At 39.9% G+C, this 72,089-nt stretch overlaps 3 protein-coding genes across 7 annotated transcripts; 2 read left to right on the top strand and 1 right to left on the bottom strand.

Moving 5' to 3' along the window:
* The first annotated feature begins 31,722 nt into the window (after positions 1-31,722).
* LOC114299692 (P-loop containing nucleoside triphosphate hydrolases superfamily protein) lies at positions 31,723-40,654 on the top strand. Of its 2 annotated transcripts, XM_082890853.1 has the most exons (8): positions 31,723-33,477; positions 33,568-33,672; positions 33,830-33,907; positions 36,560-36,701; positions 36,830-36,900; positions 38,765-38,861; positions 39,471-39,685; positions 40,262-40,654. In XM_082890853.1, exons 1-8 carry the CDS (start codon positions 33,253-33,255, stop codon positions 40,514-40,516), a joined length of 1,188 nt encoding a protein of 395 aa, XP_082746979.1. In that variant the 5' UTR covers positions 31,723-33,252; the 3' UTR covers positions 40,517-40,654. The 2 variants fall into 2 exon arrangements, with proteins under 2 accessions (XP_082746979.1, XP_082746980.1); XM_082890854.1 differs by lacking the exon at positions 38,765-38,861 and having other exon boundaries at positions 33,116-33,477; positions 36,835-36,900.
* Positions 40,655-48,105: 7,451 nt separating this feature from the next.
* Positions 48,106-50,489, top strand: LOC114299691 (RING-H2 finger protein ATL43). The gene has a single exon (XM_028244486.2). The coding sequence runs from the start codon at positions 48,820-48,822 to the stop codon at positions 50,215-50,217; it is 1,398 nt and encodes a 465-aa protein (XP_028100287.2). The 5' UTR covers positions 48,106-48,819; the 3' UTR covers positions 50,218-50,489.
* Positions 50,490-52,980: 2,491 nt separating this feature from the next.
* On the bottom strand, positions 52,981-59,875 carry LOC114299669 (NADPH-dependent thioredoxin reductase 3). Of its 4 annotated transcripts, none has more exons than XM_028244468.2 (11): positions 59,564-59,875; positions 58,510-58,717; positions 58,282-58,387; positions 57,570-57,835; positions 56,737-57,016; positions 55,480-55,587; positions 54,518-54,604; positions 54,276-54,380; positions 54,005-54,135; positions 53,451-53,507; positions 52,981-53,194 (listed from the first exon to the last, which is right to left on the bottom strand). In XM_028244468.2, exons 1-11 carry the CDS (start codon positions 59,805-59,807, stop codon positions 53,101-53,103), a joined length of 1,686 nt encoding a protein of 561 aa, XP_028100269.2. In that variant the 5' UTR covers positions 59,808-59,875; the 3' UTR covers positions 52,981-53,100. The 4 variants fall into 4 exon arrangements, with proteins under 4 accessions (XP_028100269.2, XP_082746978.1, XP_028100270.2 ...); XM_082890852.1 differs by having other exon boundaries at positions 58,510-59,276; positions 59,564-59,811; XM_028244469.2 differs by lacking the exon at positions 52,981-53,194 and adding an exon at positions 53,236-53,316 and having other exon boundaries at positions 59,564-59,874.
* Positions 59,876-72,089: the final 12,214 nt, after the last annotated feature.

The following is a 72,089-nucleotide window of genomic DNA, read 5'->3' as shown; positions in this document are numbered from 1 at the left end:
AATCTGGACACCAACTGGCCACTTTTTGACCTTGGCAGCCACCTATCGGCCATCCATTTAGCCGACCGGCCAGAACAAATAGCAGGCCGGCCATTTTTTGTGCCGACCGGCCATTTATTTGGCCGATGACCTCATTTCATGGCCGATATGACCTTTTTGCATCCCTCAAGCATGATGCATGCCAGCTGTGCCAGCTGGGATGCACAAACCCGTCCCCTCATACACATAGGTGGTTGTTTTGAGCCCTTGACCCCTTTTTCTGCACCCTTTGCTCAAGGATTCTTGAGGAAGCCTTGACCCCTTATCTTGGCTTCCTCAAGAAGCTTACCAGCTGTCCTAGCTTCCTCAAGAAGCCTTGACTCCTTTGCCCCTTTCACTTAGCTTCCTTGAGAAGCTTAGAGCCATTTCCATTGCCTATTTAAGGGCCTCTCCTCCTCCATTGTTAAAGGTTGATGGGTTGAACAAAAAAACCAGACCTATACATATATATCTGATATATATCCCCCTCTCTCTCTATATCTCCCTCTCTCTCCTCATTTGGGTGTGTTAGAGGGCTCTAAAGTGTGAGGTTCTTGGCCCTTTACACTACACCTTGTAGACACCCCATTTTTGACCGTCCTCAAGACTTGGACGTCACCGTTTGAACACTCGGTGATTATCCATGTTTGTGTTCGTTTGGAGTTCCCGGAGGTCTCGGCTCACGCGCCATGCCTCAGGATCCCCGAATTCGACCGTTTAGTGTCTGGTTTTGCACCAAACACTTGCATCTTGCCTTTGAGAGGCAGGGTGGGGCTTGTAGACCATCCCCACCCATCACCGGCAGTGGCTAGATGCCACCGGCTGGTTTTTGCTGCCACCGGTAATATAGTTTGCCGGCCGGCACCCTTTGTTGCCGGTCAGCACTATTTGTTGCCGACCGGCACTCTGTTTGGCCAAGATGGCATTTTTGGCCGGCCGATTGCTGTTCATCTGCTTTTGCAGATATTTTTAGACAGCTGTATTGCTTTTACTCCCCTCCATACACGTGTATGGAGGGATCTCCCTCTTGCAAAGCTTGTCTTGTAAGCTTTACAAGAGGCATATAGAGAGAGGCTCTCTCTAAGGCAAAAAAGGAGAGACTTAGGATATTTTGGAGAGCAAAACAGCTATTGTGTCTCACTATTGCACACAAACACCTAGTGGTTCACCTTCCTCTTGGAGCTGAGGTTCTAAAGGGTTTGTTTTGAGATTTTGGTGTTGGATTCAAGCCAAAGGAGGTCATTGGAGCATCATTTGTAAAGGGGTCTTCAAGGGTGAGATTCTAGTCCTTTTTTTTCCCCATTTTTGCATTGATTTTATACCTATCTTAGAGCTGTTTTTGTGATTATTGTATAACATAAAAAAGTTCTGTTTTTAGGCCCTCTTTATTGTTTATTAAGAGTGTTTTGTTGTTTGAGGGTTGTTGACCACCCTTAGACCTCAAAAGGCCTCTTTTTGAGCCATTTTGTGCTAGCTCCGGGATTTTGGTGTTGAGGTCTCTTCACCACTGAAATCTTGAGGGATTTCAGTGGTGAAGATGATGCTTTGAAGTCCCAAGAAGGAGAGGGTCACCCCCTCTCCTTGTTGTCCTTGAAAAGGGCATATTTTGACCTCTTAAGGAAGCCTATGCTTGAGTGTGTGTTGAGCATGTTTGGTTTGTTTTTCATGCTTATATATCCATAATATAACATGATTTCAAGTGGGTTTTGGAACTCCATGCATGTTTAGCATAGTTGCCATGTAATGCCTTGTTTATGCCTTAATGTGCCTTAGGTTGTTAGCCTTTGTTGGAGCATGTTTTAGGCTTAGTCTTGTGAAGATTTTGTGCGTATCTTGCCATGTTTTAGCTCGGTCCATAGTCGTTTGGGTTGATTTTGGCATGCTTGATATAGCTCCTTTGTATTTGGGCTTGTTAGCCTTGAGTATGTGCATGTGTAGCATGCCATCTTTGCATTGTTTTGGTGATTTGGGATCATTCTACATGCCATTTCAGTCCCATTTCCATGCTTGTTTGATTGCCTTGCATGCCTCTTTAATGCTTTGGAAGCTTGTGTAGCAATGCTCCAAGTTTTGTTGTTTATGCATGTCTTTGTTTTTTGAGTCACTTAGATGCCATCTAAGTAGTCCTTTAGCTTTGTTTTAACATGCTAAACCTCTGATTTTGGTCCTTCTTTTCATGCCATGTTTGGTCATGTTAAGTGTAGTTCAATGCCTCATTGATTTGCTTTGAACACTTAGGCCATTTGGTGCATGCTTGGCTTGATTTGTTGCTTGGTTTGGCACCATGTATTAGCATGATTTCAAGGCTTATAATGCATGCTAATTGTTCATGTTTGTCCCTTTCAAGTGTGCTTGAATGTTGCTTGATTTGTGCTTAAGTGTTGGTCCTTATGTGCATGTGTGTGTGTATTCCATTTAGCCCTCACTCTTTAGCACTTATGGCCACTGTTTTAGGTCTATTTTAGAGCTGCCTAATTCATGTATAAGTCCATCTTTCCATTTATTTGCATTGCCATATGTATGCTTGTATGCTTGCATAAGTGCTTTGCCATGCCATGTTGCATCCTTAGCTTGTATGCCTAGGTTGCATTGCATCTTGCATGCATTCCTTGTCCCTTGACTTGGGTGATAGGGATTGGGAGTTTTGTTTGATTGGTTTGCATACATTTGAAATCAAAGTTGCATACTTGGTTCTTTGAGCCATCATGCATGGAAATGCGTGATTGGTGGTCCGAGAACCGAGGCACATGTCCCTTTGAGTCATCACAATGATAAGGGACATGGTTGGTGCATACATGCCTTGAATTGTGTTGCCATGCTTTGTTTTGCCCTCTGTTGCTGTGAGTTGCAGGTTTTGCAGGAATACTCTGCCGACCGGCAGTGTAATGTGCCGACCGGCACCATTTTCTCTGCCGACAGATTCAATTTTGTGCCGATGGCCATACCACACTGCCGGTGGCAATTTCAATCAGCCGGTGGTGATCCTCTCTGTCCAAGGGATCAGTCCTGAGGCTTTGACAGCCTCCAGAGGAGGAAAGGAAGGAAAACAGAGGCAGCCCATGCATGGTGGCGCGCTTCCCGAGGCGTTTTCCTGCTTTAATTAATTTATTTAATTTGTTAATTAAATTAGTTAATTTGTAATATTAATTAGCTTGCGTAGTTAATTAATTTGTAATATTTATTCGGTCCCTCCGAGCGAGGGCAAGTCTGTAATAAGTGTGTGTGGGTGGTGTGTATGTCTTCCAACCCCACTTCTTTCTTCCCTTTTATTTACCTGCTTACGGTGGTAGATTAGGGCATTTTTAAATTCAGCATACCTCATGCTATGCATGTGTGCATCCATGCATTTGTATTGCATGCATTAGGCTCGGTACATCACGCTAATTGCATCAATACTTCAATTCCCAAACTGAATACGTGATAATTGTGCATTTTCACATGACATGTTTAGGATAGCCGAGCCTATTCTAGCAACACTTTGTATGCGATGCATTAGGCACTTAACATGGACTTGGATCATGCATGTTTGCTAACAAGTTCTTTGTTTTGGCACGGAGTACGATGTAAGTATTTCCGCTTTAGCATCTCGCATGTGTGTGAATGTTAACATGACAACATGCTTAACATGGGGCTAGATGCTTATGTGTTAAACTGTTTTGAATGCCTGTGGGTGAAGGTTGTGTTGTTTGAGTTGGAAAAACTCGTTGAAATCCGTATTTTAGCCTACTTGCGAGTAGCAAATTCCAAAGCATTTTCAAACCGAACGGATATGCAATGTTTATTTTCAAATTAGGCAATCTAGTCTATACTTGTTTGCTGTGCGCATAACATAGTAATTCTAGGCTAATAATTGGTTTAAGAACACGTAAAGTTTTCAAAAACGGATATCACGGTTAGTAGAGGCCGGTCTTCGGACCGAGCGAAAGGGGGTGCTCATAGCTGACCTTCCCCGATCGTACCCAAGCTCCCGAGCCGAGACAACTCCGGTGATGACGGACATGTGGCCTTCGGCACCGAGTCAGGGTTTCCTAAATTTCCCCATTTTAAAAATATTTAGGTGGCGACTCTGTATCTGGCAAAGCAGTCCTTGTTTGGCACTACTTTTTCAAAAATCTGTTTCTCAAAACGATTTGCCAGATTTGGACTCTTTGGTTCAGATTAAGAACCGTGACACAAATCGAGAGTCCGAACTGTAGCATTGAGGCCTCCACGCGGGCGCCGTCTACACACCTCCAAGCCTACTACCTCCACCATCCATTCAAACACCTTGAGGCTGAATTTCAGAGGCTAGGAGCTCATTTTCTGGACCAAAGAGCTGCTGTCACCTTTTGGCTACAAGGGTAACACACTTTTCCCTCTTTGTTCCCCATTTTTGCACACACTTTTAGCCTGTCTTGCTTTCTGTTTTGAGCTTAGTGTATAACTGAAAAAAGCCTTATTTTTAGCTCATTTTCAAGTTTGTTTAAGAACACTTTTGTGTTTGGGGTTGTCTACCCCCTCTTAGGCCTTGTTTGGCCTCATTTTTATGCATTTTTTGTGAGCTCCGGGACCACCATGTTTAGGCCTCCTCACCACTGAAATTTAAGGGATTTCAGTGGTGAGGAGGGTGTCTTAAGGTCCTAAGAAGGAGAGGGTCATCCCCTCTCCTTATTGTCTTCACTACTTGCATTTTTGGCCTTACAAAGGGGCCTATGTTTGCACACATCTTGAGCTCAGTTCAGGCATTTTTCAGTGGGTTTTAGGACCCTCAGAACTCATTTTTAGAGTTGGTTTGGTCTTGTTAAATGTCTATCTTGCATGTGCTTAATAACTCCTTGCATGGCCCTCTAAAGTAACTCATCATTTTTGCATGCCATGGTTGCATATCAGTGGTTATTTGGGCCTATTTTCACATGTTTTATTCACTGATTTTTGATGGCTTGGTGAGATTCCATGTGCATGATATACTTGCCATATAACCCATGTTTGCTAGTCAAAGTTGCATGCTATTTTGGTCCATCTTGCTAACATCTTTTGGCCATGCTTTGAACTGGAAATATGCATGTTTTGGGACTGCCTTGACTCTGTCTTCATGCTTCATGATCAAATAATGCACGCTTTGTATAGCTGTAAGCCATCATATGTGTCTAGTTTTGAGTTTCGGGGCTCATCTCATGCATCGGGTGCCATATTTCCATGATTCGGAACTATTTTGTATCATATTTTAGTGCTGAAATTTGCATGTTTACATACCATATTCCATGCCTTGCAATGCTTTGGTAGAGTGGCATTTGATGCCTTAGGTTCGGTTCTCGATTTGCGTGCATGCGTGTACGTATTTCGAGTGTCTCATTTTCATCTAATGGCCACTGATTTTGGCATGCTCGCGAGCTATCCATGTTAGTTTAAGTCCATCATCGCATGTTGTTGCATGCCATGTTTGCTTACATGTTTAGGTTGCGCGCCTAGTATACATTGCTCATTTGCATGTTCATGTTGCATACTTAGCCTCCATGCCTAGGTTGCATTTCATTGAGCATGCATCCCTTGCCTCTTGATCAATCATGATAGGGGTTGGGGTCCTTTGATGTGTTTTGTGCTTGCATTTCATTTGATATCGAAGTTGCAAAACTTGGCCTCTTAGGCCATCATGCATAATTGATGGTCCGAGGGTCGAGGGTCATGCTCCCTTGAGTCCCTTGCATGATAGGGAGTGTGCCCGCGCATACATTTGCTTGAAATTCCATGCCATACACTGTCTGTCCTTGTTGCTGTCAAAAACCAGTTTCTGCAGGGAGTTTTTGCCGACCGGCACTTTAGAGTGCCGACCGGCCATGGATTGGTGGCCGATAATATGAAACCCCAACCGATGGATAAGTCCCATGGCCGGTGGGTATTCCCTTCAGCTGATGGTGTCCTACAGGGTTTAGGGAACCTGTCCCAGGATTTTGGCAGTTTTCAGAGAAGCAGGGCAGTGTAAACAGAGGCAGCAGTGGTATGGTACGGGCTTTTGGGGGAAGATAAATCCGAGCATACATCATTCACGCATCCCGAGGCGGGGGCTGCGGCCATCTTCTCTTTGCATTTAATTTGTTAATTAGATTAGAAATTTTGTAATAAGTAATTTAGTATTATTTATTCGGACCCTCCGAGCGAGGGCAATTGTGTAATAAGTGTGCGTGAGTGTGTGTATGTCTTCCAACCCCACGCCTTTCTTCCCTTTTATTTACCCGCTTATGATGGTAGACTAGGACATATTTAAATTAGCATACCTTATGCTATGCATGCGTGCATCCACACATTTGTCTTACATGCATCGGGCTCGGCGCATCACTCTAACTGCATTTGTATTTCAATACGTGATTAGTTGTAGCATTTCACATGTCATTATAGATTAGCCGAGCCTATCTTAATCGCATTTTGCATGTGTTGCATTAGCCATCTTAACATAAACTAGGATCATGCATATGATTACTAACTAGTTTTTGTTTTGGCTCGGAGTACTAGGTAAGCATTTATGCTTTAGCATACCGCATGCGTGTGAGTGTTGCCATAACAGCATGATTACCATGAGGCTAGCTGCTTATGTGATATAACTGCTTGAATGCCTGTGGATGGAGGTTGAATTATCTAAATTGGAATAATGCATTAAAACTGTGAGTTTTAAGCCCACTAGATAGTGGCAAAACCATCTTTTCTAAAAGTCCACTTGAGGGTGGCAAAACCTGCATTTTAGCCTACTTGTGAGTAGCAAACCATTTTCAAAACAAACATGAAATGTTTTATTCCAATTTAGGCGATTTGGTCTATACTTGTTTCCTGTGCGCATAACATAGTAATTCTAGGCTAATAACTGGAATAAGAACACATAATGCTTTCAAAACAAAATATCACGGTTAGTAGAGGCCGATCTTTGGATCGGACAAGAGGGGGTGCTCAAAGCTGACCTTTCCTAATCGTACCCAAGTTCCCGAGCCGAGGCAACTTTGGTGATGACGGACACGTGGCCTTTGGCACCGAGTCAGGGTTTCCTAAATTCCCCAAAATAAAATATTTAGGTGGCGACTCTGTATCTGGCAAAGCAGCCCATGTTTGGCGCTTCTTTCAAAAATCTGTTTTCTCAAAACGATTTGCCAGATTTGGACTCTTTGGTTCAGATTAAGAACCATGACACAAATCGAGTCCGAACTGTAGTGGGGTCCCTCGCGGACGTGTTACAATAGGCATTCAGACAGTTATATCATTTAAGCACATAGCCTCATGGTAAAGCATGCTGACATGGCAACACTCACACGCATGCAAGGATGCTAAAGCATAAAAGCTTACCGAGTACTCTGAGTCAAAACAGAAACTAGTTAGTAATCATATGCATGATCCTAGTTCATTTTGAAGTGGCTAATGCAACACATGCAAGATGCAACTACTATAGGCTCGGTTATTCTAAGATGGCATATGATGATGCTACAGTTAACACGTATTCAAGTTAGAATTGAAACACAAAATGCAGTTAGTATGATGCGCCGAACCCGGTGCGTGTATTACGAACGAATGTATGCAAACATGCTATCATAAGTATGCTAATCAAAACATGCCCTAAACTAACCATCGAAAGCTAGTAAATAAAAGGGAAGAAAGACGTGGGGTTGGGAGACATACACACACTCACGCACACTTATTACACAGTTGCCCTCGCTCGGAGGGTCCGAATAAATATTACACAACAAAATGAATACTATTAAATTAATTATTACAGAACTTCTAATTAATTAACAAATTGATTACAGAAAGAAGGTGGCCACAGCCCCGCCTCGGAATGCGTGAATGATGCATGCTTGGCTCGCCTTGCTCGGAAACCCGTACGATGCCACTGTTGCCTCTGTTTACACTGCCTTGCTCCTCTGAAAATTATGAAAGTTTCTAGAACTGCTTTGAGTTTCCTTCTGAATGCTGTGGAGTGCCACCGGCCAGAACAAAAGGCCATCGGCCATGTGAATGGGATTATTGGCCAAAGATAATGTCATCGGATGGACATTGATGGCCGGTTGGCACTAAAGATGGCCGGTCGGCCATTTGTTCTTGCAGAATCCTGCAGTTGACAGCAGCAGAGGGCAAGCAGCGTATGGCATGGAATTTTCAAGCAAATGTATGCATGGCCACTCTCCCAATCATGTTATAGACTCAAGGGAGTGTGGCCCTCGACCTTCGGGCCATCAATTACGCATTGCGATGCATGATGGCCTAAGAGGCCAAGTTTGCCATTCAATGTAAAATGAATGCATAAAAGAGATGAATGCCTCGTGCCCTATCATGTTGAGGTCAAGGGCATTGGCGACCGAGGAGTGAGACATATTTCGTCACTTTGAGTACGAATACGCCTCATCTCTCATGCCTGGTTTGACACCCCAAACCAAACAAACTGCTATGCATGGGTGCAATATGGCTCAAGTATGTAAGATAGCTCGAGTATGCAAACATGACAAATGTAATGCAAACTAAGCATGTAAACATGCAATGTGCCAAGCATGCAAAATGCAATGTGATGCAACCTATCATACAATGCAAACATTCAACGGAAACATGATATAATGCAAGCATGCAACTAATGTAATGCAACGTGCAAACATGCAAAGTATGCAAAGATGGTCTTATACTGAAATGAGAGGGCCTCAACCCATCCCAAAACAGCGGCCAAAAGGGTGCAACAAAGGCACAAAACACACATGGAAACATGCATATACCAAGGCCTATCACCTAAGGCATAAAAGAGGCAATTCTAAGCATACTTAAAAGAGACAAACATGGGCATTTTACAAATATGCTGAGCTCTGAAATCATGCTAATAGGAGTGCCAAACCAAACATGCAAATGAAGCATAGCATGCAAAGGGGTCCAAAGCTTGAGACCAACCAAAGGACTCAAGCCATAACCATGCCAACTAAGCCCCAAAGGGCCAAAGTGACTTAAATCAGTCCTAGGGCAGACCAAAATGGGACTAGAACATGCACAGAACATGGTCAAAACATGCCAAGAAATGGGCCCAAAACAAAGGGCATTTAAGGTCACAAAAGGGAGCGCTTTACTACAACCACCCCAACCACACATGGCATGGACTATTCAACCAAAAACAGAGTTTCAATGCAACTAAATACAACCCAAAATCCGCATGAATGGCATCCCAAATGACTTAAACAAAAGGCATGCACTATGACCCATTTCTAGGCATAAAAGAACAACTCTTCAAGGCATGAGAGGGATGATGAATGCAAGCATACAAGCATGGATTAGGAATTGAAATAGCATGGGGAATGACTCTAAATCACTGAAATCACCCAACTAAAGCATGTTAATGACTCACACACTCAAGGCTCACAAGCCAAAATGCTAAGGGGCTATACGAAGCATGGCAAATATGATCAAATCAGCACCCAACAGACCTCAAACATGGTAAGATATGGCTAAGAACTTCACAAAGTTAGGCCAAAACATGAGAGCATGGTAGGCTAAATGCATGATGCATTTCTAGGCATAAAAGAGGAATGCAAAGCAAGTATACTATGCATGCAAGGGGCCATTAATCCGACCAAAAATAGAGACATAATATGACCAAATAACACCCAAAAACCTCTGAAATAAAGTCAAAAGCAACTACACATATATGCTACCCTTATGAGCCAAAAATGCAAACAAAAGAGAGACAAAGGGAGAGGGGTGTCCCTTCCCTATGCAAGACCTCAAAACCACTTCTTCACCACTGAAAATCCACTGGATTTCAGTGGTGAGAAGGTCAATGCACAAAGGTATTCAAAGCTTAACAAAGAGAGCACAAAAAGGGTCAAACAAGGCCTAAAAGGGGGAGGTCGACCCCCAACACCAAAATGACCTCAATGAAGTATCTTAAGCATGCAAATACAAGACTTTTTTTCAGTTATACACAAAGCTTAAATCAGTATGCAAGATAGGTTAAAGACTAGTGCAAGATTGGGAAAAATAAAGTAAAAGTGTTACCCTTGAAAAACACTTCAAGAACAGCAAGTGCAGCCCCTTCTTCTGATCAAAACCACCTCAAAACTTGAAGAACAAACCCTCAACACCTCCAAAGTCGAAATATGGTGCAATACTATGTGTTCTAGTGCAAAACTAAGAACAAACTACACTTTTAGGCCCTAAAACACACACAAATCAAGAGAGAGAGGGTGTGATATATCAAAAATATATGTGATTAGGTCTGGTTTTGCTCAATCCCTTCAAAAGAGGAGGGAGGTCTCCTTATATAGACAAGGCAAAGGCTCCAAGCTTCTTAGAGAAGCTAATATAAAAGGGTCAAGGGGGTCAAGCTTCCAGGGGAAGCTAACCCAAAGGACCAAGCTTCTTGAGGAAGCTATTACAAAGGGTCAAGCTTCCTCAAGAAGCTAGACCAAAAGAGGTCAAGCTTCTATGAGAAGCTTGAGTAAAAGGGTGTAAAGGTTTAAAACAGCCACACACGTGTATGGGGGGGGAGGGTCCGTGCACTCCAACTGGCACAACTGGCTTGCACTATGCCTGAAAAAGGCAAAAAGGAGGTACCGGCCAGAAAAGGAGACAATCGTCCAAATAAATGGTTGGCCTGCTATTTTGCTTGCCGGCCGGCTAAATTGGTGGCCGGTGCATGGCTGTCAAGGCCAAAAAGTGGTCGGTGGATGTCCAAATTGAAGCCCTGGAAGTTATCTTTCCAATGGCGCAAGCCTTGCATTACAATTCCTCCTGTGCAAAAAGTTATGCCCGTTTTGGTGAAGCCGCGTAGATTTGATCCAACCGGATTGATCCCCTACTTCAACCAACCATATCTCCCCCACCCGGACTTGGATTTAAGAGATTCTTGAGTGAAAAATGAAGCCCCAGAAGTAAGATTTCCAATGGTGGTGGCCTCATAGCTAAAATCCAAGTATGCAGATGAATAAGCCTGATTCAGCGAGGGCTGCTCGATTCTCTTCTTCCCAGATTCATGCCGAACTTCTCCCAAACTAGTTTTCTTCTCTCCTTTCCTCTTTTCTTCAACTCCAAACCCCTAAACAAAGTGTTTTGTAAGATTTTTCAAAGATTTCATCTCTCTTTCATTCATCTCCACTTTGTCCTTACTCGGTTTACCGAAAAGCACAACATTTACCGAAATGCGAGCATCGGAACATCGTAGGAACTTTATTTTCAAAACATTTTGAAAGAGAGGATTTTAAGATCTAAAATCTTTTGATCAAGATTGTTTTGGTCCAAAAGGGGTATGAAGTTGGGATTTGACTCTCTCATTGCTGAAGAAATTGAACCTTTACCCTGCACACCTTTTACCACCAAGTAAACCATCAGTAACGCCCAAGTCTTAAGAGCGATCAAAAATTGGGTGTCTACAACCGCGCTTCCACTTACACTTGCCCTCTTTTTCCTGCAGAGTCCAAGGGTACCACACCAACTCTGAGGCTCTCTAAGACCGAGCATCCATCAAGCAAGAGTTTGTGCCAAACCACCTCAGCCGAGCTAAAACCAGCCGGCTACATATGGGGCGCTATCGCTTCTTGGTCGACACCCCAGTCGCTCTAGCCGCGTTCCAAGAAGAATATGGTATCCCGGACGACGTTCATTTAGAGCTCGGCGTTATGGACATAACCCCATGGGGCAGATTAGACCAGTGTCCTTTCACCGTGCTGTCCATTATAGAAGCGGGCCTCCGCTTCCCGGTTAACCCGTTGATCTGCGAATTCTTACGGCGCACCGGGCTAGCTCCAACCCAGGTCTCAACCAACAGTTACAGAATAATCAACGGGATCTACGAACTGAACAACCGGCTAGGAACCAACCTAGGACTAGCCGAGATACTGCACCAGTATACCCTCGGGCATACAGGCGATGGGCTTGCCTACTATTTAAAAATCAAACCGGGCAAGGAGAAGATAGTGACCGGCACCCCAGACAAGGACTTGCATGACGATGACTTTTTCTAGGTGTAGACACCCCATTTTTGACCGTCCTCAAGACTTGGACGTCACCATTGGAACACTTGGTGATTACCCTTGTTTGTGTTCGTCTTGAGTTCCCGGAGGTCTCGGTTGCGCGCCTTGCCTTAGGATCCCTCGACTCAACCGTGTTGTGTCTGGTTTTGCACCAAACACTTGTGTTTTGCCTTGGAGGGGCAGGGAATGCCTTGTGAGGCATCCCCACACATCACCGGCCATGGCTTGAGGCCACCGGCCAATGATTTTATGCCATCGGCAATGTATATTGCCGGTCGGCACTCTTTGTTGCCGGTCGGCCATTTATTTTGCCAAAATGGCAATTTTGAATGGCCGATCACTGTTCATCTACTTTTAGTAGATATTTTGTGCCAGCTGTGATAGCTGGCACCCACTTTGTTCCCCTCCACACACGTGTATGGAGGGATTTCCCTCTTGGATGGCTTGTTTTGGAAGCCTTACAAGAGGGAGTTGCCTATAAGAAGAGGCTTCCTCTCTTGGCATTACGGTTACAAAAAATTTCAGAGAGAACTCTGGATTAGGGTTAGGGTTGATACATATTTCCTATCTCTATATCTCCCTCTTGTGTGTGTCTAGTGTGTGTTTGTCCATACTATTGCACACAAACACATAGTGTTACACCTTCTCTTGGTTGTTGAGGGACCAGAGGGTTGTTCTTGGTGTTCTTGACTGGATTTGAGTTCAACAAGGCAACAAGATCATCATTTGTGAAGGAGGACTTCAAGGGTAAGAAACTAGCCCTTTTTACCCCATTTTTGCACACCACTTTTACCTATCTTGCAACTGTTTTTTGGCTTTGCATATAATACATAAAAGTTCTTTTTTTAAGGCCTCTAAATAGTTTGTTAAGAGTGTTTTAAGCTTTGGGGTTGTTTGACCCCTCGTAAGCCTTGTTTGACCCTTGTTTTGTGCTATTTTGGGTGAGCTCTGAGACCTTGGTGTTTGGGCCTCCTCACCACTGAAATCTTGAGGAATTTCAGAGGTGAGGATGGTGCCTTGAGGTCCCAAGAAGGAGAGGGCCACCCCCTCTCCTTGTTGTCCTTGAAAAGGACCATTTTTGCCTCTTGAGGGAGCACCTAGCTTAGGCTCTTGTTGACCATGCCTTAGCTGTTATTTATGCTTATTTTTCCATGAAATAGCATTGTTTTAAGTTGGTTTTGGTACACCATGCTTGCTTGGCATACATGCTTTGTAATGCCATGATTTGCCTCAACATGTGCCTAGCATTTAGACTACCATGCTCATGTGTTTTGGCCTAGCTTTGTGAAGCTTTTATGCTTGTTTTAGTATGCTAAGGGACTGTTTTTGGTCATTTGAGTCATCCATGCTTTGCTTTGTATAGCTACCATGCAAACTCTCTTGTATACCTTAAGCATTGACCCCTCTAGCATGCCATCCTTGCATCATTTCAGTGGTTTGGAACCACTTGTCATGTTATTTCAATCCTTGTGGCATGCCTATATGCTGGCATTTGATATCCCTTTAATATGTTAAAAGGTTGTTGTCTTATGCTCCTTGTTTGGGCCCTTGTGCATGCTTCCATACTTAAGCCATTTAGATGCCATTTAGGTGGGTTTTGAGGCTCATTTTAGCATGTCACATCTCTATTTTCAGTCACTTAATTCATGCCATGTGTGGTTGCACTAAGTGTAGTTCAATGCTTCTTTGGTGAGCCTTAGGCTTTAGATCATTTGTTGTATGCTATGCTTGTCTTATTTGCTTGTTTTGGCACAATCATTAACATGATTTTAGAGCTTAATGCATGCTATATGTCCATGTTTGCATCCTCTTGAGTGTGCTTGAGAATTGCTCTTTAATGCTTGAAGTGTTGGAGATCATTCGCATGAATGTTTGTGTGCCTATTAGTCCTTCATTTTTGAGCACCTTGGCCACTGATTTAGGCTTGTTTTAGAATTGCCTAATCATGTTTAAGTCCATCTCTTTGCTTGTTTGCATGCTCACCTTGTATGTTTGCTTGCATACTTGCATGTACACATTGCATTGCCTATGTTGCATGCTAGCTCACATGCTTAGGATTGCATTGCATTAACATGCATGCTATACCTCTTGAGTTGAGCATGATAGAGGTTGAGCCCCTTTGCTTGTTTATTTGCATTGCATTAAATTTGAAATTGAAGTTGCACACTCGATTCCTTGGGCCATCATGCATCAAAATGCGTGATTGGTGGCCCGAGAATCGAGGATCATGTCCCTTTAAGTCATAAACATGATAAGGGATATGGTTGGTGCATACATTGCTTGAATTGCATTGCCATGTATAGCTCTGTCCTCTGCTGCTGTCAAACAGATTCTGCAGGAACTTTTTGCCGATCGACTGCACAGAGTGCCGACCGGCAACCAATCTGTGGCCGATGGATTCATTTTTGGCCGATCGACACCAAATCACAGCTGATGATGATTCTCCTCAGCCGGTGGTGTCTCCCAATGTCCAGGGAAGCAATTCTGAGACTTTGGCAGTTTTCAGAGGGGCAACAGAGGCAGCCTACGCATGGCAGTGGACTTCCGAGCAAGACCCGAGCACGTGTGCATTGAGCCCTCTTCCCGAGGCCCTTTTTCTTGCTTTCTTAAATTAATTAATTTGTTTAATCAATTTAGTTGGTCTGTAATAATCAATTAGCTAGGATAGTTAATTCATTATCCGAATTGTATTATTCTTTTGGTCCCTCCGAGTGAGGGCAAATTTGTAATAAGTGTGGGTGAGTGTGTGCATGTCTTCCAACCCCCACTTCTTTCTTCTTTTTACTTACCTGCTTTGATGGTTAGTAATAGGTCATGTTTAATTTAGCATACCTTATGCTATGCATACATGCATCATTCATCAGTATTGCATGCACCGGGCTCGGCGTATCATGCTAACTGCATTAGTATTTCAAATCTAACTTGAATATATGCTACTTGTGCATTTTCACATGTCATTCATAGACTAGCCGAGCCTACTCTAGTGACATTCCGTATGCGTTGCATTAGACATTTAAACATGGACTTGGATCATGCATTGATTGCTAACTAGTTCTTTGTTTTGGCACGGAGTACGATGTAAGTATATATGCTTTAGCATCCTTGCATGCGTGTGAGTGTTGCCATGATAGTATGATTACCATGAGGCTAGCTGCTTATGTGATATAACTGCTTGAATGCCTGTGGGTGAAGGTTGGATTGTCTGAGTTGGAATAGCTCATTGAAATCCGTGTTTTAGCCTACTTGCGAGTAGCAAATTCCAAAACATTTTTCCAAAACAAACGGATATGCAATGCTTATTCCCAAATTAGGCAATCTAGTCTATACTTTTGTGCTGTTCGCATAACATAGTAATTCTAGGCTAATAATCGGGATAAGAACACATAGCGTTTTCAAAAACGGATATCACAGTTAGTAGAGGCCGATCTTCGGATCGGGCGAGAGGGGGTGCTCATAGCTGACCTTCCCCAATCGTACCCTAGCTCCCGAGCCGAGGCAACTTTGGTGATGACGGACACGTGGCCTTTGGCACCGAGTTAGGGTTTCCTAAATTCCCCCTTAAAAAATATTTAGGTGGCGACTCTGTATCTGGCAAAGTAGTCCATGTTTGGCACTTCTTTTCAAAAATCTGTTTCTCAAAACGAGTTGCCGGATTTGGACTCTTTGGTTCAGATTAAGAACCGTGACACAAATCGAGTCCGAACTGTAGCGAGGTCCCTCGTGGACGTGCTACACTAGGTGTCTGGTAACTACGAAACAGCCGACGTGCCGAGCTGGTTTATTAGCAAGAATTTCGGCGAGACATGTAAGCCGTGCTAACTGCTTGGTCAATTTATCTTTCTTCACTATACTGTACTTGACATTTTTTTTGCTTTCCTTTGTAGCAATCGAATCCCTGCAAGCCCACTATCATTATCCCAACGAAGCAGCCATCAGAACCGTGCTCCGCTACCACAACCGAGATTGCCACGAGCTCCTCGATTACACGCCAACAAACAAATATTCAGCTCCACGCCGGAGTAAAGTCATAGACTTTCTTTGCGCTCCATCTCCACCTCCCGATCCCATATTACCGGACGTGCCATTCATCCGGTTGACAGAGGCAGAAGAGATGGCCAAAAGAAGCCGCATCAAGAACCTCATCACCACCACCTCCACCGAGATACCGAGCATCCCGACCCGTTCTCCTGCTGCCGGGCAATCCAGCGGGACCGTGGTCGCACTGGCATCTCCCGCCGCCGGGCAAGCCAGCAAAGACAATTGCCGGCCTGGCAAAAGGCCACGTGCAGACCCTTCCGCTGAGCTAGTTGCGGAGCTCAACACCGAGCAACCTGCCGTGATAACTGACCCAACTCCGCCGTGGAGGCCCCAATTCAAGCACCGGGGTAAAGAGATCCCAGCGATAGCTTCTATCAAAGGCGACAAGGAGCATCTGCTCGCCTTTGACCTCATCAAAGCCTTGCTGCTACCGAGCGACGTGGTCAGCAATGACTATGTGCCGAACACCCGGCTAGTGAAATCCTCAGTCAAGTCTATGACCAGGGTAAGGACTTTGCACATTTTGCCAAAATTTTTTCTTTGCTCGATTTTCTTTCTAATCGAACCTGCTTCTTGCAAGCTATCTAGAAACAACACTTGGTCGTGGAGCGCATTCACCGACTCCGGCAGAAGGCCACCGACTCTGCCAACCAGGTGGAACACCTTCAACCGAGTTTGGCCGGTCCAAAGCATCACTGCAGATGGCGAATTTTGACAATTCAAAGTTGCTCGGCCAGCTTGGTGTTGCCGAGCAAGAGAGGAATGCGCTCAAGACCGAGCTGGAGAGGTTGAAGCAATCGAGAAAGGAGGAGCTGGGGAATGCAAACAATGCCGGCTTCAAGGAGGCCGAGGAGAACTACACTAAGTAGGTCCATGCCACCCAAGACATCTTCTTCAAGGCGGGCTAGAAGGCTGCTTGTGAACAGCTCGACCAAGGACCTGATATCGACGTGTTTTCCTCTCCTCCAGCTGCCTTCTTACCGACCTATCTCGTGCGCTATGCCAACGACGTCTTCAGCGCATTGCATGCTGAGGTTGAGGAAGAAGAAGCTGAAGACGCCGAGGAAAATGCGGAGGGTGACAACCGCCCAAATCAGGCCGGCCAGGAGAAGACCGACGCCCAGGAGGCCACAACCACAGTCGACCTGGAGGTCGCGACCGGGGATGAATTCACAGACCTTTCCCCCTTAGCTTAGTTTTCTTTGTCTTTCTTTTTGTTTGAACATATAACCAGGCTATCTGCCCCTCTTGTATTTATTTTGCACATCAATGAAAAAGTTCAATTTTCATCAAGTGTTTGCACGGTCTTCAAGCTAAATAACTTCAGCCGGACAAAATACTTCGGCAAAAAAGACCATCTTGTTCAACTTATTTAACCGGAAAAGACATCTCGGTTTGGATCATAAAGTTGAGTAAATCATCAACTTAATCAACCGGAGTAAAGCATCTCGGTTGAAGTTTCACAAAAGTTGAATAAATCTTCAACTTAGTCAACCGAAGTAAAACATCTCGGTTGAAGTTCAAAGAAGTTGAGTAAATCATCAACTTAGTCCACTAGAATAAAACATCTCGGTTGAAAATCTCAAAGTTGAGCAAATCATCAACTTAGTCAACTGGAATAAAACATCTTGGTTGAAAACCTCAAAGTTGAGCAAATCATCAACTTAGTCAACAGGAATAAAACATCTCAGTTGACATTCACAAAAGTTTGAGTAAATCATCAAATCAGTCAATCGGAATAAAACATCTCGGTTGAAATCTCAAAGTTGAGTAAATCATCAACTTAATTAACCGGAGTAAAACATCTCAGTTGGAATCTCAAAGTAAAAAACAACAATCTGAATGCTAAAGCAAAGATGAGACACTTCTGTTATATTGACAAAAAGAATATTACATTTTGAAGTGTGAGGCAAAAAATTCCTTTGCACAAAAAAAACACAAAAGCTAAAAATAGTATAGTTTGAGGTTGGCCGCATTCCATGGCGGGGTATTCCTCTTCCCTCCAAGTCCTCCAAGTGGTATGCCCCCTTGCTCGCTAGACCGGTTATCTTGTAGGGTCCTTCCCAGTTTGCCCCTAGTTTGCCTTCACCTGGCACCAGGGTGTTGCCCATGACCTTCCTCAAAACCCAGTCGCTTACTTTGAACGGTCTGGGGTGTACCGTTTTGTTGTATTTTCTTGAAAGCTCTTGTTGGTAGGTGGCCACATGGATGAGAGCCTTTTCCCAGCATTCTTCTACTAGGTCTAATTTCAGGGTAATGGCTTCGGCGTTCAGCTCGGGCTTAAAACTTTCACTGCGGAGGGTGGGCATACCGACTTCCAAAGGGATGACCGCCTCCATGCCATATGCCAAGGCAAAAGGAGTTTCCCTGGTGGATCGTCGCGGGGTCATTTGGTATGCCCAAAGAACGCTTGGGAGTTCCTCGGCCCATTTTCCCTTGGCTTTCTCAAGCCTTTTCTTCAACCCATTAAGAATGGTCTAGTTTGATGCTTCAGCTTGACCGTTAGACTGCGGGTAAGTCGGGGTAAAGTTATAGAATTCAATCTTCAAGTCTTCACAAAATCCTTTGAATAGGCGGCCGTTAAATTGGGTGCCGTTATTAGAGATCAGAATTTTGGGGACGCCAAACCGCGTTACCATATTCTGCCAGACAAACTGTTTGACGTCTTTCTCCTTGATTGTTGCCAAAGGCTCAGCTTCAACCCATTTGGTGAAGTAGTCTGTAGCCGCGATGAAGAACTTCCGGTTGCCTGGTGCCGTTGGGAGTCGCCCCACTATATCTAACCCCCACATCGCAAAGGACCAAGGGCTGGTGAGGTGAAGAAGTTCCCTGGCCGACTGGTGGATTTGGTGGGCAAACTTTTGACACTTCTCACATTTGCGAACATACTTCTGCGCGTCTGCTTGCATGCACAGCCACCAATATCCTTGCGAGATAGCTGGATAGGCTAGAGATCTGCCCCCTATGTGACTGTCCCATATGCCTTCATGAATTTCATACAGGAAAGCTTTTACGTTGCTTGGGTGTACACACTTGAGATAGGGACCGGTGAAAGACTTCTTGTATAAAGCGCCAGATGGAGAGAGCCAAAACCGCTCTGACTTCACCCGGACTTTATGTGCTTCCTTTTTGTTGGTGGAAAAGGTCCGATCTTTGAGGAAGAGGATAATTGGGTCCATCCAGGAAGGACCTAGCTCGGTGTAGAGTACTTCTGTCTGCTCGGTTTTCTCAATGCTGGGCCTCGGAAGGAATTCAATTAGGAGAGGGCTGGGAGATGTGCTATCGACCATGGAAGCGAGGCCGGCTAATTTATCTGCTTGGCCGTTTTATTCACGACCAATTTGTTGGACCCTTATTGCCTGGAATCGCTTGATGTGGTCTCTTACTAGAGCTTGATACTTCACCATTCTATCGTCTTTAGCTTCGTAAACCCCAGAAACTTTGCTAACCACAAGTTAGAAATCACTATAAACCATTAGCTCAGATGCGTGCATCTGAAGCGCGCTCTTGATCCCGGCCAAAAGTGCCTTGTACTCAGCCTCATTGTTTGATGCAGGGAATCCAAGGGTGATGGAGTGTTCGATGGTCAGTCCGTCTGGTGAAATCAGAATTATGCCCAGCTCGGCACCGTGGCGGTTAAAAGCCCCATCTACGAAAAGTTTCCACATGTCGCCCACAAAGAGCTTCCAATATTCTGAGGGGTCCTGGGAGGCTTGCAGGTGGATGGGCACATGGTCGCTCGGCTGTGCGGCGTCAGGTTCAATGCTGATCGGTTCCACTTCCTCCCCTTCTGGCAATGCGGCACTGGATAGAGCAGTTTAGTTGGTAATACCCAACTCCGTTGTCGCATCGCCGGGCTGCAGCGTCGTACTAGCTGAAGGTTCTTCGGCGGGGCGCACAAGTTCCGCATCGCCAACATCACCTTGCTGTCTTACTTCGGTTAAATCTGTACTCACCTCCTCGGCTGCCGCCGCAAGATCCACTGGGCAGACGGGATGAATCCCAGGTGAGAATTCAGCAACAAAATCGACCAATGTCTGGGCTTTTATGGCAGTGCGTGTCTGGAACTTGACGTCAAACTGTCCCAATTCGACCGCCCACTTGAGAATTCGACCGGAGAAGTCCGTCCGCTCGAACAAAGCTTTGAGGGGAAACTCGGTCAAAACAATGATTGTATGAGCATGGAAATAGTGTGCCAACTTCTTGGAGGCCATTATCAATGCCAACGCAAGTTTTTCCAACGGCAAGTATCTCGACTCTGCCGGTAGTAAGGTTTTACTTACGTAGAAGACAGGGAGGTGCTTGATTCCTTCCGATTGGACAAGCACCGCACTAATTGCATGCTGAGAAACGGCCAGATAAAGGTAAAGTTCCTCGCTGGGCTTCGGTGTTACCAACAGTGGTGCTGAAGACAGATACTTCTTGAGCTCGGCCAAAGCCCGGTCACATTCTTCATCTCATGAGAACTTTGATTTCAAAGCTTGAAAGAAAGGGCAGCAGCGATCTGATGACCGACTTATGAATCGGTTAAACACGGCGGCTATTCCGGCCAGATGCTGCACGTCTTTAGCCGAGCTTGGCTGTTTTAATTCTTGTACAGCTCTAATTTGTGTGGGGTCTGCCTCGATGCCTCGATTTGTGACTAGGAAGCCTAAGAATTTTTCGGATCCCACGCCAAAGGCACACTTGGATGCATTCAGGCGTAGCTTGTGTCGTTTGAAAATGGCGAACGTCTCGGCCAAGTCGGACAAGTGGTCTGCTTGATACCGATTTTTGACCACCATATCATCAATATAAGCCTTCATTGTCCGGCCTAGCAGAGGAGCGAACATCTTGGTCACCATTCTTTGGAAAGTTGCATCGGCGTTCTTCAAACCAAAAGGTATGACTCGGTAGCAGAAGAGTCCCCTTGGAGTAGTGAAAGAGGTGATCTCACGGTCAGGGCCATGCAAGGCAATCTGATGATAGCCGCGGTAGGCATCCAAAAAACTGAGCCTGTTATGTCCAGCCGTTAGATCGACAAGCTGGTCTATTCTAGGCCGATGAAAGCTGTCTTTAGGGCAAACTCAGTTAACGGTCTTGTAGGCGACGCAAACTCGCCACTTTCCATTCTTCTTAGGTACAACGACCGTGTTTGAAATCCACCGAGGGTAGTGCACTTCCTGAATAGCTCGTGCCTCAAGCAAGTTCTTCACTTCTTTTGCAACTACCTCAACATGGTGTAGCGCCGATCTCCTCGTTCTCTGAATAACCGGCTTTGTCCCGGGGAAAACATTGAGGTGATGGAAAATAAAACTCAGATCGATGCCGGGCATGTCGTAAGGTGACCATGCGAAGACTTCGATATTTGCCATAAAAAATTCCACAATCTCGGTCCTTTCTTAGGCGGTAAGGCTTGATCCGAACAAGAAGAACTTGTTCGGGCTCTCCGTGTCAATCCGCATTTCCACCAACTCTTCAACAGCTTTGTCCTCAGCCTTGGTGCCCACGTCGTCAAGGACTCCTCGGTCTTCCGGTCCTTCAATCATTTGGACGAAGCCTTTGGCAGCTCGACTCCCATTCATTGCCACGAAACATTGCTTTGACATGACCTAATCGCCCCAAACTTCCTCAATTGCCCCCATAACCGAGGGAAATCTCATCACCTGATAGTAGGTCGACGCTACGGCTTGCATAGCGTGAAGCCATCCCCTTCCAAGGATCAGGTTATATGTAGACGGCACTTGCAATACCCAGAACTTCACTTGCTTGACCACGAATCCCGCTTTGACCGGCAGAATAATTTTTCCCAAAGGCCACTCCGGTTGCGAGTTGAAACCAACCAGTGGCGAAGTTGCCAGAACCAAGTCTGTATCTCGGAGTTTGAGCTGTTTGAACGTGCCGTAATATATGATATCGACCGAGCTTCCCTGGTCGATCAAGATGCGCTTGACATCGAATTCCTTGATACGGAGTGTGACCACTAAGGCATCGTTGTGCGGCGTCTGAATGCGCTCTAAGTCCCTTGTAGAGAAACTGACCACGTTTTTCTCTTCGGTCTTCTCCCTCTTGATCGCGGGTTGGACCGACAAAACTTCCCTCATGTGTTCTACCTTCTTGATCATACCTCGGAGCTCGCATACACGCCCCGGCTCCACTATGTCGTGGATGACATTAACAACTCCTTGTGGAGGCGCCTTCAGGTCATCCGGTCTACGCGGGTCAACCGAGGCTTGATGTGCGGCCTTCACACCCCCATCAATGTAAAGGTCCAAATGTCCAGCTGCGACTAGCTCTTCAAAGTGTTGCTTCAGAGGCAAACAGTCCTCTGTCCGGTGTCCACGCTCCCGGTGGAATGTGTAGCGGTACCGCGGATTGAAGCCTTTTTGCGCATCGCCTAACTTAGCAGGAAACCGGACATAATCCTCGTCACGGATTTCACTAAGTATACGATAGATTGGAATTTTAATGACCGTGGTGATGCTCGTTCGAGCTTTTAACCTTCTGTTTGCATCAGCTACGTCGTCGCGGGGGTATTCATCTCGGTCATTTCGTCGACCCCTACCCCGGTTTCGATGATTTGAACCTCGGTCACATTCCTCGACGCGATCATTTGAACGGTTGGTCTCCTGTCCGACCGCGTGCACCTTGTCAGCCGACCTCTTGTCTGTTGAACTCTGAAAATCAATTTGGAAAGCAAAGAAAATGGTGTAAAATAAGGGTTTGAGCTATAAGTAAAGGTGCAAGAAAGAGTGTTAACTCTCTCTACCCTTTGGTAGCTATCCAAACCCAAGCTTGGACATTTGAAATGGATTCAAGACAACATAAAAACACAAGAAGTAGATAGCAAGAGATGGAACAAGAAGTAAAAGAGAAGGTGGTAAGTTTATACCTTTCAAAGAAGTAAACTTTTGTTTATAACACAAACTTGCTTCAAGCACACTCTCAAGCTTGAATTGTGATGCTCAAGCCTCAACCGAGGTTCTAAGGTGATGTATGGTGTATGGATATTAGTTAAGAGAGATAGGTTGGCTCAAAGATTACTTGTATAGGAAGAATGAGCTCTCTCTTTCAAGCACACATTGAAAAACCAAGCCGTACTGGCCATCGCGTGAGGCATTGTTAGTACGCGTAGGGGCATAGGGATAGTACGGTAATTTGCATATTTTTTACAATATTATAATGCATATTTTTTTTATAAAAAAAGTTAAAAAGTTATCATTTTTTAATTTTTTAAGTCAAAAATTCAAAAAGTGCACTATATAGATTATCCCAAACAACCGCTAAGTAAGGTGCATCTAAAAAAGTAAAATAAAAAATATTTAAAATTTTAAAAATATTCACCAAAAATAAAAAAATATGAAAAATAAAATATTCGATTTTCAAAAAACTGAAATTAAACCTACTGAATATTATTAATCACAGATTTTGTAATATCATTATTTTTTGGGGCAAATTTCTTATGGAAAAGTTGAGTATAAACCTGATCAGATTTGATGGTAAACTTGGGCATTTGCATGGCTCTAGGCTATCATTTTCTTTTTTTTATACCAGTAGCCTATTTTTGACATCTGGATTAGAAGTCGGTTTTTAATTTTTTTTGGTTCGTATCATTTCTATATTTTTATTGCACGACTTTTTCAAAAAAAAAAAAAAAAAAATCAAAAATTTGACTTTTAATTTACTTTCTAAAATAGGCCAAACACTTGTACTACACTTATTTAATTTTAATGAAGTATCACTTTAATAAAATAATAAATGGTAGAACAAAGACTAGTTTAAAACTAGAATAATATTATATGCATCAATTAATCTATTAACTAATATATCAATTGATAATGTGACATAATTTAAGATATTTTTAGTATTTGTAATTTGTATAATGGATGGAGTTAATAATAATGTCATAACTAGTGTTGGTACCCTAGTTAGTACACTAATTGGTACATGTAGCACCACTCTTAAATCTAATATTTTAAGAGTTATAAACATGGCCAAACAGCAAGCCCAGGTATGGCAAAAATAGCATTCAAGAATAGGGGCCAAAAGAGGGGTAATAAAGCAAGTGATATAAGCAAAACCCAAACTGAAAAATTTCCTTCTACAACATTGAATAGGGACCAAAAATATGAATGTTTACAGTATATGGAAAGCCTCGAATCAATATACACACATGCTAAAAAAAAGGCACAAAATTGAGGCTCAAAAGGTGCTATAACATGAAGTATACAAAATAATCACCAAACAGAAAAAAAGTGTTAATGAAACATGAAGTATAGGCCAAAATAAGGCCACTTTCAGTTCTGTGAAAAAGCCAAAAACAGAAGCAAAGGGGGCTACCAATTTATGCAAAAATGGGTCCAAATAAGGGATATAACTACAAGTGACATATGGAGGCACCAAATGGTGAGGGGCCCTTCAACAATATTGAAGAAGGGCCCAAAATAAGCACATTCACAGATTACATCATGCTCAAAAACAGATTAATCATGGGCCAAAAATAGCATGCAAGATTATGACATATAAGAGGATTAATGAAGCAAGTGCATCATGGAAGGCTCAAACAGGGTTGAGCCCTTAATGAAAAGTGAAGATGAGCTCAAAAGAGGGTCACTTTCAGTTTTGGTCGGAGCTCAAATGTATAAGAAGGAGAGGCTAAGAAATATTGCAAAGAAAAGCTCAAAAAAGAGAAAATGGCAACTCACCTTTGGAGACAAGTCTTTTGTTGCTTCTTGGACCAATTTGCAGCTCCTTTAGCCTTTGAGAAGCCCTCCTTGCTGCTGGAAATGAAGTGGTGATGGTAGAGCTTGGTGGTGTAGAAGAAATGGTGATTAGGGACTTAGGGTTTTTTAGGAAAATGAGAAGGATGGAGGGAGAGATGGATCTTGAGGCTTGAAGAACAATTTTTCCAACCCTCAAATGTGATGCCACCAGCTGGTTATATGGACAAAAAGAGGGTGTAAAGGTGGGGCAAAAAGGAGGTAAGCTTTCCCCCACAAAATATCCTCCGGATTGGGATATTTTCTGGGAGAAACAGCTGCACAGCTGTAAAGTACACAGAGAGAGGAACATGGCCGGCCAAGTACTTTTTCTGCAGGTGGCCGGCCAGCCACCCCCCCTAGCCGGCCAGCTAGGGGTCAAAAGGGTCAAGTTGAATTAATGGCCGGCCACCACTTTTTAGTGGCCTCCCAGGTCTCCTCTTTACAACCCCGTGGTTCGAATTTGGAAATTCTAAAACAGGAGAGAGAACAAGCCAATTTTAGGAGGGGTTCAAAAGGGTCAAAAGGAATTAATGGCCGGCCATATGATATTAGGATCCTCCCAAGTGTGTACAACACAAATATGTGGTTTGGGTTTGAAGAAAATGGCTCCAAGGTGTTCAACATTAGCCCGGAAGGAGGGGTTCAAAAGGGTCAAATTGAATTAATGGCCGGCCACCACTTTTTAGGGTCCTCCCATGTGTGTACATCACAAATATGTGGTTCAAAGTTCGAGAAAATAGGCCCAAGGTGTTCAACATTAGCCCGGAAGTGCGAAAAACGGGCGTCGGAAGGCGCCGGAGGAGTAAAGAACTGGTTGCTGCAACAATTGCTGGCCTCCCACCCTTCTACGGCCTTCCTAGTGATAAAACAGAGGTACCTGCAAAAAATGAACGAAAATCGATGCAAAACGAATGTTCGGGGGCCAAAACACGCAGTTCGGGGCCCCGGAAACTGCCCGTTAAACACCGAAAGTGGCGTTCGGCCACGAAGTGGGTTTCTCAGACCCCGGTGTCCCTCAAAAGGGAGAAAATAAGATGTATGCCAAAAATCAGAACAAACAGAGATGGTTAAGCGGTCCCGAACCGAGGCGCACGGCCAACGGTCCCGAAAAACCGAAAATCGGGCTCCGAAATGGGAAAAAAAATGGCCTACGGCCACAAAATGTAGCTCGCGGCCACTGAGAGATGGTCTATAGGACCTCTCCCTCCCCTCAGGAAAACAAACAGAGAAAATCGAGTCTGGTTCGCAAACCGAGGCAAGGCACAGAAGAGGGTTCGGAAGTCCGGAGGCGGGGCTCACGGCCGCGACTCTGAAACTTCTGAACAAGCACATTATGCAATATCACCAAGTGCTCAATTGGTGACGTCTGAGTCTCAAGGTCGGTCAAAAATGGGGTGTCTACACTCGTGCCTCAAGCAAGTTCTTCACTTCTTTTGCAACTACCTCGACATGGTGTAGCGCCGATCTCCTCGTTCTCTGAATAACCGGCTTTGTCCCAGGGAAAACATTGAGGTGATGGAAAATAAAACTCGGATCGATGCCGGGCATGTCGTAAGGTGACCATGCGAAGACTTCGATATTTGCCATAAAAAATTCCACAATCTCCGTCCTTTCTTAGGCGGTAAGGCTTGATCCGAACAAGAAGAACTTGTTCGGGCTCTCCGTGTCAATCCGCATTTTCACCAACTCTTCAACAGCTTTGTCCTCAGCCTTGGTGCCCACGTCGTCAAGGACTCCTCGGGCTTCCGGTCCTTCAATCATTTGGACGAAGCCTTTGGCAGCTCGACTCCCATTCACTGCCACGAAACATTACTTTGACATGACCTAATCGCCCCAAACTTCCTCAATTGCCCCCATAGCAGAGGGGAATCTCATCACCTGATAGTAGGTCGACGCTACGGCTTGCATAGCTTGAAGCCATCCCCTTTCAAGGATCAGGTTATATGTAGACAACACTTGCAATACCTAGAACTTCACTTGCTTGACCACGAATCCCGCTTTGACCGGCAGAATAATTTTTCCCAAAGGCCACTCTGGTTGCGAGTTGAAACCAACCAGTGGTGAAGTTGCCAGAACCAAGTCTGTATCTCGGAGTTTGAGCTGTTTGAACGCGTCGTAATATATGATATCGACCGAGCTTCCCTGGTCGATCAAGATGCGCTTGACATCGAATTCCTTGATACGGAGTGTGACCACTAAGGCATTGTTGTGCGGCGTCTGAATGCGCTCTAAGTCCCTTGTAGAGAAACTGACCACGTTTTTCTCTTCGGTCTTCTCCCTCTTGATCGCGGGTTGGACCGACAAAACTTCCCTCATATGTTCTACCTTCTTGATCATACCTCGGAGCTCGCATACACGCCCCGGCTCCACTATGTCGTGGATGACATTAAAAACTCCTTGTGGGGGCGCCTCCAGGTCATCCGGTCCACGCGGGTCAACCGGGGCTTGATGTGCGGCCTTCACACCCCCATCAATGTAAAGGTCCAAATGTCCGGCTGCGACTATCTCCTCAAAGTGTTGCTTCAGAGGCAAACAGTCCTCTGTCCGGTGTCCACGCTCCCGGTGGAATGTGTAGCGGTACCGCGGATTGAAGCCTTTTTGCGCATCGCCTAACTTAGCAGGAAACCGGACATAATCCTCGTCACGGATTTCACTAAGTATACGATAGATTGGAATTTTAATGACCGTGGTGATGCTCGTTCGAGCTTTTAACCTTCTGTTTGCATCAGCTACGTCGTCGCGGGGTATTCATCTCGGTCATTTCGCCGACCCCTACCCCGGTTTTGACGATTTGAACCTCGGTCAGATTCCTCGACGCGATCATTTGAACGGTTGGTCTCCTGTCCGACCGTGTGCACCTTGTCAGCCGACCTCTTGTCTGTTGAACTCTGAAAATCAATTTGGAAAGCAAAGAAAAAGGTGTAAAATAAGGGTTTGAGCTATAAGTAAAGGTGCAAGAAAGAGTGTTAACTCTCTCTACCCTTTGGTAGCTATCCAAACCCAAGCTTGGACATTTGAAATGGATTCAAGACAACATAAAAACACAAGAAGTAGATAGCAAGAGATGGAACAAGAAGTAAAAGAGAAGGTGGTAAGTTTATACCTTTCAAAGAAGTAAACTTTTGTTTATAACACAAACTTGCTTCAAGCACACTCTCAAGCTTGAATTGTGATGCTCAAGCCTCAACCGAGGTTCTAAGGTGATGTATGGTGTATGGATATTAGTTAAGAGAGATAGGTTGGCTCAAAGATTACTTGTATAGGAAGAATGAGCTCTCTCTTCCATGTATAGGTTCTTTAGAAATTTTTCAGCCCTCAAAACAGAGGTATAACCTCGTTTTTATAGAATTTGAGCAAGATAAGTCGAAAATATCTTCAAAAAAAGACAGCTGGCGGGCTCTCGCCGAAAATAGTGTGTATCACCATCGAGGCATGGTCGGGCCCAAATAGCCATGGCCGGCTCCCAATGGGGCACGACCGGGCCCTAATGTGCTACCCCACTCCCCTGTTTCAAGCTTAGTACAAGGTGGCACAATAGTAAAAAATGAACCTTTGAGGTAAGAATGAGACAAGTAGGAAGGTTTTGGGTGGGCTCGACTTTGGATTCCCTCGCCGAGAACTCGAATCGCACAATGTAGTTTTCATCATCGAGTGGGCTGGACCAAGCGCCAAAGTCTTACGGGTGGTCAAAAATAGGGTGTCTACATGCAAGAAATCCTAGATGACGAAGTGTACGTTGCGCCGCAAATGCCTGACCACCCTGAATACACCCAGGTTGGCGATATCATGGAGCCAGGGGACTCAGATTCCTATATGGCAACTGTAAGAGCGAATATTATATATGCACTGCAACAATAAGGGCACATTTAAGGCCGACGCATTTGTTGCCGTGGTGGGTCTTATATTCGCTGTATGTTGTGTAACACTGATGTATGTTGTTGAAAGTGATTCTATTATTATATCATTAATTAAAATGAAGTAATTTGTTGTACCAAATTCGCAACAATTAAAAAATATATTGCAATAATCAACACCATTCAATTTCGTACACATGTTACATTTCTTACATAATCAAAATAATTATAAAAAAAAATAAAACATACAAAAATAATACATTGTAATTTTTTTTTTTAAAATTTGTTACATAATTAAAATAATTAGAAAAAAAATTAAAAATAAAATATTTGCACAAGCGGGTAAAAAGAAAAAAAAGTCAAATTTTTTGTCACAAATTAAAGTGAACAAGTACACATTACGTGTGAACATAAAACATGTACAATAAATAAATAAATTAAACTTTGCACATATATATCTTTTTAGGTCAAGCAGTCCCACCACACATTGAAAAATCAAGCCGTACTGGCCATCGCGTGAGGCATTGTTAGTACGCGTAGGGCCATAGGGATAGTACGGTAATTCGCATATTTCTTACAATATTATAATGCATATTTTTTTCATAAAAAAGTTATCATCTTCTAATTTTTTTAGTCAAAAATTTAAAAAGTGCACTATATAGATTATTCCAAACAACCGCTAAGTAAGGTGCATCTAAAAAAGTAAAATAAAAAATATTTAAAATTTTAAAAATATTCACCAAAAATAAAAAAATATAAAAAATAAAATATTCGATTTTCAAAAAACTGAAATTAAACCTAGTGAATATTATTAATCACAGATTTTGTAATATCATTATTTTTTTGGGCAAATTTCTTATGGAAAAGTTGAGTATAAACCTGATCAGATTTGATGGTAAACTTGGGCATTTGCATGGCTCTAGGCTATCATTTTCTTTTTTTTATACCAGTAGCCTATTTTTGACATCTGGATTAGAAGTCGGTTTTTAATTTTTTTTTGGTTCGTATCATTTCTATATTTTTATTGCACGATTTTTTCAAAAAAAAAAAAAAAAAATCAAAAATTTGACTTTTAATTTACTTTCTAAAATAGGCCAAACACTTGTACTACACTTATTTAATTTTAATGAAGTATCACTTTAATAAAATAATAAATGGTAGAACAAAGACTAGTTTAAAACTAGAATAATATTATATGCATCAATTAATCTATTAACTAATATATCAATTGATAATGTGACATAATTTAAGATATTTTTAGTATTTGTAATTTGTATAATGGATGGAGTTAATAATAATGTCATAACTAGTGTTGGTACCCTAGTTAGTACACTAATTGGTACATGTAGCACCACTCTTAAATCTAATATTTTATTTGGTTTAGTAGAATGAGATGAAATAGAATGCAATGATAACATCTTAAACTCTCCAATTAAATGATCATTATATCTTATAATGATAAATGATAATTTTCATTTGAAATACATTTTTATTACTTTTTTAATTATTCAAACATGAAAGTAGTCATTCAGATTGAATGATCATTTAATTCCATATCCAAACACCACCTAAATGAACTAGCTTTCTTTTTTACTTAAAAATAGTGGGAAAAGTTGGGCAACAAGGAACGGTGACAGTGCAACCAAAGGGCACATGCATGGGCATTGGGCATGCAAAACTATGATCTTTCTCACAGCCAATAAAAACAATTCTGTTTCTAGCAAGATATGTGCTGATCTGGCTGCAGTAGGAGTCGTGTGATTGTCCTTGAGATCAGCATACCAAAAAACAGATATATGAATCTCACGCAACACCGTTGGATGGATATCAGATATTTGAAGTTTTAAAACAAACACTTGTGAGAGAAATTCTATTTTTCATCTTAACAACACTAGCTAATGAAAAGAGTTGGTGAGTTAAAAAAAAGAAAAGAAAAGAAAAATAAAGGGTGACAAGTCACACTGTGCAGGCATGAAGGCACATGCGAATTCCAATCTTCGAGCCTTGGATTCATCTAACCCCGGGAAGATATTCCCCCAATATTGTATTTTGTATTTTGTATTTTTTTTTGGGGGGCGTGTTTACAAGTGGTCTGTGCATTTTTCTATTGTGCTAGATAAAATTTCTTGCATTAAAAAGAATGAGATGGTTATGAGCCGATCTCTATATTCCTCCAAAAACACCAACTTGTTAAGAGTTGTTTAACTAGAGAAAACTCAAACGTTTAAGTAATGTGAGCTTAATTTATAAAAATGGAACATGAGTTCAATATAGATAGTGTTGATTCGTTCCATTCACCTACCTCTCTTTTTATATTATTGCCTTTCATCATTTTGGCATCCTTACCAATGAAATAATTCATAGAAATGATTCTACTATTGTTCTAGTGCAGCCACATTGTACATACCCATAAAATTTATTTAGAAATAATAAATAATGATTCAAATTTATTACACTCACAGACTCTACAGTTTATTAATTTCATCTTCACTATTCAAATTGATTTAAGACAAAATTTGAGACTTAATTTTTTTTCATTTTTAAAATGTCTTTCTTAATAATATGATAAATTACGTATGAACTTTTAATTTTTCACACATTTGACTCTTTCTTTAAGATTTGTCACTCACATTTAACCTCACTCAACTCTTTTATCATATTGGAATGAATGAATGAATAATAAATTATAAATTTAAATTATGGGGAAATTATCAAGAAATCCCATTTGAGAGAGTTTTGGATTGAGAGATCTTTTTTTTTTTTTTTTTTTTAATACTCTTACCAATCCTATTTTTATGATAATGTTTACCAACAAATCTCGTGCATTGTTTGGGGTGTGGATTTTTTTTACTTTTTTACCATTGTATTGTATGAAAACGTGTTTGGTAAGGATGTGGGGAAATTCACACCAACCACATCAACAACATTGACCATCATCCCCCCCATTACCCACACGCAACATACCCCCCAAAACACATACACACCATCTGCCACACAAAAACACAATCTAACCACATCACCAATGCTCCACCAACACAATCACCACACTACCAAACGCATGCACACCCACATATAACAAGACAGAAACACCACAACAACCACATCAATAACATAAACCATCCCACACCCATTACTTTCAAACCACGCAAGCCCTTCCGTCTCTCCAAACCATTTACACAACACCTGCCACACAAAAAACAAAAACTAACCACACCAACTTCCCATATTTGAATTAAAAACCCTACCTAGGGAAAAAAAAAAAAAAAAAAAACTATCTTCCCACATATGCCCTATCCAATAACAATCCTAACATAGTTATCTCCAGACATCACCAACCACAACCTCCAAACCCCCTAACACACACACACATCATGACAACTCCGCTCAAATACACAACGCAACAACAAAATATGCACACACTAACAAAAAGCACACAACAAACCCAAATAGAACAACACCCTATCTAACACATTAAGATTGAAGATGTGGGTACTCACTGTTGCACAGCGGATGTCGTTCACAATGCGGTCCACACCACCAAATCACCCCTACAAATCCGCCAACAAGATTGCCTTGTTTATCAACCCCAACCAGATGTGGTTCACTGACAAACACTCCCAACCCAAAAAAAATTGAATCTCCTAACAATTTCCCTAAATCACCTGGTGGTCACCACTGGTTTGGTCTTAGAACCCAATCACGACGATCGAGAGGGCTTGACGACTGACGTGCAATGGAAGATGGATAGTTTTCGACAACGTCGATTGATGGTTTTCTTAACCTTCTACAACATCACTATGTTCATCAAACGGTTTTCACTATGTGGACGGTATCATCAGTTTCAGATACAAGGTGGGTTGGCCCGTCAGAATTTCACTCACAAAAAAAAAAAAAAAATGGGCTAACAACTGGGCTTCATGGTGTGGTGATGTGGTTGGACTAATCCAACGTACCAACGCAAAAAAATCTATAGGACGCTTTCCAAAACGTGGCAGGCCCACCACGTACGCAATCTAAACAACTCAAAATGGGCCAACAACTGGGCTTCATGGTGTGGTGATGTGGTTGGACTAATCTAACGTACCAACGCAAAAAAATCTATAAGACGCTTTCCAAAACGTGGCAGGTCCACCACGTACGCAATCTAAACAACTCAAAATTACTAACTATGGGCAAAAACGTAATACAACAAAAAATGAGACTTCTGATATCATCATAAAACAATTGGGACTTAATGGTTTGCAATTCATTCATATGGGATTTATAGGTCAATTCTCCTTAAATTATTCATGCTTTATTTTTTATGGTTTTCACCATTTTTGTTTGAATTTTTTAAACTATTTTTAAAATTTTTTAAATAAAAACTTAATTTGATAGCAATAAATATCAAAATTTATTATTAAAAATTATTTATACCTTCAAAAAAAGAAAAAATTAATAATAAATAATTTTGATTATTTCATTTCCGTCACAAAACTAATTTTTAATATTTTATAACAAAATTTTGAACCAAATTTCTGAAAAGCAAATTAAACATTTGGGGGATGTGTAGAGGATTGTTGAAAACCCTCCAAATCCACTGATCACTGTCGATTGTCGATCAAGAAAGTGAGGGTTTTGGGGGTTTTTGGAGGGTTTTGTTGTATGTTTGTGTGTGTGTGTGTGTGTGTGTGTGTGAGAGAGAGAGAGAGAGAGAGAGAGATGGGAGGGAGAGTGAAGAAGGTCGTGAAGAAGGGATTGGGGGAGATGGGTTTCAACATGGGCGGTGGAACCATCAATTGGTTCCCAGGCCACATGGCTGCAGCCACTCGCGCCATTCGCGACCGCCTCAAGCTTTCTGACTTCGTCATCGAAGTGCGCGACGCCCGTGTTCGTCCTCTCTCTCTCTCTCTCGCATCTATACGTACATATTAACTCGTATCACTCTCTTGTAATTTCAATTCGTTTTTGCACCAATAGATACCACTTTCTTCTGCAAATCAAGATCTCCAACCTCTGCTCTCAGGCAAGAAGCGAGTCATCGCTCTCAACAAGAAAGATTTGGCCAATCCCAACATTATGCATGTAAAATGTTTTAATCAATCTCAATTTGTTTGGAATTTAGTCCTAGACTGGTCATTTGTTTGATTTTTGTGGTTATTGTATGGAAATTAGTGAATTGTAAAGGCAGGTGTTGATTGTTGTGACAACTATGGTGTTTTTTTGGGTTTAATTTTTGCAGAAATGGACTGGGTTTTTTGATTCTTGCAAGCAAGATTGCCTTCCAATAAATGCCCACAGTAGAAGTTCTGTTCAGAAGGTTAGTTGGTTTTTTTGAAAAAAATATTGGCAATGTTGTGCACATTGCCCTTTTTAAGGTAGTGTTTGATTCATTGGAATGAAGCGGAATGGAATGATCATTCTATCAAAAATTTCATTCCCTTGTTTGGTTTAACTAAAAAGATAATGAAAAATGTATTGCTAATGGAATCATCTGCAGCCAAAGGAATGGCCATTCCATCTCATTCCAGTGAACCAAATAGAGCATAAAAGTTTAATTTTTATGATGTTGCTATATATCACATAATCACACTACTGAAATGGTGGCTGTTGTTAGCTTGTGATTAAGGGGTCATTACATTTTTCCTTTTGCACTTACCTCCTTTGTTGTGAAAGAAAACATATGTTGATTTAAAATTCCATGTCCTACCTGTATGAAAATTTTAAATTTTTTTCTTCTTGAGCTCATACGCATCATGTAGTTGCTATTGATTTGTTATATCCTGTCCATCAAGTGCGTAAAACAAATCTTTTGGGGCTCATGTTTGGCGGAGTTATGTGATTTCTACATAGGCCCCATGTTCACCACAATTTTAAAAGGGGCTGGAAAAACTTCACTCAAGAGGGTTCACACTCGGACCTTCCACACCAAATATCCAGTGAAAACCTCACGCAATGACCATTACTCATCTTAAAATAAGTGAATATATAGAAGTCATCCCACACCTACAGGATACCCTTCCAACTTGTGAGTGTTGTTATTATCTTTGGTCAAATGAATAGCTACTCTATCAATACTTTATTGGGCACCCTATCACGCCCCTCCAATTAAGAGGTTTGAGGGTTTGGTCCGTAGGGGGTATACAATATGTATTGTTTTAGCTATTTTAGAGTGAGGGATTATTCATCCTTTATATATGTTGCTTTATTTTCCCTTGTTTCTTCTTTTTCCTCCTCCCAACTCGAGCTTTTTGCCAAGACCAAAGCAACCCCCTAACTGTTGAAGGGAACCCCCTCTCCATGCCAAACAAAAGAAGGGGCAAAGATCGCATCTCCTTGCCACCTTACAATGAATGAGAAGATGGCTCACTGAATCCCCCATCCTTCTTACACATGCAAGAACAATTCATATGTGCTTGCTTTTTATTTGATCAAATTATCTGCAGCGATCTCCTCTGGCTTTAAAGATCCCTTCATCTCACAAATGTGTCAGCAACCCAATTATCTAATGCACACAAATCTTAGGTCTTTGATGAGGTCAGTATCAACCCCTAGCCGGAGACCTCTAGTCTAGGAAGAGAAGTTTTCTGGTTATTGACTGACTATGGAATAATACTCTTTTAACTTCTTCTTTAGACAGTTAAACGAAAAGATAGTAAGCACCACTTAGATTGAATACATGTACCTCGCCTCCACCACCTCATCGTGCACATTCCAATTCTTCCTACCAAACATTCATTCCGGAACTCCACTATCCTATCATACGAGTCAAACTCAATTTCTACATCAACATCTACGATCTTGCTTTGGTGAAGAATACCAAGAGAACTCTGTGGCCATTTGGGTATTTCTGCCATCACCACATAAGATGCTGCCACCTAATTTTAGTGATGTCAAATTTTGAAGATGCCAAATTACCACCTAAAGCCTTCAGAAAAAATTTGGCATCTCTAAATTTGAAGAAATGGTTGGAGATGCTTTAATACTTTTAATTTCTTTGGAAATAGAGTTTCTTCAATAGAAATTAGGATAGTTTATTCCACTTTTTTTCCGACATATAAAATGTCAAAAATAAATAAGTTCTTGCTATTATGACATAATAAAATATAAATATATTTGTAACATAGAAATAATAAGTTGTGCATCTCCAATGGTTGTTGCTACAATACCATTGCTATTGCTATAATTTGGCAATGAATAGTGCTATTTTGCCAAATTATAGCAATGGTGCTCCAATAGTCACTTGCTATTTTGGCAATTCTCAATCCACTTTCTCTCCAAGTTTGTAGGTGTTGTTTGAATATAGGTTTTTTTGTGATTTTATTTTTGTTTATTTTTTTGTCTTTTATGACCTTTTTTTAACTATTTGTAAAAAAAATTATATATTTATATTATTCCCGACTAGACAAATATAAAAAAATGAAAAAAATTTGAAAAATTAGAATTTTTTAAAAAAAATATAATTCAATTTGAAAAATTAAATAGAAAAATTAAATTTGAAAAATTATTTGGTTTTCTACTGCTTCAATTCTGTTTTTTCAACTGAATTTGGAGCCACAAATATGTTCATATTTGCTGATGTGGCATATTTGACAATTGCTATTTTACTTGCCAAATTTGAGAACAGATATGGCATATGCCATCTTTGGCAAATAAAATAGCAATCCATTGGAGATCCACTTTTTATCACTATTGTTAAATTATAGCTTTGGCAAGTGTTTTGAGAGTTCCATTGGAGATGCTCTACTTTTTCATGAATGGATATGAAAATGCATATTTATTTGCTGTCTTCTCCACACCATGTTTGTGCCCTTTTTCCCCAAAAATGTCGTGTTGATACATCCATATCTTGTCTTCTATACCCATGCTTATTACTCAATAGGATTTTGTGCTTTGATACTTGCTTTAACTTTTACCGTGTACTCTTTCTATTCTTTTTCCTAATTTTCTTATTTGTGGTTCTTGCCCAAAGCTTCTTGACCTCGTGGAGTTCAAACTAAAGGAGGTAATCTCCAGGGAACCTACTCTGCTCGTTATGGTGGTTGGTGTTCCCAATGTTGGCAAGTCAGCTTTAATCAATTCGATTCATCAAATTGCCTCATCTCGCTTTCCTGGTGAGATTTTTATGGAGTTTTCTATCATAATTATTATTTTTAAATGATAAAAAATGGAAACTCAGCTATAGTATTTATGGTATTCAAGTAATTTACCTTGAGTGTTTAAAATTTTAGATTTTTCTTAGTGCAGGAGAAGAAAAAGCGTGCTACAGTGGGACCATTGCCCGGTGTTACTCAAGATATTGCAGGATACAAGGTCAATTTTCTAAAGAATTGTAGTTTTTTATTTGTAATTTTTCTTAATTGTATATAAATTGTACTCTTTATTTGAAGGAAGGAATTTCATCAATGATGACTGGAAGGTAACTTTGTTTTACTAGTAAATAATTTTTTTTTCTTGGCCTCCCATGACAGAATTTTTTTTATTTTTCACTAGTATGTTGCACATTTGCTTGCCTATCTCAGCAAATCATTATTTAAACATATATTTTTTTAACGTCTACATGTCATCTCTGAATAAATTGTTTGATATGTAAACCCATGAAAACATGATATTTAGGGAGGAGAGGTCAACTTGATAACCACCACATCTTTCTCATTTTTTTCTTTAAGATTTACTCTGTGTGTGTGAAATATTGGTAAGCTACTTAGTGGTTGGTTGTGACATAGCAAAAACAAGTGTGTTTAATCCCATGTATTGACGTTAGCATTTAGAACATTCAAGATGATGAAGAATCTTCTTTTGCTTAAAATATTTCTATACTTTAGAATAAAACTATTATTATTGCTACTGTCATTGTAAATTCATTGGTGGTCATGTTTTCTTCTGTTATGCTGGCAATTTTCTTATGAAAGTCATTTTATCCCTCGACCTATCTTCTATGAAGTATGGACACGCCAGATCTCATGCCGTGGGGGTGTCTGATACGGGGACACATCGGGGATACGGGGACACGCCGGGAACACGTACGGGACACGCCAGGTGGCGTGTCCCTTTAATTTAATTATTTTTTTACAGGGGACACGGCGGCGACACGCGTGTCCACCAAATCTGGACACGCGTGTCCAAATTTAGACATAGAGGAAAAGAGAAGGCAAAGATCAAGGTCAAGAGATAGTCGGTTCAGGCGACTTACCTCCATCAGTCGATTTAAACCAATTGATCCACCACCTCCATCCAGTCGATCGAAGACCCTTGACCCCCATCAAGTCGATCGAAGGTAAGCCCCTCTCTCTCAGCCGATCAGTCGATCTCCATCAATCGATCAGTCGTCTTCCATCCAGACGACTTCGAAGGTAAGCTCTCTCTCTCGCTTCGATCGTCTCTGTCCTCTCTCTCTCTGTGTCTTCGATCGTCTCTGTTCTCCCTCTCCCTCTCCCTCTTTCTCTGTGTTTTTGTTAAGTATATAAGATAATTGATCAGATAATATATATATATAATATAATTTATAATTGATCAGATAATATATATATATATATATATAATATAATTTATCATATATAATATATATAATAAAATTTATAAATTATAATTTTTATCTTGTAAAATAAAATATTTAATTATTATTTCTTAAAATATCATATATAATAATAATTTTTATAAATTATTATTTCTTAACTTTTTAACGTATAATAAATAAAATAAATCATCTAATTATTTAAAAAAATTCTAATTAAATCATATATAATAAAATAAAATATCTAATTTTTCTTTTTATTTATTTTAACATATTTTATTATTCTTTATTTGTTATATATTTTTATTTATATAATATATATATATATATCATTTAAAAATAAAAATAATAAATTAACAATAACACATTATTTTAAAAAATATAATAAATAAATAAAATAATTAATGTATATTAAAATAAAAATATTTATAAAAAATTAAAAAATTTGCCGTGTCCCCTGCCGTGTCCGTGTCCCCATTTTTTAGAAATTGCCGTGTCCGGTGTCCGTGTCCGTGTCCGTATGCGTGTCCATGTCCGTATCCGTGCTTCATAGCCTATCTTTATCACGAAATATGTTTTGATCTAATATTCCTTCATTATATATTAAATTACGATCTGTTGTAATGATTTGTGTGCTAAAGTTTAATTTATTAATGCACACAGATTGCCCACAAGCCTAGCATATATGTTTTGGACACGCCCGGAGTATTGGTTCCAAGTATCCCAGACATTGAAACAGGGTTAAAGCTAGCTTTGGCTGGTATAAACTCTTTTGATGTTTGTATTCTCTAGAGTTGATTATAAATTTCATTTACTTTTTTAATCTATTTGATCACTGCTTTTGCAATTACCAGTTGTAAGTTGTTAGTCTTGTCAGGAGTCTCTAATTTATGGCTTTAGTGATTCGGAGTCTTATTAGGTATCTGTGTTGGGTAGATTGGTTTGAGAATGTCTCCATGGGAATAAAATTTAGATTTAATAGGTAGAGTTCTCTTTCTCCCTCTAATATCTTCACTACGTTGCTTCTTGGTTTCTCCTCTGCCTCTATGCTTCCCTAGTCTTATCTTCTTTATTCCTCCTCTTTAACTCTCTCTCTTGGTTTCTCTTTTTTCTTTATATCCTTCTGTATCTTCGTTCATATGTTCTTTCTTGTATTTCTACCTCTATCTCATCATATCACATATCTACTTGAACAAAATTAGCATGCTATATTTACCTACCACATGTTTGAAGAAATCCTTGTCAAGGTGATGCAACATCAAGATGTCTTGTGATCAATTTTAGCATCTGGAACTCAAGTTATAGTTGTCTATATGATCTATTGCTTCTTTATGCAACTGATAATAATTATTATCTAAATAACATGCAGGGTCTGTGAAAGATTCGGTAGTAGGTGAAGAACGTATTGCTCAGTACTTACTGGCAGTTTTGAATACTCGGGGTACCCCCCTCCACTGGAAGCACTTGGTTAGTAGAAGAATAGATGGTGCAGATGAATCTGATGACAAACATGAATATAATCTCAAAGATCTTCTGCCAAAAAGGAGGAAGCCCATAAATAGATCTGATGTGCACTACATTGAGGTAACTTATGATTTGTCAGTTTCATGTGCTGAAAGACCAAGGCAGTTTTAGATTTTTATTATTGACATTGTTTGAATCCAATGTTTCTCAATCAGAAACATCTGAGGATATTCCTGAACCCTTTGGCACACTGAAAGTCATCCAGCTACAGAAAAAAACGTTCTAAAAAGGTTTAATTGGAGGCTACTTGGTCAGACTGAGTCACAAGACAAGCATGATATAATGAATATTCTCTCCCGAATCGTGATTTATTCCCATAGGACTCAATTATAATACATTGCATCAATAATTAGTGGAAATGCATAATGTTGAAATCAAGAACCCAGTGATGTAAATCCAATTACGAGTGTTAGGTTGACATCCTTTTCACCATTATTTAGTGAGACAGTAAAATGTTTGAACTTATTGCCTGAACACAATTAGCTAGTTATGTCATTCTCTTTATTCTTCTTCATCTGCACAACTCTGTTAACAGTTGGAATGATTAGCAACGGTTTAAAGTGTTTCATACTTGGCTTGCTAAATTTTTTTTTCTTCTATTTTTATCCTTTCATCTTTTCAAATCTGTTCTCACAGGATCTTGTAACGGAAGTACAACGTGCACTTTTTGTAACTCTCTCAGAATTCAATGGTAGTGTAGAATATGAAGCTGACTTGGAGAATCTCATAGAACATCAGTTTGAAGCACTTCAGAAGGCGCTGAAGATACCTCACAAGGCATCAGAGGCACGTACTATGGTATCAAAAAAGTTTCTCACTTTATTTAGGACCGGTAAACTTGGTCCTTTCATTCTTGATGATGTCCCTAACGCCTCTAATTCTGTACCTTGAAATTTTGTGGCAGTTTTTTTTTAATATATCTATACTGAGCACATTTTATTATTGAATTTTCTGATTGAAAAAATGTATTTTCTCTGTAAAGAATTATTCCCCATGATTTTCTATCTACACACATACCCTTTTTCTTTTTTTCTTTTATTATTTTTATTTTTAAATATTGCAATGCCTTTGCCAATGAACACACGATTGAATTCCATCTTTAGGTTGGCAGTTTGTATTCGTGTCATTAATCAGCCATCGTGCTTGTTTTCAAGGCCATAACAAAACTAGGCAATACTGGAGCTGAAGCTGTGTCTAGTGTGGCTTCTCTCCATGTTATGAAGTGCTTTTGGACCTGTATGGCAATTTTCTCTAGGATAGCAAGTGAGTACCATGATAATCAAAACTTTTTTTCCTTGCAAATATTAACTCATATATGTTGTCTTCGGAGGAGCCGAAGCAATACAAACTTGCCAACTAAGATTCGTTGTCAAATAGTCCCAAAGGCTGCTATCCCAATAGGCCAGTGGGAGGAAAAAGGAGAGGGCCTGAAAATCATACTACCATGGTCGGCAATGATGCAAGAACACGGGACATGACACAGATACATGGACCACAAATTTTTAAAAAATGAGAGACACAACATACTGGGAACACGTTCAATATACATAATTTTATTTATTTAATATATGTATAATTAAAAAAAAAATTAATATATGTTTAAAATTAATAAAAATAGTACCCACAAGATTTTAATAAAGTTAATTAATTTTAATTTTTATTTTTAAATAAGGATACCAAAAAAATAGAAATGACAAAAAAAAAGGCTACTCAAAGGAAGAAGGAAAAAAAAAAAAAAAGGAAGAGAGAAACTAAATGAGAAATATAAAAGAAGAAAAGAAACATGAAAAGAGAAAAGAAAAGACAAACAGAAGAAGAAACGGCGAAGCGAAGAACAGAAGAGGAAAATGAAGAAGAGAGCAGAATCAAAGAAAATGAAGCAAAGAAGAGGAGAAAACGAAGAAGAGAGCAAAATCGAATGAATCGAAGAGAACAAGAACAAAGAAGACGAATAAAAATGAAGAGAAGAAGAGTAATACCTCAGAAAGGATTAGCGATCGATCTCTTTGAATAGCATTGGGGCTTCGATCGACTCTTCGAATAACTTTATGGCTTTGATGGATCTCTCTCTCTCTCTTCTCCAAAAGTTAGGTTTGGACTTCTTTGATCCCTTTCTAATTCTTGAAGTTTTATCTTTTTACATTTTGTATCCTATTGCAAGTTCTAAAAATCATATTTTGGCCCCAAAAGTGTCTACATCATGTCTTTACGTGTCTGATTGCAAAAATTAAATATAAAAAAAAGGGACACATCTTGTAGAGTGTCCGACATGTGTCCACTGCGTGTCTATGTTCAATACATGCCGAACACCTATACATTACTATTGGAGAGATGTTCGTACTTCATAAATGGTTGAAAAAGCATTTTCCCTTCAAATAACATGCACCCTAGGTCACCTCCGGCCTTTTTTTTTTAAGTTTTCGATGAAAAACAAATCAAATCTAATGCATTATGAAGTACTATGTTATGCTCTAAAACTCAGATGCAATATAGCGACCCTTGAGCTGCATGATTGCTTGTTTTCTATGAGTCTACATTTTCTTTTAAATGGACAAAGTACTAATCCCTACTTGATTCTTCAGAATGCATGAATTTCATTTGGAAGGTTCATAGGTTCTTTATGAATAATGCTATATGTACTAACAGCTGTGTTATGTAGCCCGAATGGACAGAGGCTCGACTGCCCCGAAAATAATCAAAAGACGTCGTTTGATTATTTTTTATTTTTTCCTTTTCTTCTCCTTCAGTCTCTTCTTCCTTCCCCTCTCTGCTGTGCTACTTTGGAGCTCACTCAAAACTCAACAAACAAACAAACTCAAAAAAAAAAAAAAAAAAAATCAAAAATCAAACCCACACAGCAACAACAATAGACAAACCCAAATCAAAAATCAAAACTCAAAAATTCTCACAAATCACCAAATCTACACAAATCAAAAAAATCAAAATAAAAAAAAAAAAAACGAGGGGAAGAGAGAAGAATAGAGAAAGAAGGAGAGAGGAAGAAGGAGGAGCTCTCCGTCGATCTGTGTATACACACAGATCTCTCATCGCCATCACGCCGTTGTCGCCGTTGCTCTCCGTCGCCCATCGCCATTCACAGATCTCTCGTCCCCATCATCATCACGTCGTTGCTCTTCTCTCTTCCTCCTTCTTCTCTCTCCATTCTCCTTTCTCCCTTCTCCCTTCTCGCTGTTTAAGGAGAGGACCAAAAAAAAAAAAAAAAAAATGAAAACGACGTCATTTGCAATTTCGGGACAATCGAGCCAATCATCTTTTCGAGCCCTCAAGCTTTATTCATGTACTAATTAGTGTATTAACTAATATACCAATACAAGTTATGACATTATTATTAATCCCACTAAGTATACAAATTATAAATACAAAAAACTTCTTAAATTATGTCATATCATCAATTGGTACACTAGGTAGGCCTTGTTTGGCAAGTGGTGATTTTAGCCAAAAAGTCACTAAAAAAATTAAAAAATCAACAACTTATACCAAAAAGTCAAAGATTTCCCTTTCTCTTTACTTTTTGCACATCTTTTCGTAAAAAATCAAAAGTCATCCCAAACATACTAATTTTTTTTACATCATATTTTAGCCAAAAAGTCAAAAAATTACTATACTAATTGGTACATGTAGTACCACCGGTTCTTTATTGTTGTGTTCAAGTCCTTAGAAGTGGAAATTAGGGATGGTAATGGAGGTTAACGGGGTGGATATTAAATTCTCCGTCCCTATTTCCCTATAATAAATTTTTTTCATTCCCCATTCCCCATGGATACTATCCTCCCCATCTCCTAATGGGTTTGAATTTTTCCCAACCCAACTCGACCATTTATTTATTTTTTATTTTTAAGGTTAACAACCAATTTTTTTTCTTTTTTCTTTTTTCTTTTTTAAATGTTCACAACCAAAATTAAATATACGTTCAATGTTATTTTATTTTATTTAGTTCAACAACAAAATCAGATACATATTAATTAATTAATTAAAAATTTTGTTTTAAAATAATCAAACTCAGGACCCAACAAATCAATTACCAACAAAGCACAAAGAAAAAACAGAATATCACAAAGAACAGCAACATTGAACAATTATAACAAGACCAAAGAAAAACAATAAACAAACAAAAATTAAAATTAATAAGGGTTTTGCTCAATTGCATTTTATGTATAACTCTGCGAAAATCCCAAGAAAATAGATAGACAGTAAAGCTTCGTTTGGGAAGTCAACTTTTGGATTTTTTTTTTTTTTTGATAAAATAACCACAAAAATAAGATAAATTTTTTAATTCAATAAAACAAAACATCACATCCAACTTATAATCATTACATTTTTTTCTCACAAAAAAGTTAAAAAAATCAAAAAAGTCAAAAAAGTCAAAAACCCTTCCCAAATGAAGATTTTTAGCCCAGGCTAAAATAGTCAAAAAGCCAACCAACTTCCCAAAGGAAACCTAAATCAATTTGATCTTCCACATGAGAATTCACAATTGATTTACATCCATAGCTTTAAACAACATTGAATTAAAATTTCCATGAATCAAAGCAACGACTCTGTGAAGCTAATCATATTTTCTGCCGATTGATGCGTAAGTCTCTTCGACAGGTTTCGCCAATTGCAAAAGAGTGCCGCTAGTGTCCAACAACAATACATTATATGCTCTCTTAACCAACCTTCTTAAGAAAGGGGAGAAAACCTAAATGGCATGTTTGATTGGGTGGATTAGAGCATGGGATTGGGATTACTAATCCGTGGGCCCAATTATCCTATGTTTGTTTTAACATTTTGGTTTAGGATTATTAATCCAATGGATAATTAATACTTCACTATTAGTCTTGTGAATCAAACATGACCAAATAGTGCTATTTGGAAGCTGAGAAAGTGGCGGAAAAGGAAAAAGAAAAGAAAAAGAAAATTATGCAAATTATGATGGGAAAATACCTGGGTGAAGAGTAGAAGAGAAGGAAGAGGATCAAATAGATGAATTTGTAAAAACACACAGAACAAGAGAGAAAGAGAGAACGAGATAGAGAAACTTACCACGCCGCAGAACCACCGTGGTAACACCGACGGAGATCACCGCCGCTAGATCGTTGCCTTCTCAAATCCGATGGAGATCGTTGCCTTCACTGAATCGCTGCTATATAAGAATGAGAATGAGAAAACTGTGACCCTAAACGCAACACATAGGGAAATGGGCGGGCACCCATTCCCGACCCATATCTATGAATATTTAAAAAACCCCACTTAATTAATCTGATGGGTAACAAAAAAGGAAAAAATACTATATATTTGGGTCTGACTTTCATGGATATTCATAGGGTAGGATCCATATTACCATCCCTTGGAAATAGGTCCCTCCATTAAAAGGGGCCGCAAATTAACGTTGTGTTTGTTTGGAGGATTTAAGAAGAAATTTAAAAAAAAAAAGAAAAAATATAGGTGAAATGTGAATAACATCAATATAATAAAACAAAAAGGTTTTTGAATCTTCAATATATTTTTGTCCTATTGGAACATTTGGATGACTCAAATCAGTTCAAATTACAAAACAATAATTGAGATATATTTTTCAAAAAATGTCTTACACGCATATTTTCTACTTTCTCGTTTCTCTCTCTTACTTTTTCATTTTCTCATTCATCATTCCATGATCCCACCTTCCTCCCTCTTTTATTTTTATTTTTTTATTTTCTTCCATTTTTATTTTTTTCTCTATTTGAAATTATATATATGCTAGGCACATCTATCTATTTAGCTATATATTATATAAGCAAAAGCGAGTATTCGTGAAGAATTTTGTGAGAATTCCAAAATTTTATAATAAATTTATGAATTTATCAAATTAAAAAATAAATTTAAATAGTATTGAGTTACAATTATATTCTAATCCTAATATTATTTACACCGTAACTGAAGGTACAGGCATACGCTAGTATATTTATATTTTACTTAATTTTACATATCTTTTTTATTTTTTTTTTCAAATCTCTTTCCGATTTTCTCAATCAATTTTTTGAGAAAAATATGCCTGCGGGTGTTGTGGTTTTCCCATTGAGAATTTTATTTTCTTATAAATAGGACCCTGAGACCAAGACCTAGACCTTTCACATAATTTTTTAAATATATATATATATTTTTCCCAGATAAATGAAAATGATATCAGAGGCCCTTTATGTTTCCTTTTTAAGGGTAAATTACACTTATCAACTGAAATTTAGAGATAAATATAATAAGCACAACAAGTTTTGACATATAGTTACACAAATTTCTCTTTTAATGAAGGTTAAAAGAAATCAAAATTTACTGATGGTGTGTAGGAACATGGATAAATAAGACTGCTATTCTCTTGGGAAAACTTTAGTGCAATAAAGATGATAAAATTATTTTTTTCATCTATACGATTAATAAATTTCCATAAAATAAGATCAAATATTATATAAATTAAAATTTTAGGAGAAATTAATATAACTATTTCAAATTTGTGGGACTCATTGGTGTAATTTTTATCACGAAAAATACTTGGGACCTCTTATTAGAGATGCCACTAGTGATATGGCAATTGATCCCACCCACCGCCACTACCAGTGATGTGTCTGATTCTTTTTTTCCATCTCATTAGAAATGTGTTTAGAATCTCTAAATTAGATATATCTAACAACACTGTCTTTATCACTGAGATTGAGACGTGGCATGTGCATTACGGTTGGCACTGAAAGTCCCATGATGTGGATGGGAACCAATTGATTGTAGTTTTTGTCAAATCCTTTGGTTTTTTTGGTTGTCTATACTAGGTGGAATGTTGAATTCAATTATTCATGAAAATACCTAGAGAGAAAATATCATGTCATCAGAATTTTTATAAAAATGATGCGGTAACGTTAATATTGTAATTAAAATATTTTTTCAATGACTCTTTACTTTTTAATATTGATTTAAAACACTATCACATTATTTTGTATATATCTTTTATATAATTTTTTTTAAAATATATATATCGTTATTTTATTCGAAATTATAATTTTAGCATTATTATTATTTCATTGTCATTGCCTGGTTCTATTTAATGACTTGATCCAATCACCGCCATTACCTATAGGATGGGAGTCCAGATCCCTTCCTTGAGCCCCTCCTTCATTCCCTTCTTGCAGGGGCCTTCGGGTCCACTTTGATGTCTAGTTTTGATAATCTGAACCGTTCATATTTTTAGATTTATTCAGTATATTATACCTGTAAAAAATCAAGTTGATCGGATATCAGAAAGTATGCGTTCAGAAAATTGGGACTACAAACTATTTTTTAATAAACAGTTTTCCGAACGCATACTTTCTGATATCCGATCAACTTGATTTTTTACAGGTATGATATACTGAATAAATCTAAAAATATGAACGGTTCGGATTATCAAAACTGGACCTCAAAGTGGACCCGAAGGACCCTACAAGGGGGGAATGAAGGAGGGGCTCAAGGGGAGGATCCCAATTCAGAGGATGGAGGGGACCCTACCAATCACTACCTTGTGCCTTTTAACTTACATGCAACAAAGGCAATACAATTCCTTAAATTCTGCAAAAGAATAACAAGATCTTGTCAATGTGGAGAACAAAAGAAAGGCTTTTTGTGAATGTGCCCTTTAGCACTCGCAAATTGTACATATTTTAGTAGTTATATTTTTATGAAGAATTACAATTATTTTAAGCTTGATGTGTGCCCTAAGAAACCCCAAAAAATTTAGATCCAATTTATTATAAATCATACTTTTCATTAAAATATAATGTCTTTATTACACACTATTGTCTTTAAAAGTCGGTTTTATGGGACAATTTTGTACCAAATAGGTTTGAGTTTTAAGTCAAATTTTATCCCTTTTACCGTTAAGTTAGAATATATAAAATGTTGTACTTTTTAAAAGAAAAAAAGAAAAAAGAAAAAATCTCGGTTTGGAAGAGGACTGTGTCCAAGAATTTATATATTGCATGGTCAAATTTGTGTGGTATTTGTATTGATAATTATTTGATCATGGAAAATTTTGTTATACACATTCCGAAAGAGTTATATTTACTTTCATATTTAGCCATTGGAGCTAAAAATATTCATCTAAGTCATTAAGTGTAATCATATTAAGTTGTAACTAATACCATATTAAAACATAATTGAAACATAATTTTGGTGCTAATCAAAGTTACTGCAATGAGTGATATAACTAACATAATTTTTAGTTCTAATCATAGAATTGTAATAACTGTTGATTTGGAAATTTGTTGGTTCTACAACCACAACAATTTGTAACTAAATACCACAATCATTTATAATCAACATCAATTAACTTATATGTAACCCCAAGGGATTGGCTAGAGATTTGCTGATCCTGAAGAGCTTCTATTTACACACTTTGTTTCAATTAAAATTATTTTTTAGTTCAAATATCAATTTTGAACCGAAAAAAAAAAAAAAACAATTGCTTGAATATTTGAATGACAAAATAATCTTTTCACTTTTAATCTCACACGACATGAATAATTCCATTCTCACTTTACAAAACAAGAAGCTCACATTTTATCTAGCGAGAGATTCCACAGAATGTCATTGAGTTAGTTCCAATTAACAAATATTATCACACTCAAAACAAAAAATGAAAACAAATTTTATTGTAAAGTGCGTAGAGCACATGTTCGAGGAATTGCCTAAAAAACACAAAGGCAAATCCGGAAGACAAGAGAGAGGGAGAGAGGGAGAGAACATTATCCTTTGTGGTTGAACCTGTGGAGGACATTTGTAGGGCCAACCATCTGTCCCTTGTTGCTTTTCCATGCTCTGCTTTCACATCCGGTGGTGCTGCTGATTCTGATTCAGGCCCTCTCTCTCTCTCTCTTAGCTTTCATCTTCTGCATCGTCATCATGTCCATGTATATCAATGCATTGTAAGGACGACAGCTATGAATCTCTCTCTCCTCTTCCTCATTCTTTGTTCTTGTCCCTTTCTCTCTACCAATCTGGCTTTATTTTCTCATTCTACCTCATATCCTAGTAATTAATTATTACAATAAAGCTCAACCAAGTTAGTTAAAACCCCCCATTTGTCTTCTTCTCTAGCTTTGTATGTTTTTCTTATAGACCCATCTCTCTCACTCCTCATTCTTCATAATTTCGTAGCATTTTCCAGAACCCAACAAGGAGGGTCAGAGATAATGCCCCTTTTCAATCTCCTCTTGAAGAACAAGAACAACCTTCTCTTGCTTTTCACAATTTCTGCTCATTTCTTCCAAGCTTCTGCAGGGTTTGGCAATGTCGGAAGAAAATTGTTCATGGCCAACATTCCCAGCTCAGCAAATCCTCCATCTCCGCCATCGCAAACAACGCCACTCAGGCCGAGCATAGCGATAATTGTAGGCGTTTTAACCATCATCTTATCCATCATCTTTCTATTACTTCTATATTGCAAGCATTGCAAAAGAGGAGCCAATGGCTTCTCCGGCAGGCTCCCTCCGTCTTCGTCCTCGAGAAAAAACTCCGGCGTCGATCGAACCGTCATCGAATCGCTTCCGATGTTCCGGTTCGGATCGCTGAGAGGCGACAAGGATGGGCTCGAATGCGCGGTTTGCTTGAACCGGTTCGAGCCGACGGAGGTGCTGAAATTGTTGCCCAAATGCAAGCACGCTTTCCATGTCGAATGCGTCGATACTTGGCTCGACGGCCATTCCACTTGTCCTCTCTGCCGATACCGAGTCGATCCAGAAGACATCCTCCTCGTCGGCGAAGATTCTGGAATTCTAGGGCAAAAAAACGAGCCCTTACCACCGCCGAAAGGATCTGATGAAATTCAGAGATCGGAAAGTTTACGGCGAGTTTCCGGGAGGCACTCATCGGCGGAGGATCGACGAACAGGCGCGAAATCGGAAAACCACCACCACCACGACGGCGGCGGCGACGCGGCGGCGGAGAGGAGATCGTTGGATAGCTTGGACAATAGAAAGAAGAAAAATGAGAATAAGAATAGATGTGAGATCGTTTCAGTCGGGTGCTTTGAGAATCATCAGCCTCGGAGAGACGAGATCTTGTTAGCGGCGCCGGAGGAGGAGGAGGAGGATCAGCGGCACCGGTTGGAGCACCGGATCATAATTTCGAACGCCGTAGACGGCGGAGGAGAAGGAGGCGGATTGAATCATAGATGGAGCGATGCTCAGGCGTCGGAGATGCTGTATCTGCGGACGGAGATGATAATGAGCGACAGTCGGCGGTTTTTGGGACCGTCACGGGGGCGACAGGCGGAGCTGGTGGCTGGGGTGAGTGGCGGAAGCGTAATAAAGGGGAGGAGTGTGTCGGAAATCACTGGGTTTAGAAGGTTTGGGAACTCGAGGAGGACGAGGAGTTATCGCCACCAACAACCACCACAATGCCACCACCAGTGGCAGTGGCGGTGGCAGCGGGGGAGAGAGAGAGAGGAAGAAGAGGAAGAAAGACATGAAGGAGTTGTTTCGAGATGGTTGGCTTGGATTTCTCATCATTCCCATTCCCATTCTCAATCACAAACACAGCAGACACTGCCAGCTGTACGGTCCGGATCAACTGCTTCATCATTAGCATAGTTATTAGAAAAATGCTTGGGAGCACTAATTAGTTCTTCCACTAATTAGGTGGCAGTGGGTCTCGCCATTAATGATGTGATATTTTGATCTTAGAGTTGTATTTTTTTTTACTTTTTTAATGCATTAGTGCTATTAGTGGTGATGTTTTTAGTGGGATGAATCATTGTTGATAGTTGTTATTCTTGGGAGAATCCAAGCCTTTTGGGTCACAACAATGATTCATCCCACTAAAAATATTATCACTAATATCACTAATGCATTAAAAATTTTTTTTTTTAAAAAAAATATAACTACAAGACCAAAACATCACATCATTAATGACTAGACTCACTGTCACTTAATTAGTGAGAGCACTAATTAGTGCTCCAAGCATTTTTCTTTGGGTCACCACATTGATGATCAATATGGATGTAGAGTTTGTGTTTTATTTCTGTAAAAAATATAAGTTAATCCGTTATCATAAATTACTTGATCAAGTTATATTTATATTAATAGTAATTATAATTTTAAAAATAAATTATTAATATAAATATAATTTAATTAAATAATTATTAATATTTAATTAATATAATTTTTTATAAACATAAAATATTTAATAAATTTTATATATTAAACAATATAAATTTTGGATGCGGAAGTCCAACAACGCCCTTTCAGTTGAAAAACCCAAATAGAGATAACCTAATTCCATTATTCTTAGAGCATCTCCAACGGTGTACCAAATGTTTCACCAAATCTGAGTCAAAAATGGGTTATTTCCTTAATTTGATACTTCGCGCTCCAACGGTTCAACATCAAATCCGTTTCATCAAATTTGCGCTGGACAACCGGTTGGTTGACCGGCCGGTCGACCGGCCGGTCAACCGGTAACGGCAAAATTTTTTTTTTTTTTTTTTTTTTTTTACCTGTTTGAACCTTTTTTTTTGAACTTTTTCAACTTTTGGTGGTCGACCGGGTGGTCAACCGGCCGGTCGATCGGGTGGTCGACCACCTAGGCAAAAATTTTTTTTTTTTTTTTTTTTGAGTCGTTTGAACCTTTTTGTGAACGGTCTGAACTTTCTTCGGGGCGACCGGTTGGTTAATCGGTTGGTCAACCGGATGGTCGACCCGTTCGTCTCATCCCAACGGTTAGGAACAGTGATTTGGTTAAACGCTTCGCCTGCACTCAGTTTGGTACCATTTTTGCTGAATTCTGGATTTGATATCGATCTGGTGAAATCGTTGGAGCTTAAAAAAGTGACTTTTTCACCAAATTTTAAATTTGATGCCAGGTTTGGTTCACCGTTGGAGATGGTCTTACACATGCCCATGCTAAATCCTCTTGTGCAAAATTATAGTTTAGAGAAAAATTATGTGCCTAGGATGTAGAGAATGTTTTCAGTCTCCACGTGGCCAATTTTTTTTTTTTGTTCTTTTTAGAAATTACATATGAACAAAAAAGTAAAAAAATTTAGGAATGGTTTGAGATAATCTAAATAAGTAATGTATTTTTTGACTTTTTATGAAATATGAGTTTGATATGAATTAGGTTTGAAATGATGTGTTAGAGAAGTAATGTGACTTAAATAAGATGATGTGACTTAAATAGAATAGTGACTTTTTGATTTTTTTAGAGGAGGACAAATAAGGCCTTATAATTATAATTATTAATATTTATTATCTTTTTGTAAATATTTTTTTTCTAATTTCACAGAGATTTTTTTTTTAATTTTATTTATTTATTTATTTATTTGCATTAAGTTCAAAATTTTCATGCAAGCATTTTTTTTAATAATAAAAAGAGAGAATTTAAGTGCATAAAATAATTTTTAAATAATAAATTATTACTGCGAGATAAAAGATAATTTCTACAAGTAAAGTTTCACTTATTTGGGTTCCACATCCTCGTCTAACATAATTGTTTTAGAAATTGTATTGGAATATGTTAGTAGGTATTGGATGATGTTTAATGTTAGCAATTTGTAAAAAAATGTATAAATTAATAAAAAAAGTAAATGAAATTATGAAAAATGTGTATTGAAAGTTTTTTAAAACTTTATTTGACCCTTAATATGACTTAGGGACCCTCTCTCTTTATATATATTGAGCCTTCTAGATTTTTCTTTAAAAGATTGAAATCCCAAAAAAATAATAATAATTTAGAATGAAGTATGAATATCATTGTTTTATTATTATTATTATTATTATTTTAGTTGTAATTCACAATAGTATATGATTGGATAAACATGTGCCAAAAGAATAGATATAAACACACAATAGTGAATACTATCTATCCATCTATAGTTATATATATATATATATATATATGAAGGTTTGTGATAGTGTTAACGTCATATATTTTAAGTTTTTTAAAAATATCTCTACAGTTGATATTTATATAAAATTATATTAAAAAAATGATAGGACTCGAAATCGAGATATGGGTTTAATAAAGAAGATACTTACCAATCGAACAACACAGAATGTGTGTACATTCCACTTTATTCTTTTACTATTACCATTTTTTTTTCCATGCGTGTGCAGACGGCTAGTCTTGCTTAAATTGTAATCCCAAAAACACAAAAAAGGAATATCCTGTTCAATTGTCTCCAATCCAATGATATATTTTGCATTGTTAAAAGTGTTCATCAGCTGGAGCTAACCATCAATGAACTAATCGGATTAACTAATCAAAACTAGTTCCAGTCATTATGTAACATCCTATTAAGTGCCCAAAATAGTAATAATAATAATAACCAACATCACTTGAGTGTTTCTCAAAGCTTAGAAGAAGAAAGAGAGCTTGAAATTATGCACATTTGGCATTACTAGGGTATGAAAATCATGATATTTTAGTGGAATATCACAACAATAATCAGGTTTGCATCCATGTCATAAGAGACCTTAGGACCTTTTGTTCTTGCACTTCACAGAGTAAACTCTTGAATATATTAACTTTTTTGAGGAAGAGACTGTGAAAAACAGACTCAGAGCTCTCCTGATCCACAAGTAGGTGTAAAAAATAAAAATACGAAAACATTGGGGCCTCGAAAATTGTAATCATGCATTGTGAACTCAACATGGATAATCTAGAGTGCTGTTGATCAATACAAGGGTTCACTGTAGAGTTACAGGGTATTATTATTCAACTAGCCACGGAAGAAACAAAATTGAATCAAGCGATAGAATCACAGGCCAAACAAGCATTTTGAGAGGTACAAGGAAAAAAAAGAAGAAAAAAAAGAAAAACTCACTTATTTGCTTCAATGAACTCTTTGTATTCCTTCTTCATTTTGACCCCTGACACATTCCTGCATAACCAGGCATAGAAGAATTGGCAGCCAAAACTAGCCCTTTTTTTATAAGCTAAATTTAGGCTAATTTTTTTTAATAGATTAGTGATATGAGAATCATTTCCAAAAATTATTTTCCCTCTAAAGTTATGGAACAGACTAAAGTAGGGGTGTTCAATAAACAAATTCACCCTAGGTTACCGATAAACCTGACTCAAAAAATCATGTAATGGAAGTTTTGAGAGAGAAACCGGTCAGCTGCGGGTGGGAAGTTCAATTTTATTTTGTATGTCAGTCTAGTCTCAGTTTCCCTAAATTAAGTTTCTAATATAGTTTGCGCAGAATAAGAGGTCAGTTGAAATTGCCGAATGTCGCCTAAATCTACTGAGAAGTGAAGGAAAAATATTGAGAAATGAAAAAATCCTATGCCAAGAAGAAGAAGAATTATCTAGAAGGGGAAGAAGAGAAATTTGAATTCATGCATATAGAAAGTGAAAGGACAAAATTTGACCAACCTGATCATTTCCTTGTTCTTGAAAAATTGGACGCATGGTGTGCCCATAATTCCAGCTGCCTCTGCAATCTCGGGATCTTCCTCGATATCAATTTCAACGAAATGTACATTTTGATCAAATTCCTCTATCACCTGCCATTTGCGAAATTCAGGAAAAAAAATAAAAAAAAAGATTCAGCACATAACATAGTAACTCATTGACAGCAGAGAGATTTGAAACATAAACATGCATTCAAAATTACAAATCACAATATTGGAATGAATTCTGGTACCTTGCTAAGAATTGGCTTCAATGTCCTACATGGACCACATGTTGGTGCAGTGTACAGTACACATATAAGCCTCGGACTTTCATGGTACAATTTTCGTAGAGCATACTGCAAGGAAGAAAAAAGGCGAAGCTTAGAGCTCAAGAGAATTATGGTCATGAAGGAACTCGTGATTTGATCATCAGACATCACAACAACATAGAAAATTCATCAAATTGATTCAAGCCTCTCAGAAAATAATATACCTGGCCCTTGTGCTTTGTAAGTGTGATGTCAAAACCCTCTTGTACATCTCTGTCTGTGAGTTCCTTCTTAACCTCTTCAGTCTTAGGCTGTTAAAAAAATTCACAAAATAGTGAGATTCACATAAAATTACAGTTTTCACCCACTTTATAATATGGCATTCACTAAAATAATATTCCAAAAATTAATACCCACTTTCAAGTGAAAGTGACTAACTGAAATACGAACTTGGTCTTCTACAGCTCAAATGAACCTATAGTTATGATTTTCCTCAAATGTTCCACACTAAGAATGACCAAATTTAAGTTAAGGAATATGCATGACATTTTTCTTGAGAATATATGTGCACACATAAAAACTGGAGAGCATTTGTGTGCCTAAAAACAAGTAAACCTCAGCTTTTGCTAGTCTCTATGCAGCCAACACATCTCCAAACTGTGTTATCAAGTTTAATTTAGGGAGACAAAAAAAAAATAAAAAATAAAAAAAAGGGCTATGCACTGGAGAACAGTTTCAGCTGCAATGCCTAATCTTTATTCTTCTGTGTGCCAAAATCCTTATCACTATTGCAGAGCTCAGGCTGAAAGGCATAGAAAACCAATAGAAGGATGACCACTAAGACCATTTTGGTTCAAGATGGTGAATAAATCATCTGAGTGGCCCAGTCATGTTTTGCACAATGGGCACTGGCCAACCAAGTTGAGTATCAAGCACTATGGGTTGCGTTGGAATGGCCAGCATTTATAGGCATTGGAACTTCACCAGTTTCACAGATTAAGCAGTGCTCATGTCCAGTTTGTCTAGGACAGAAGACAATAGGTGTAATATCAAAGTGGTTTGTACGATATTAGTCCAATTAATGAGCTACAAATTAGTTTGCTATTAGTTAACACAACACATTTTCAGGTAATATATCCAAGAGAGAAGAACATATCAAATAGAACACAATCAGAACTGAGACTACCTGGTGAAATTCAACAAGGAGATTGTTGCTGGTAAGATATCTCTCAACTGATAAAGCAGCAATGCATCCTGAACCAGCTGCAGTTATGGCTTGCCTCCATTCATGGTCCTATACAAAGATCAAGAAACTGAAATGCAAAATAGTCTCAAATAATTACAAGTTCAATGACAAATACAAATATGTAAGATCTTGATGTATATGTTGAGCCCATGCCCTAACAGATTAAACTTTTGAGGCAACTGGTTGCTTAACATCTGTGTTACATGGACTCTTCTATTTCCCCCACAATACCCGTGTCCACCGGATATGACATGGATAAGGGTGTGGGATATGTGTCCGACGCTCGTACCCAATTTAGACACTCAGATACTTTAATTTGTGACAATACATGAAGAAAAAGAAACTCACATTTGTTAGTAAAGCAATATTTTCAGGCTCCCACATGAATTAGATATAGAAATTTCATATTTTTTTTAAAATCATATTTAATTTCTAATATATTTCTACATAATTTAAATCATCTCATCCGAGAATATTATGTAATATGCAATATATATGTGCATATGACGTGTCCCCGTACCCATATCCAATTTTGGATACGTACCCCAAGATCCTAAGATTTAAATTTATGAATGTCTGACGCTTGGATACACACCCGCACCCGACATTCGTACCCGAGTCCATGTAACATAGCTTAACATGTTACTAGAGCTTTAGTTCTAGACATCACATATTCAAATATCATTGTATTTGTTTGTACCTTATAATATGTTTGTCCATGTGTCAGTTTAGCTTGCGTTAATTTGTATCTTCATGTGGGATAGGGGGTCACAAATAAAGGGAGGGTGTGAGAGCCTAAAACATGTGTTGGGCTTTATTTCCTAATAGGTTAAGCTTTTAGAGCAACTAGTTAATGTTACATTACAAAACCCAAGAGCATCATGAAAATTCTTATCAAACTAGGATTTTATTCATCTCTTCTATCAAATATATGAATTGGGCAAGTGTCCCTACAACAGGCAAAACTAACTTGTTCTACACCTGTACTGATGGAGTATCAGTACCCAAATAGGTAAACGCATCCATTTTGAAGTGCATAAGAAGCAGAGTAAGTGACACATAATGAACCTGGAGAGTTTCATAAAACATAGAATAGAAGCAGATGGAGAGTGTCATAAAACATAGAATAGAAGCAGATGGAGCGTTTCATAAAACATACAATAGAAGCAAAAATTAATTAAGTTTTGAAATAGTTACCTGTACATCTCCAGCTGCAAATACACCTTCAACAGAAGTTTCCGCACTACCCTCCTTCACCAACACATAACCTATGCTGTCAAGTTCAACTTGACCTTCCAACAATTGGCTATTTGGGGAATGACCTATCCCATAGAATAAGCCTTTTGCCTCAAGCACAGATTCCTCTCCAGTATCAAGTTTTCGAACCAAAATGCCAGACATTTGCCCTTTCGTATTGCTAACAACATCCACAGTCTCTGTATTGAAGTGCACGGAGATATTTGGGCTGTTGTAAACTCTGAAACATTCGCCATAATCAACCTGTTAAACAAACATTCAGGGAGTTGAAACTCAACATATAAATTGTTCATTAGTAGCTCAATTCACCAAAAAGAGAAGGGGGGGGGGGGGGTTGCGGGGAAGAGCAATCCATTAAATACTCAAAATCATGGTTCAGCCAAAAAAGAAGAGGGTGAAAGAAAAAGAAAGAAAGAAAGAAAGGAAAGAGAAAATAATCACCTGAAACAAACTTTGGTCAAACTTTCCTACCCAGATATCATAATGCCCAGACAAGCAATCATGTGAAACAAGTAATACAAATGCCCAGACAAACAATCATGTGAAATAAGTAATACAAGTTTAGGGACCATAGTAACATTTCAGAACTTCGGGGGCAATACCACAGGTGAAGAATATAAGAAGAAAAAGCTTAAATAGACACCCTTCCAACTAAGGAAATACTTCAATAATAGTTTCCTAAACAATATTCCTACAGAGGCAATATAACATAAGCAGTTTTACACAAGCATGTTATAACAGCCTAAATAAATAAATAATTCATCTTAACTCACCTATCTTGCATTGCCTTGGATGCCCTTAGGTGGTCCCTGCGTACAAGCAAATGCACATGACGAGCATATTTAGTCAAGTATAATGCTTCCTCTGTGGCTGTATCACCTCCTCCAACCACAGCAAGAACTTGCCCCTTAAATAGTGGCGATGCTCCATCACAAATTGCACAGGCACTAATTCCTCTACTCCAAAACTCTTCTTCACGAGGTAATCTCAGCTTTTTTGCAGTAGCTCCTGTGGCCACAATAACACTTTGGCACTTTACCTGAAAAGCAAAGGTGAACAAGAAAACTTTACGACTCACCTAATAATAGTTTACAAGGACCAATAAGTAAGAACACCACAACCATTGGCATAGATGCAGGTAAAGGAGCAGGGACACCAAAACTTGACACATGGCTATGGGGCACGGCCACATACGACACAGCCAGAGCATTTAATGTAGAAATACATACATGTTGTCAGACTGATCACATAAAGTGATACATATATATATATATATATATTTGTGCATATATATACACATGTAGAGATAGAAACACACATACACACAATCTTCTTGTCTCGATGTGTCCCTCTTTATATTCATATATATATGTGTGTGTGTGTGTGTGTGTTTTTTTTTTTATGACATGGAACTCCAATATTATAAATTTAGGCAACCATTTCATTATATAGATAGAGCTATATGCCACAAAAAATAAACATCACCTTACGTTCACTACTTTGGATGGTAAAAGGACTGTTCTTCACATCAATAAATTCTACATCTTCTTGGAATAATTCTGCTCCCCAGCGCTCAGCTTGACGCCGCATCCTAGTTAGCAAAAAAATGCCAAATTTCTTATTTGTATTGAAAACTGTAGCAACCCACATAATCAATTGACATGTGAGAATCAGACAAAGTCCAAGAAGTCCATTTTCAAACTTTTGATTTACCGATCCATCAAATCAGGACCGCTTATTCCTTCTGGAAACCCTGGGAAGTTCTCCACTTCAGTGGTGGTCATCAATTGCCCACCAGGAACGCCACCTATTTGATACCCCTCAAACACAACAGGTTTCAAGTTGGCACGAGCTGCGTAAATTGCTGCTGTGTATCCAGCAGGACCTGAACCTATAATTACCAGATTCTCGACACCTTGTACTGCAAAATGGAAAATTTTAATTCCATATTTAAAATCCACATCTTTCCATAATTTCACATGTCAAATACTAAAACAATAAAGAATGAAAATTATATCCATACCAAGATACTTAGGCTGTGTTTGGTTGGTTGGAGGATTTAATGAAGAAAATGGAAAGAGAAAGGAAAATAAAAAGAAAAGAGAAAAGAACCGATAGGATTCAAATTGCAAGTTATGTTTGGTTGAGTTGGGAAATGGAAAAAGAAAATAGCCTAAGGTTGTGTTTAGTTCATGGATTTGGAAAAAAAGGAAAATGATAGGTGAAATGTGAATGAAATATAACTATATTTCACACGCCTTTTCCCTTTCCACCTCCAAACAAAATGTGGGATTGCATTTCATTTTCCAACTCCATTTCTCTCATCAAATCCTCCAACCAAACACAGGAGAAAGCATGGTTACAAGAATAAAATAAATATTAGACAATAACTTTCTACTCCCCTTATCTTCAAATTAATTTGCAACTTGCCATGAAACTTTAATCCCGAGGCTAGGCTGTCTAGCTTGACAAATAACTTTCTACAAAAAAATTTGTAGGTTTTTTACATTCAATATCATCCTCACTTTCATGTAGATACATGATTGATAAAAAAATCTCATTGCATTGAATTTACTTGTATCACTTTCTACAAGCACTGGTAATCTAACAAGTAACATGTGGACATTGCTTTCAAACCCCAAACTAAATACCAGACATTTAATATAGTGAGAAAAAAGCAAATTAATGTCTAAATACAACAACGAAGAGAATTCCACACAGAAACCTAAAATTGAAGAGAGAGAGAGAGAGAGAGAGAGAGAGAGACCTGAAGAGGTAGGGAGCTCATCTGAAGAGGAGGCTCTGACGCGAATCGACGAACGAGTCAAGGCGCGATGAGTTAGGGAGACCGAGTCGGCGCGGCGAATGGGGCGGCGGCGAGTCGACCCGGAGGCTCTGAGTAAGATGAGAGTGTGGGGAGTAGGAAGAGAGAGAGCGTTGGAGAGAATGGTGGTCGCCATGGTCGCTCGCTGAGTCAAGCTTCCGACTCCGTTCGGACCATACAATATCATATCGTATTTCTCTCTCAACCAACTAATTGTTTTCTTCTATTCTATTCCTGTTTTTCCCATCCCAAGGCCTCGTTTGGTTGGAATGGATTTTTTGGGACAAAAAATTGCATTAAAAAAACAAACAAAAAAACGTAGTAGTGGATTTTTATGGTCGTGTAAGTTTTTTGTGTTGTGCAAATTTTTTTACATGTCAAAATTGCACCCAAAAAATAAAAAATAATCTGTAATGTAATTACCTTATAACTATTCCATATATTTTCATTTTTTAAAAAAAAAATTATATCAACGTTCCTGACTTTGGAGTTTAAATGAAATTCTAATAGTTTGTATTTTAAATTTTAAATTTTTTTCTTCTAACTTTTATATTGTAATTATTGATGTGAAGATAATAGTTGTGGTGGCAGTGAAGGGATGGTGGTAACGATGATGGGGTGGTGGTTGTGATGGAATGATAGTGGTGATTACAGTAACAATAATAATTGTAGTGAAAGCAAAGAGTTGTAGTAATTGTGATGATAATTGTAATAGTGATAATAGTTGTGTTGATGGCGACGACTGTGAAATCACACTAGTGTACAACATGTATAATTGATTATAAAATTTGTTAGTATTAAATAAGAATTTTACTATTTAATTTTTAAAATTTTAATTTACATTTTTAAGTGATACAAATTATAATATTAAATGAATTTAATTAATTTTTACATATTTTTAATTTTACGTATTGAAGTAAATTATTAAACACTGATTATATATGATATTGAGGCCTCTTTTGGCAACATAGTTTGTAAGTTGTTTATTAACTTATTAATATCATATCATCTCTATTTTTTTATAATAAGTAAAATAATTTATAAATTATATCCAAAATAACTTTACATGTCAAATTTTAAAATGTTGGAAAACGTACACCACCTATTACACATCGCCTCAATTGTATCATTCTAATCCAAGGGGTGTGATAATTTAGTAAGATCTTGGGTAGGGGTGCAAAGATGGCCCGCGGCTCATAGGCGGTCCGAAATCCACCCGTGGCCTGGGGTGGGCCAGGTTTGGTTAGACCCAGGCCTAAGCCCAGCTCGGGACCCTAGGCCTAGACTGCCATTTTGAAGCCCAGCTCGACCTACTTGGCCCAACCCATGATCTGGCCTATTGGCCTGCTTAAGGCCCACTCAGAACTCGACCCACCCAAGGCCCAATGCCAACCGGCCCAACTAGGCTTGAATTTTTGCGGGAGCCCTCGCGGCCCGACACAGGCCGGTCTTAGCCCGAGCTCGGGCTATTATTACACCCCTAATCTTGGGGTATAAGTCTTGAGGTTTTAGGTTTTAGATTTCATTCTCCCAGACTTAGTCATCTAGGCGAGAGCATATATGGTTAGTAGGATGAACCTTTTAGACTTGGGCGAACTGTACCCAATGTTAGGAGTGTGGGTTCAAATCCCTACTTGTGTGCGAGACCACGACTTACTGCTACATAATTAAATAACTCTATTGTGTCGCACCACCTAAGAGTGATCTCTGGAGCCTTGACTCCTTAAAGTGTAGCCCCAAAGGTCCCTCCTTTGTGGTTAGGCCTAAATTGTACTTCCTTACTATGTTTTGCTTTTCAATAATTATTAAAAAACAATAAAATTTATTCAAATTATTTTTAGACTTGAGTTGTAACGTAAATAGTTATGAGACTGGATATTTAAGTGGCAACAATGTGAGGTTAAGGTTTAGGTTTGAGTCAATGAGGGCTCGCCTTTTTTTCACGCCCCGACCTTTCGGAAAGGGTTAAAAAAACAAGGCCTCACAGTTCGGACTCTACTTGTAGTTCTAAATCTAGTCTCACAAGTGCAATGTGAAACTGATAAACACCAAAGAGTTTAAATCCGAAAAATCGTTTTGGATTGGAAAATAGGTTTTGAATCAAATAATGTCAAAATTGGACTGCTTTGCCAGATTACAGAATCGTCACCTAAATATTTTATTTTTGGAAAAATTTAGGAAATCCTGACTCATGCCAAAGGCCACGTGTCCGTCATCACCAAAGTTGCCTCGGCTCGGGAACTTGGGTACGAGAGGGGAAGGTCTTGAAATGAGCACCCCCACTCGCTCGATCAAAGATCGGCCTCTACTAATCATGATATAAGATTTTAAAAACCTTATGTGTTCTTTTTCCAGTTATTACTCTAACCTTACAATGCGATGCGTACACACACAAGTATAGACTAGTCGTAAGACTTGGAACAATTCAACTCATGTTTGTTTTCTAAAATGGTTTGAATTTGCCACCCTCAAGTGGGCTTAAAGATGCGGGTTTGCCACCTCAAGTGGGCTTAAAACATGATTTGCCACTTCGCAAAGTAGGCTTAAAACATACATTTGTTGAATCGTTCCAACTCAAACAACAAAGCCTTCATCCACAAGCATTCATGCAATTTAGCATTTAAACATATAGCCTCATGGCAAGCATGAGAAACATGGCAATATGGCAATTACACTCATGCAAGTATGCTAAAGCATAAAGACTTACCGAGTACTCCAAGCTAAAACAGAAGCTAGTTAGAAAAAAATACATGATTCCTAACTATGTTCAGTGACTAATGCAATACATGCAATATGAAATTAATAAAATCGGCTACTAATATGGCATATGATTTGCAACACTTTGATAGCATGCTTTGAAACACATGTTCCAAGAAGTATTGAAATTGCAATGCAGTTTGCATGATACACCAAGCCTCGGTGCATGCGAGACAAATGAATGAATGCAAACATGACAATGTAGCATAATTCGGCATTAAGTAATTTAAATTAATGGCTAAGACAACGTAGCATAATTCAGCATTAAATCTACCCTTGCAACATTTGGCTATAACCTAATCTGCCGAATGAAATATACGGCTCGATGCTAAGCTTGTCTGGCAAGTGGGGTAGTATCTTGTGATTCGGCTATAATATCAGATGCCTAGTAGAATTGTATATTTTCCCTTGCCCCATTCGGACAAGTCGTTCCAGAGCCGAATAAAACATATGGCTTACGTCAATTTGGATGTCGTTCTAGAGCCAAATACAACATACGGCTTACAACGTGTAACATAATCTGCTGAATAAAATATACGGCTCAATGCTAAGCTCGTCTGGCCAAGTGAGGCAGTGTATTGTGATTCGGCTATAACATCAGATGCCAGTAGAATCGTATATTTGCCCTTGCCCTATTTGGACATGTTGTTCCAAACCCGACTATAGACATTGGGTTAGCTGCGGGGCGCATTGGAAATGCTGTATTCGTAATTAATGAATGAGGTATCTAGTATTTAAGAGGTCCCAGGCGTCATGGAATAGAACTGGCACAGACGACAAAAGGGGCAATTGATAATTTGAGAACGAGCAGAAACTTGAGTGTCGACGTTGGTCATAAGCGGGGCCATAGATGTCTCAGAGATTATTCTTCAATAGTAAAGGAGAATGGAGGAGTTTGACGAAGTTGGACGCTAAAATGCATCGCGCTGTTGGGGGCAAAGATCAAAGAACAGGGAATGTTACAATAGAGGGGAGAGAGAGACGTCAGTCGCCCAGATGTCGGAGTAGGTCCCCCAGAAGAAGTGAAGTAGCGAAGTCCCCCAGGGATGGGGCGCAGCAACGATGGGGCTCAAAGGCCGCGAGTAGACATGGCCACAGTGCGAAATGAGTTGAGCAGACCGCTGCGCCCGCTGAGCTTTTCGGTCTTTGTTGGGAACAAACCAATGACCAAAGTGGACTCAATAGTCCGTGATCCTAATGTGGTGGTGGAATTCATGCGGCAAATATTTCTGCTAGAGGTGCAGGAGTTGCTTGTTGGCTGAGGTGATTACGAAATTCTCAGGGAAGGTATACATGGGTCGATTCGAGGACTTTACAGTGCATATGAAGTCGGCATGTGCCTGCGCACTGCGAAAAGAGAGCTCGAGCAAAGGGAGGGGCGCATTCGAGAATTGGAGCGCTACGTGGAAAAAGCCGAGAGTCAGTTAAGAAAGGCCAAGGCGGCTGAGACGTAATTGGTGTGTGCCGCAAACTCGGTTGTCACGGACAGAGTCAACCAGTGCCTGCTGGATCATGCCATGGCCAATAGAGAAACATAGTCTTTATGTTGGCCGAATTTGGAGGCTTATTCATCCCAAACGTGATATCTACGAAGGGCGCTCCGAATTCGAAGTCTTTGTGTAGGCCAATCGTGATATTTACAGAGGGCACTCCGAATTTGGAGGCTTTTTCATTATTCAATCATTATTAACGAGATGGCGATAAAAAAGGCATTGCATTGCGGAATTCTGTAGATGTGTACATGTTAGCATAATGATACTTCCATGGGGCACGCCGTACAAGTTGGCTTAATGATAAAATTTACACAAATGTGTGGAATTCCAGGGGCGTGGCAACCTTCTGCCAGCCATGTTTGAAAGCCAATATGCCCCTGTTCCAGCAATTGAATCAAAGGACTATCCCAATTGGGGCCAAATTTACCGTCTGCTAGATTCTTATTAGCATGAAGCACTTTATTGAGGACCAGTTCTCCAGGTGTATAATGACGCAACTGCACGCGCTGCTATATGACTTGGTGAGCTACTGATAATATTGCGCCATGCACGCAAGAGCACAATCTCGACGTTTTTCAATCAAAGTCAGATCTAAGGCCAACATCATGTCATTACGGTCCACGTTAAAAACCTTGGATTTTAGTGTCGGCAGGCCGATTTCAAGAAGGATGATTGCCTGTGTCCCAAAGCACAAAGCAAATGGTGTTTCTCTAGTAGATCGCCTCGGAGTAGTGCGATGAGCCCACAATACATTGGGCAATTCTTCAACCCACATGCCTTTGGCTTTTTCCAATCGTTTCTTGATGCCGTCCAGGATCACTTTATTGGAGGCCTTAGCCTGACTGTTGCTTTGTGGGTATGTCGGCGAGGAAAAGTAGGGCCAAATACTATATGTGTTGTATAACTCCTGACAGACGCTGCAATCGAATTGGGTGTCAATGTCGGAGACAAGTGCTCTCGGTATGCCGAATCGTGTTATGATGTTTTTCCATATAAAATGTTTAACATCAACATCTCGAATATGTGTTAATGCCTCTATTTTGACCCACTTTGTAAAATAATCTGTTGTGACAATCAAGAATCGCTTGTTCCCTGGAGCCCGCGGTAATGTTCCTACAATATAAAGCCCCCATTGAGCGAACGGCCAAGGACAAGTAATAGAGCTTAATCCTTCAGCTGGTAGATGAGTTAAAGGGGAAAATTTTTGGCATTGTTAACACTTCTTTACATAGTTCTCGGCATCTTTTTGCATAGTCGACCAATAATACCCCTGCGTTACGACTCGGTGGGCCAATGAGCGCTCTCCAGAATAGGCACCACAGCTACCTTCATGTATTTCGGCCAAGAGTTCCTTAACTTTATTTGGGTGGACACATTCTAGGTACGGCCCAAAGAGAGAATTTTTGTAAAGCTTTCCCTGCGGATCTAGATAGTATCACAGGGCTTTATTTCGCAGCTTGTGGGCTTCTTTCTTGTTCATTGGGAGCTGTTCTGAGGAAAGAAATGCAGCGATTGGGTCCATCCAACTTGGTCCTGGTTCAATGATGTTAATCTGAACGGGTTCAAAAGAGGTGATGCTCGGCTTTGGGATGAACCCTACCTCGATTGTTCGTTTGATTTCTGATCCCGAGTTATCTAATTCAAATTGTGGTGGTTGAATTTTGTGAGCAAGGAATTTTCCACTTTCCTGTAGGCGGCCATGCGGTCATTTTTAGTTGCATACTCCCCTTTCAACTGGTTGATAACTAATTTTGAGTCACAAAAAACAAGTAACTGCCGTGCACCAAGGTGAAGTGCGTTACGAAGGCTGGTTATCAATGCTTCGTATTCGGCCTCGTTATTTGATGCATCAAAGCCCAGTTTGACCGCCTGCTCGATTATTGCCCCATCAGGGGTCATGATTACTACGCCTACCCCGTTGCCACGTTGATTGGATGATCCGTCACAGTACATCTGCCAAATGTCTCTAACATGTCATCGATGTATACTTCCATGGTGTGGCCGAGTTGTTCTTTGAACATAGTGGCAACCAGTCTCTGGTAAGTTGCTCCCACATTCTTCAGCCTGAAAGGCATGACCTTGTAGCAATAGGTTCCCCTTGGGGTGAGGAATGTAGTCTTTTCTTGATCCTCCGGATGCATGGCAATTTGGTGATAACCCCTGTTGGCATCCAAGAAGCTCATGCACTGATGATGTGCTGTTACATTCACAAGTTGGTCGATTTTGGGAAGAGGAAAACAATCCTTCGGACAAGCCCTGTTTAAGTCTGTCAAATTGACACAAATGCGCCAAGATCCATTTTTCTTCTTTACAACCACGGTATTGGATAGCCATGTGGGATAAGTGACTTCACGAATTGCCCCGGCATTAAGCAATCTATCAACTTCATCAACAACGACCGATGTATGCTCCGCAGTTGACCGCTGACTTTTCTGAATGATTGGTTTGACTTTTGGATCGACGTTTAAACGAGGCTGGGCCATGACTGGATCTACTCCCTGCATCTCGTATGGTGTCCACGCAAACACGTCAAGGTTGTCGCGTAATAAGGATACCAGCTTGCGTTTATCAGCTTCATTCAGGGAAGTACCGATCATGAAGAATCTGTCTGGACTCCCATTGATTTCGATACAATCAAGATCTTCAGTTGCCTTTTCATTGGGGATTTTCCTAATGTCCTCGAGGCTCTGTCGGTCCGGTATTTCAATTGAGTTCACTTCCAGTTCCTTTGGCCTCTTTGCAGCATCGATAAGATAGCATGCCTGTGCTGATTTCTGAGAACCCTGAATTTGCACAATGCCATACTTAGTTGGAAAGCGGAGTAGTTGATGGTAGGTGCTTGGCACAACTTGCATAGTATGCAACCAAGTCCTCCCTATGATAAGATTGTATGGTGACGGGAGCTTAATGGCCAAAAATTCCACGTCTATTGATCTGGTACCCGCCCGTATTGGTAGTGTGATCTTACGCAAGGGATACTCGGGGTTGGCATTGAAGCCGAATAATGGGTAATCGGCTGGTAACAGATCTGAGTCAGTGAAACCGAGTTTAACAAATGTCTTGTAATACATTATTTCTGAGGTGCTTCCCTGATCGATGAGAACACGCTCAACTATGAATCTGTTCACGTGTAGCTCGACGACGAGGGAATCAGCGTGGGGGAGAGTTACTTTAGCTAGGTCAGTGTCATCGAAGCTAATCCTACTAGTTTCGTGGGGCCGTTTGGCTGGTGTGATTGGCTTGGGTAGGCTAGGTTGCAACTGAGTTATATGTACCTCGACTGATGATGGTAGTCTGTATATCATGTGAATTACACCAAGTGGAGGTGAATTCAGCCGTAAGGCTACCATGTTTGATGGATTATTCTTTCAGACATGTTGTGCCAGCCGGTTGTCTTGTACCAGCTCTTCCAGGTGGTCCTTCAGTGCATAACAACTGTCAGTATCATGGCCATGGTCCTTATGATATTCACACTGCTTATCCCTTTTTCTTGTATCAGGAGGTCCCAACATCTTGGATGGTCATTTAAAGAACGGAAGATGTTGGACTTTGGGCAGGATCTTACTAATCGGCTCCGCTAATTCCGTGTACTTCTTGTTCGAATGTCTTGTGGCTTGCTATCCACTTGATGTTGTTCATTTGGACGGTGCGAACATTGGCCGCTTGAACGACACAAATCACGCCGGTTGTCTTATTTAGCCCGAGCTCGAGGTTCGGGGCTCCTTGACGACACGATGCTTATCAGCTAAACCAGACCAGATGGTGTCGATTTAATAACTTTTTGTCTGGCCTTGATGCGCACTTACAGTATTCTTCAACTTTCTTCATTAGTGCCCAGACTGTCTTAGGAGGCCGTCTGGTCAACGAACTGCAGAGAGGACTATCAGGGTGTAATCCCATCTTAAAGGCGGTAATGGCCATGGAATCATTGCAGGCATCATCCACCAAGTTAAAACATTCCTAATAGCGTGCTGAATACTCACTGAGGGTCTCTTCTAGTTTAATTTGCATTGTCCAGAGAGAGCCAGCTTGCTTTGGCTGAACTTCGTTGGTGATGAATCTTGCCCTGAAGGATTTTTGGAGTTGATAAAAGTTTCTTATTGACGCCGGCTCCAGTTTATTGTACCATCTGATGGCCAACGGTCCTAGGCTACTTGGAAACATTCGACACATGAGGGCTTCATCATCAGCATGCAATGTTATTGCTTGTTTGCAATGACAAATGTGGTCAGTGGGATCTGATTTTCCGTTGTATAAGGTGAATGTTGGTGCTTTGAACTTTTCAGGCAACACAACCCTTACAATGCGTCGTACAAAAGGGTCGTGCCTGTACTCCTCATTCGAATCATGACTTCCGTTCCTTCGCCTATGCCGTACATATGGACTTTCTTCAGATGAGCTAGATGCATCGATTCGCCCCTTCTTTTTGGGTTCCTGAGATGGTGAGTTGGAATCGCTGCCATTATCTTATTTTTGAAGTCGACGTCGTTGATCATCTTTCTTCTTTTCTAGGGATCAACCTCGGTCATGGCATGCGGCCTGTTGGGATTTGGCTAACTCCAGCACCAATTCCTTATACAAATGCTCGTTCTCAGCCATCATATCTTCTAGACGTTGTTCCTTTCGTTTTGCTTGATCCATGATCGTCTGCACAGTCTCCTGTACATAAGTTGAGGGTGAAGTTTGAGCTATTTGGTCAAAGCTAAAGCCCCGTCGCGCAGTGATATTCTCCAGTCCAAGCTTGTTTCTTGGAGTAATGTCATTTCTTGGTGTAACATCATCAGCAACTATTGAAGGATCATCTGTTACGCCTGCCATGGACGCACTTGAGTATTCCCACAGACGGTGCCAATTGTGGTAAGTGGTTTGGAAATACTCTTGGATCCAGTTAGATGCTCTTGATCCTCTGATTGCTACTTGAAAAAAAAGATGAACACTCGGGTCAGGGGTGTCAGAATTAGCAATTTGACAGACAAGTCAGTATCCTCTCAAATTTACTTTTATCTCAAGTAATCTTGTAAATTCTTACATACCACCTTTGGCTGACATTCCTCCTTTTTTATATTACCTCTGGGCCCAAGGGTCAAGCCCACTCTTGATCTCACACGTAGTTACGCAGTTGGCCATCCAGTTGAGTGTTGGCTCCTATTTGGCTTATTATATGGCTGATTTGTTTATTTGGCTTCATGAGCCCCTAGTCAGGGCCAAATTGCCTTTGGCCAGATGTCGATCAAATGTCTAGGCCTCTTCTTGGTTGATTTTATTTGGCCTTCACAAAACCGAAGGGCATCGCCGTATAGAAATTTTTTTCCAAGGGCATTATGAAAGGTGTCTTTTTTGCATCTTTTGGTGCCATTTTGATCTGGTTATAACCACTGAACCTGTTCATGAAGGAGAACATCTGATGGCCCGGGGTAAAATCAACAAGTGTGTCAACATGGGGCAATGGAAACAAATCTTTTAGGTAGGCCTTGTTCAGGTCGAGAAAATCTATGTAGACCCTGATTTGGCCACTCTTCTTCTTCACAGGCACATTATTTGCTAGCCAAGTTGGGTACTATATACGCTCAATGAACTTGGTCCTCTGCAACTTTTCTATCTCTTCCTTAATATTTGCATCAAGATCAGGGTGATACTTTCAATTATGCTACTTGATTGGCTTAGAGTTGGGAAAAGTGTCTAGATGATGAGTGACAAGGGATGGGTCAATACCAGGCATCTCGTCATATGTCCAAGCACTTCCTGCTTGCTCTGCCCTGGTAAGTCGCTGAGGTTAACCTCAATAAGTACTTCCTGCTGTGGGTTGGGTCTATCTTGCATACATTCAGGGGCGGGCTCAGGTGTCTCCACCAACCCTTCTTGGGACTTATTAGTATCACGTTTATTTGCCTCGAGGCCATCCTCCCAAGGTATGAAGTTTGGCCCCTAAGACCATCGTAGGTAGTAAACTGTCTTGCTGCCCTCGCGCACCTTAACAATCTTGGGCAGAGGACTTGTGGACTTGCTGCTCCTCTTCTGTCCATTGCTTTCTGGAGCAACCTCTGCATCTCGAATTTCTTCCCACTTCGGCAATTTTACACATGCAACCTTACCAGTCCTTGGAGTTTCATTTGTTGATAGCTCAGTAAAGATGACTGCATCAAAATAGTGTGCCTCTTCTACTCCAAATGGCTTTTCAGACGCATTTATGGTCACTATGCGCTTCCCTAGCTTTGCCTTTACGCATTGGTGATAACTTGACGGGATAGCCCAATATCAGTGCATCTAAGCCCTACCAAGTATCATGAGGTAATTTGTGTCTGCTTCAATCACATGGAACTTAGTGGCAGAGCGGATCTCGCCAATTGCTAAGTCCACTACAACATAGCCCTTAGTAACCTTTTTCTCACCGCCAACACCCGTCACCATAATGGGTTTGCGAACCATCCTGGACTGTAGGATGCTAGCCTTTACAAAGGTGTCGGTAGTGATGATGTTTATGGATGCTCCGCCATCAAGGAAAGCACACTTGAACTCCACATCATTGATGTAAGCTGTGAAAAAAAGAGGACGGTTATGAGGAAATGGGTATGCTCTGTCTGCTTTTGAAAAAGTAATGGCCCCATAATCTTCATAGATGCGCCGATGTATATACTCTTTAGCCTCAACAACTCCAGTACGCTGCACTTTAGAGATGTTAATGAGGGCCTTTGTTGCTTCCAACCTGGTGGCTTGGCTCAGCCCCAGCTGGTCAAAGAAGGTATGGAACTTGACAAAATTTACAAGGCTTGAGCATGAGTATCCCCTACGAGTTTTGCCTCTGTAGATACTATTTCAGGGAGCTGGCCAGTTGCAATTTCTTCTAACTTATCTGAGTAGGATGCCATGTGCACTTGATCGCGCACAGGCCTAAGATAGCCAATCATATGTACATTCTTCCCCTTCTCCTTGTGGTTAGGATAAGGGTCCTTTCTTACATTACGGTTACTGGCATCTTTGAACTTCAGCTCATTCGCGTCAACTTTCTTCCTGAAGATACTTTTGAAAGTCCAACAGTCCCTAGTAGGGTGTCTAGTGGCTTTGTGATAGATATAATAATCTTGGCTTTCTTTGTCCTTCTTGGTTAGAGGGACATCAACCAGAGGCAAAGTAAGTTCACCATCGGCTACCCATTCTATAACGAAGGCCTTAACATTCTCAGGGTTGCAAGGATATGGATTTTTGTCCTCATAGCTCTTCCTCTTCCGAGAGGATGACGCCTCCCCTTGTGAGCGGCTGCCTCCTATAGAGGTTACTGCAGCAACTTTGCTACTACGGGTGTACCGGTGATTGTCGCGAGATCTATGCAAAGGGCTAGTGGTATTGAGGTTCTTAGCTGCCTCAACCAAGGCTGAAAAGGTAGGCAGATTATGGTTCACCAAGAAAATTTTATAGTCGCGTATGGCATTCTCCTTACATATGCTGACTAAGTGGGCCTAATCCACTCGCTCATGATAGTCAATAGCCTTATCCTGGAATCGCTTGACATAGTCCAGTATATCCTCACATTCCTTTTGGACATCTCGCCTGATCGTGAGGGTTGTAACTTTCCCTTGAACTTGGAAGAACTTTGTGTGGAACTTGTTCACCATCACCTCCTAACTCTTGATCGAGTTGGGGGCCAAGTTCACGTACCAGTTATAAGCCCTTTTGGTAAATGATTTGGAGAACTCCTAAAGGCGCAGAGAGTGGTCACTACCATGGACACCGAGCATTTCGATGAACCTCATCACATGCTCTCTGGCATTGCCTTGCTTCCCATCAAACTTGATAAACTTGGGTACTGTATACCCAGTTGGGTATGGCATAACCAATATCTCCTGAGAGTATGAGGGCTTCACATCTGGGTCGGGGAAAGATGGTAATTGCTTCTTGCTGCACTCTTGCTTGAGCATAGCTTGTACATCAGTTTGCTTAAAAAAGTGAGTGGTCAGGAATGGTCTTGTCTGCTCCTGATTAGCTGAACCAGCAGTAGTATTGTTCACCTGGGATACCACCGGAGGCACCTGGATCGGAGCTTGATTCCTACGGAACAGGTTACGCACTAGGTTTGGGACTGTTATAGGCGGAGGTGCCTGCGCTGGAGTTGGTTTGGATGCCATCAGTGAGAGTTTGCAAAGCTACCAGGATCTCCCCCTGCGTATCCTGGAGTGACTGGACTACCTCAACCACAACACTGTGGTCACGGTCCTCTGCATGTG

The sequence above is a fragment of the Camellia sinensis genome, chromosome 10 (assembly GCF_055761805.1).
Source record: "Camellia sinensis isolate YWXY chromosome 10, ASM5576180v1, whole genome shotgun sequence".
NCBI lineage: Eukaryota > Viridiplantae > Streptophyta > Magnoliopsida > Ericales > Theaceae > Camellia > Camellia sinensis.
Note: the sequence above shows the minus strand (reverse complement) of the source record. Positions and strands in the feature narration are given on the sequence as shown.

What these genes read in the sequence shown, in the direction of transcription:
- LOC114299692 (XM_082890853.1), top strand. Translation starts at nt 33,253, where the DNA reads ATGTTTGTGTGTGTGTGTGTGTGTGTGTGTGTGAGAGAGAGAGAGAGA. An exon ending in TCGAAGTGCGCGACGCCCGT is followed by an intron (nt 33,478 to 33,567) that starts GTTCGTCCTCTC and finishes TTGCACCAATAG; the next exon opens with ATACCACTTTCTTCTGCAAA. An exon ending in CCAATCCCAACATTATGCAT is followed by an intron (nt 33,673 to 33,829) that starts GTAAAATGTTTT and finishes TAATTTTTGCAG; the next exon opens with AAATGGACTGGGTTTTTTGA.
- LOC114299691 (XM_028244486.2), top strand. Translation starts at nt 48,820, where the DNA reads ATGCCCCTTTTCAATCTCCTCTTGAAGAACAAGAACAACCTTCTCTTG.
- LOC114299669 (XM_028244468.2), bottom strand. Translation starts at nt 59,807, where the DNA reads ATGATATTGTATGGTCCGAACGGAGTCGGAAGCTTGACTCAGCGAGCG. An exon ending in TGAGCTCCCTACCTCTTCAG is followed by an intron (nt 58,718 to 59,563) that starts GTCTCTCTCTCT and finishes TCCATTTTGCAG; the next exon opens with TACAAGGTGTCGAGAATCTG. An exon ending in TCCAAGGCAATGCAAGATAG is followed by an intron (nt 57,017 to 57,569) that starts GTGAGTTAAGAT and finishes CGAATGTTTCAG; the next exon opens with AGTTTACAACAGCCCAAATA.